A 72,089-nucleotide genomic window follows, 5' to 3' on the forward strand; every position below is an offset into this window, starting at 1 on the left:
CCAAATGCAGAATGAGCCCTGGATGTGCACATGCAGAGTGTACCAGAAATTGACTGATACTGAATGAGCCCCAGACTCATATGCAGTACCAGAGACTAACAGCTGAAGAATAAATCCAACATTCACTTCCAGTACCAGAAAATAATATATGCATAACAGATATCACTCATGTACATTCGCAGAGATTGACAAACAACAGAATGAATCCCACAATCTCATTCAGTGCCAGATACTAACAGGTACAGAATTAATCCCACCCATACACACTGTACTAGGCACAGAAAGACATAGGAAGCATTGCACTATCACATAGAAGAGCAAACATTGACAGATATTGTAGGATTCACATGCTCATAGTCAGTACCAGATACTGTTGAAAAGAGAATTAATCCCACACTTGCATTCATTGCAAGAGACTGACAGTTACATAAAGGTTTTCCCACACTCACATAGAGTAACAGAGACTGACATGCAGAACTTGATCCACACCCATATATAGTACCAAAACCTGAAAGATATTGAGTCAATACCACAATCAGATACAGTGTCAAAGACTGACATCCATATTATAGATTTCACTTCCATAGAATACCAGTTATTTACATGTGCAGAATGCATCTTGTTTCACATTCAGTCTGGATACTGACAGATACACAATGAATCACTACAATCATACTCAATACCAAGTTCAGACAAACACCATATATATCCCCCAATTATTCACAGTATCATAGACTGACAGACACAGAGTGAATCACAAAATCAATTAATTTCAGAGACCAGCAGATAGAGAATTAATCTCACTGTCACGGAAAGAACCAGAGAGTGACAGATATACAATGAGACCCAAGCTCACATAAAGTGACACACATAATTAAAACCACGCACATACATAGTACCTTAGATTGACACATCGAGAATGAATCAAACACATTCTGACAATAAGATTGATGCATACACAATGAAGCTCACACTCACATTTAGTTCCAGACATTGACAGATACAGAATGATATCCACATTCAGCCACAGTAGCAGATAGATACAGAAGCTGCCTCACATTCCCATACAACACTCATGAATGACATACAGAATGAATCAAACAATCACATTTAGTTCCATAGACTGTGTTCCATAGACACTCAAATAATCTCACACTCAGACACAGTACCACAGATATAATTAGAATTAAAGGGCAGCAAATGCATGGAAATGCCACCAACTGCAAGTTCCCCCCAAGTCACATACTATCCTGACTTGGAACTATATTGCGGTTCCTTCACTGCCACTGGGTCAAAATCCTGGAACTCCCCTCCGAACAGCACTGTGAGTGTACCTACCTCACATGGACTGTAGTGGTTCAAGACAGCAGCTCACCACCACCTTCTCAAGGGCAGTTAGAGATGGGCAATAAATGCTGGCCTAGCCAGCGACGCCCACATCCCATGAATGAATTTAAAAAAGGTGCACACTGCTGCCACTGTGCATCAGTGGTGGAGGGAGTGAATGTTTGTGGATAGGGTGCCAATCAAGTGGGCTGTTTTGTCCTGGATGGTATCGAGCTTCTTGAGTGTTGTTGGAGCTACACCTATCCAGCAAGTGGACAGTATTCCATCATACTCCTGACTTGTGCCTTGTCGATGGTGGACAGGCTTTGTGGAGTCAGGAGGTGAGTTAATTGCCGCAGGATTCCTAGCCTCTGACCTGCTCTTGTAGCCACAGTATTTTTTTGGCTACTCCAGTTCAATTTCTGGTCAATGGTAGCCCCTGGGATGTGATAGTGGGGGATTCGGCGATGGTAATGCCATTGAATGTCAAGGGGAGATGGTTAAATTCTCTCTTGTTGGAGATGGTCATTGCCTGGCACTTGTGTGGCATGAATGTTACTTGCCACTTATCAGCCCAAACCTGGATATTGTCCAGGTCTTGCTGCATTTCTACACAGACTGCTTCAGTGTCTGAGCAGTCATGAATGCTGCTGAACATTTTGCAATTATCAGCGAAAATCCCCACTTCTGACCTTCTGATTGAAGGAAGGTCATTGATGAAGCAGTTGAAGATGGTTGGGCCTTGGACACGACCCTGAGGAACTCCTGCAGTGATGTCCTGTAGCTCAGATGATTGACCTTCAACAACCACAACCATCTTCCTTTGTGCTAGGTATGACTCCAACCAGCGAGAGATTTCCCCCTGATTCCCTGGAAGGACAATAGCAGCAGAACACTGCAACCAGCAACCTCCCCTCCAAGCCACACAACACCGTGACTTGGATCTATTTTGCCGTCCCTTCCCTAGGGCATATCAAAATCCCGGAACTCCCTCCCTAATAGCACTGTGTGTGTACCTATAACATATGGACTGCAGTGGTTCAAGTAGGCAGCTCACCAAAACCAGGGCAATTAGGGATGGGCAATAAATGATGGTCTTGCCAGCGATGCTTACATCCCTTGAAAAAAATAACAAAAATGAAATGGAGTTAAAATCTCTATGAAAGAAATCTTTATAAAATTCTGCAATCAGTCCATGTGACCAAGGGATCCCAACCCCCTTCATTCCAGTTCCCGCTAATTTTACTTGCATTGATTCCACTTCATTGTCACACACGATTCTCTCATCCTCCTTTAAACCCTCTTCAATAAAACCACTCACTTTCAATAATTTGCAAATGGATTTATTTGCACATAACTCCTAATAAATAGGAGATACTGGAACGGCTGGCTGTACTTCATGTTGATAAGTCATTAGGACTGGATGGGATGCAACCAAGACTGCTGAGGGCTGTAAGGGTGGAAATTGCTAGAATCTTCTGATTTTTATTTTTTGGATTGACAGCTGCCAGCCATTTGTTTGTCCCAGGACACAATAACGGACTAAAATGAATCTGCACCGAGCAAATATTAACGTCCCACATCTGCAGGTTTCTTCCAAAACATCGGGAATTTCAGCCTCAATCCTCGGACCTTTTATGCTCTCTTCCACCGATAATTTGTCCCCTGATTAAAATTGATCCTGGGAAGTCTGTCCTCTGAGCGGCCTGGCACTCCGAGTTCCTCAGCAGACATCCGGTTGCTGTTGGTGGACCAAAAGAGCCCGAAACCCCGAGAAGAAACGTCTCCCAGGGCCCTCCGAGTGTGTCTCCATTAGACCATGCAGCCACTACCTGTATAATGGATAGCAATGGTGAGGAGTATGAGTTATTTCAGTGCCTGCGTTCTGTGGAAATTGAGGATTAAAGATTAAAAATAATTAAAATCACTGAATAGATCTTCTGTGAGCAGCACTCAAACCAAACTGGGATAAGTCCAGTGGATTTCAATGTTGAAATCTTTAACCACTGAACCATGGCAGCTGAAATCACACCCCTTTTATACAGACCAAGAATCATCCTACACTGATCCACTTCTGTTCATTTTTGTGTTCTGGGACAAAAAAGTTCTTTGTAGCTGTCAATCAAAAAATGGTTGGAAGGAACTTAATTTATTCAAACACCAGCAGCCGCCAGTTATCAATGAACTCAATCCCATCAGCAATAGAGAGGGAGAAAGAGAGAGAGAGACTGTTAGAGAACTTCCTGCATTCAGTCCTGACCCTGTCACACTCAGCAGTTTCTCACCCAGACCCCACTCTCATCAGCACTGAACATTGTTACTGAGACCCTTCAAATACTGTTTATAAAATGAATAAAGGTTCAAAGTTTATGACAGCTGGACTGAATGGAACCAAGTTTAATAAACTTTTCACTCTGACTTGATAACCACATTAGACAGTCCTTCAATTGGTAGCAAATTTACAGCTGTAAGAATATTTTTACTGAGTTGAATAATTTCTGTGTGAGGAATGTTCCAGCATCATAAACCAGGGGAACGTGCTGATTGAGCTGTGTCTTCATCACTTCTGGGCAATCAGACAGTTCACCCTTCATTCTGTTCTGATTCACTTTCCCAACGTGGATCTCCAGATTCTCAAATCTGGGGACAAGGATTTCTTATTTGCTTCCTTTCAGTTTTTATCATTCTCAACTGACAATATAATCCAAAACTCGGACAAATCCTCCACCTTGCATCGTGTCCCAGACTCGGTGGAAAGCAGCACATAGTGACATGAACACACTGACAGATACAATCCGTCACACTCTGATTCAGTGAGATTAATGTCAAGAGTGGTTTCCAGATCAAATGCAATGATGAACAAATTTCTATCAAAGGAGGTGTGGTTGACTGAGGTACCTTTATAGTATTTGCAGTGAATTTCTGTACAAGAAGGGACAATGGTCAAACATCCATTCCGAAATCTTTCGCTCAGCAAAGACAGATAGAGTTCTGTTTTAAATAAAAACAGAAAGTGCTGGAAATATTCCGCAGGTCTGGAAGCATCTGTGCAGAGAGGAGCAGAGTTAACATTTCAGCAGTTCTGATAAAATGTCACAGACGTGAAATGTTAACTCTGCTTCTCTGTCCACAGATGCCACAGACCCGCTGAATATTTCCAGCACTTTCTGTTTTCGTTTCAGATTTCCAGCATCTGCAGTATTTTGCTTTTGTTACTGTCCTGTCTTATTGTGCTGCTCAATAAAGTAGTTGGAAAACCAAGTGAAAATCAGGCTTTGAGGGGATTTGAACCTGGGATTGACCTTTTCATTAAAGAGGTACTTCGACCAACTAAGTCACAAGGTCAAAATGCAGTGTTCAAGTGTTTTTTGAGCTATGCATTAGTGCAGATCTCTCTAGCTGTGCTGAACATTAATTTCTATCTCTGGGTTCTTTCTGAATCTGTGAGTTTGCAGTTCTTTGCGAGTGAGTGGGAGACATGGAGATATGTTTAGACGATTTCCTGGCAAATCATTTGCAACTCCATATTTTTCTGAAATTTGTACGAACACATTAATGACATACGTCACGCCGTGAAATTTCTCCACAAAACACTGAAAGGTGACATTGTTAATTGTGAGGGGGGTTTTTCACTTATTCAGACACACATCTGGAAGGAGTGATCAGAACGTGATTCACACATGACGTGATGACGTAATGGCGTGAATAAACACTTCCTTGAACTGGCCATATTTGGTATCCATTTTCTCTGCTCGACCCACCTGAATATTATAGAGAAAATGGCAACAAGGGGAAGATAAAGTCTGGAAATATAGGCAGAAAACAGCAGCAGGGACTGCAGTAAACAAGATCAGCCAGTTCCTGGTGACTTAGTTGCTCGGATAGTGGAGAATTTAGCTGGGTTGTGGACAGCCTGAGCCTCAGACTGTCTCCTGAGTTGAATAGGATACCGCACGGTCTTCGTGCTCATTGAGGAAATTTGGCTGTACTCATGGGATACAGCTGAAAGATGGCAACGTATGAGAGGGTTTGAGCAACATTCCGTTCCTGTATTGAAAGAATGGGCATGTTCTTAGAGTTAAGAATATTTTGGGACTGGAAGGTGAGGCGGTCAAGACTCAGAATAAGGCAATTCCTGAGCAAAAGAAAACAATTTTGCTTGTGGAAATTGGCCTGGAAGTGTATGGCATGCTGACAAAGCTTCCTGCTCTGAACAAAGCAAAATATGTGCCAGTCAAAACAATATCACCAGGTTGGAGGAACATTTCAATCCTAAGCCACGAGAGATAGCAGAATGCTACAAATTTGGAACCAGAAATCAGAAAAGTAGTGAAGCAGTTGGTGAGTATATTGTGGCACTGAAGAATTTTTATTACATTGCAACTTTGGCACATTCTTAGACCATGCATTATGAGACATATTTGTGTGTGGATTTGGTGAACAAAAGAATCCAATCGAAGTTACTAAACACACAAAATCTTACATTTGAGATTGTGTGTAAGATTGCTGTTTCCATGGAGATGGCATCAAAGAATGTTAGGGAATGTTGTCCTATGCAGGTAACTAGTACAGGCTTCTGTCCACTGTTAAAGTGCTTCAGCCAAGTCTAAAGTGGACAGACATAGCCAGAAGAGTGCCAATGATAGCAGTTTAGTGTTGTTATCACCATAAGGGCAACCACACAGCCCAATCATGTCAGTACAGAAATGCAAAATGTTTTAATTGTCAAGCAGAGGCCAAAGAAGGAAAGGGAACTAATTCCAGTGGTAATGGAAAACAGTGATGTTATAAGGGTGGAGTTCACAATCTTGAAGTGAATCCAGAGTGCCTAACCAAAGAGGAGCAAGGGCTGTACAGCATTTATGCCACTAGCAATCACTCAAATGATGGAGACTTTTGTATAATGTTGTTGGTAAATAAACAGTACATTGCTACGACCATGGATTGCTCCATCATGAATAGAGAAATGTATGGGAGCAAAGTCAGTGATGTACCTCTAACTGAGAGCACAGCTCAATTGAAAACCTACTCTGGTGAGGTGTGAGAAATGTGTGGGCAAATGGAGTGCAATATCCAACATAAGGGCAGGCCCCTCAAGTTACCCATTGTTTAAAAAATTAGGTCAGTGGAAGTAGGCATCACTGGCAAGGCCAGCATTTATTGCCCATTCCTAATTGCCCTTGACAACTGAATTGCTTGCTAGGTCATTTCAGAGGACAGGTGAGAGTAAACCACATTGTTGTGGGCCAGCATCACATACAGGCCAGACCAGGTAAGCACAGCAGATTGCCTTCTGTAAAGGGTATGAGTGAACCAGATGGGTTTTAATGAAAATCAATCATAGTTGCATGGCACCACTACTCAAATGTTATATTATTCATTAATGAATTGAATCTGAATTCCACCAGCTGCCATGGTGGGATTTAAACTCATATCCCCAGGGCATTAGTCTGAGTCATGAGATTATTAGTTCAGTGACATTATTGCTATGCCAGCCTCTCCCCTACAAGGTAGTGAGATATGTCAACAAACCAATAATAATGGGGAAAGACTGGCTTTGAAAGCTGAAGTTAGACTGGAAGCATGTTTTTTCAAGTTGAAACAACCAAGGAGCTTGATCAGGCATTGAATTGTTACAGGAACACTTTCGAGGACAGCTATGAAGGCATAATCAGTGTGAAAGCTCACATCTGAATCAGGCCTGATACCAAACCAGTATATTGCAAAGTTTGGCTGCTTCCTTATGCTTCCAAAACCCAGGTTGAAGAGGAGCAAAAGAATCTGGAGAGATATGGTGTGCTGGTGAAAACTGATCACTGTGATTGGGCAAACCCAATTGTCATTGTGCCCAAGTCAGACAAAACCATTAGTCTATGTGGGGATGACAATGTCACAATTAACCAGGCAGTGGATTATGAGAAGTATCCACTACTGATCTCGAGATTTGTATGCGGATTTAGCAGGATCCAAGCTATTCACAAAGTTGGATTTATTCCATGCTTATGCACAGGTCAATGTAAATCAAGTGAATCTGCAGTATCTCACAATAAACACACACATGGGGTTATACTCCTACATAAAGCTGCCGTACGGTGTGAAGCCTTCTCCAAACTTCTTCCAAGTTACAATGGGTAAGATTTTACAAGGAGTGCTACATTGCTTGTGCAATCAGGATGATGTGTTGATCATGACTGTAACAAATGAAGAGAATTTTCAAGTGTTGGATGAAGTGTTAAAAAGGCTCAATGATCACAATGTGTCAGTTGAAAAAGAACAAGTGTGCCTTTGTACAATCTGAGGTGGTGTACCTTGGCCTGATAATCAATGAAAAGTACTACAGCCAGTGAAAGAGAAGATAGAGGCTATGGTCAAAGCCCCTAAGACAAAAAGATGTGTCTGAGCTTAGATCTTTTCTACGCATGGTCCAATACTACTTGCAATTTCTGCCTGAGCATGCAATGGTGTTAGCTCCACTACATGAGTTGTTGAAGAAAGATGTGAAATGGAAATGGTCTAAAGCACAACAAGATGCTTATGATGCATGTAAGAGAAGCTTGACCAGTGACACACTACACATTCATTACCACACAAATGGTGAACTGAAGCTAGCTTCAAAATATGGAGTTGGAGCAGTAATCAGTCATGTTGTGGATCATGGTCAGGAGAAGCCCAGAGCATTTGTGTCACGTACCCTGACCAAGAGTGACTGGAACTACACACAGATAGAAAAGGAAGTGTTTGGAATCATCTTTGGAAACAAAAAGTTTCACCAGATTTTGTTGGGTGGAAACTTTACGCTAGTAACAGATCATAAACCACTAATAACTATTCTGGGACCAAAGTCTACAATACTGACAATGGCAGTATCAAGGATGCTGCAGTGGGCTGTACTTCTCTCACTGTTTGACTGTAACATTGAATATCGTAGTTCAAAGGAGAATGCTATCGCTGACGCACTGTCACATTTACTGCATGAAGATTTAGATGTAGACTGTGAAGGTGCAATCTTCATAATAGAAATTGTGGCCATGGCTGAGTCGACCAGTCGGCAGGTTCACTGTGAGCCGATAACACTGCCGGGTAAAGGCCGCTTTCCAACTCCAATCTTAACACAGGAGATTCCCCAAACAGCTGCAATAAGGTGTTTGTAAACTGCTGGAAGCGGATGTGTGTGGAAATGGTGATGTTACTGAGGAGGTTTCTTAGTATCGAATGGATTGTGTTTCGGTGGGAACATTACTGAGTGTTAATTGTAGCGGGACCATATTTAAAAGCTCCGGCTTTCTGGAAGGCTTTGACTACGAATGCCGAGTCTGGAAGGGTTTGTGTGGAGAGCTGGGTTTCGGTTCTACTGTTAATAAAGGGTTTGAAATTGGCAGCCCGGAGGAAACTGGAGGTGGATCTGAAAGATGAGGGGCCATTCTCTCTCTGTCTGTCACTCTGGGTGTCTCCTCCCTCTCGCTCTCTGTTTAATCCTCACTGTCTCCTCCACTCCCTGCTCTCACTCTGCCTTTCTCAGCCAGGTCCAGGGGGTCTGTCTACAAAGGATCCTGAAGGATTCTGTTACTCATGTACTGCAGTGATCTGAGTGAAGAATCATCATGTCTGGCAGAGGTAAAGGAGGCAAAGGACTGGGCAAAGGCGGAGCAAAGCGGCACTGCAAAGTGCTTCGTGATAATATCCAGGGCATCACCAAACCAGCAATCCGCCGCCTGGCTCGCCGTGGCGGGGTCAAGCGAATCTCGGGTTTGATCTGTGAGGAGACTCGCGGGGTGTTGAAGGTTTTCCTGGAGAATGTGATCAGGGATGCGGTCACCAACACTGAGCACGCCAAGCGCAAGACGGTCACTGCCATGGATGTGGTGTACGCTCTGAAACGGCAGGGCCGCACTCTCTACGGATTCGGCGGTTGAACAACTTGACCCTTTCCAGCAAACGCACAACAAAGGCTCTTCTGAGAGCCACCCACCACCTCACAGAGAAAGCAGTGACCTGGAAATGGGAGCTGGGATAGGCTGTTCAGAACAGTTCAATCAATCTGCTGTGTTCGGGATACAAAACTAGAATCCCCGAGTTTGATATTTCAGTTGTAGCAAGGATGTGCAGTGGTTTGATTTTGTAAACGTGCTGTGTAAACAGTGCCCGAGACTCTCCAGTTAGTTATTTCCCCAGTCGACACATGCCCTCAGTGAAAAGCCACATCACTCCTCCAGAATCACTCATTGTTTTCATAGAATTTCAAAATGATTTCGATGCAATGAGAGAATCCGGGAGTTTTGCAGCAGCCGTTGAATCGGTCACTGGAACCAGACCCACTTGTGATGTTATTTCCCCCGAGACGGTGAAACTGACAGGGTTTGTGAAACTGATCAGTTTCAGCTCAGTCATTCAGGGACCTGGAATTCCCGCAGTTTGAGCCCGCGCTCACTTCTGATTGGTCACCCTCTTCCCATTCGTATGTCTTAACCAATCGCAGAGCTTCGAATTGGAAAATGCAGCAAATCAGTGGCTTAAATTGTCGACCTGACAAAGTTTGAATTCGAAAAAGCCGCCAATTTCAGTATCGGAAAGAAGCGATTACTGGAAAATCTATCTAAAGCTGATCGTTATGTATGACCATTAAAAAATTTATATTCCGCTTTTATCAGCAAATTCCTGGCACCATTTTAAAGCTGTTCGTAAAATAGCGCCAGGAATTTGTGCTGATAAAAGCGGAATAAAAAACAAGATTTTGGATGGTTATGTCCATATTTTACGAACAGCTTTAATCTGTAATATTATTGGTTACTCATCTGTAACTGCCGGCAAAATGTAACGGGACAAATAACTCAAATTCGGTGTGGAAGTAATAAATTGGACAGGGTTTAGGGGGACAGTGAGAAGTCACTGAAATAGTTGCTTAAACATTGTAAATCTGATTCGGTCCTGTTACTGACATTCTGGAATCAGACAGTAACCAGCCCTTTCACAGAGACTGTCGGTGGCTCTGAAAAGAGCCTTTGGTTTATTCGATGATATTTTGGCCGCTTTACTTTTTCTGGGAGCTCTGAGCGCTGGTTTTCTTGGGCAACAGCACAGCCTGGATATTAGGCAGCACCCCGCCCTGAGCGATGGTCTCCCCTCCCAGCAGCTTGTTGAGCTCCTCGTCGTTGCGGACGGCCAGCTGCAGGTGTCTGGGGATGATGCGGCTCTTCTTGTTGTCCCGCGCCGCGTTACCGGCCAGCTCGAGGATTTCAGCGGTCAGATACTCGAGCACAGCAGCCAGATAGACCGGGGCTCCGGCACCCACACGCTCAGCATAGTTGCCCTTTCTCAGGAGCCTGTGAACACGGCCCACCGGGAACTGCAGTCCAGCCCGGGAGGAGCGAGACTTGGCCTTGGCCCGAGCTTTGCCGCCGGTCTTTCCTCTTCCAGACATTTTCACAAATTCTTTCACGAAGAATGGATATTTTCCACAGCATTTACTTTACTTATAGACTGAAAGCTCTCCTCATTGGTCGGTACTTAATTCACCTTATTTGCCTATATTCATCACCAATCAGGTCACTGACAACAGAAGAGGGCGGGATTTACCCACCACAACCTCAGAAACAGAATTTGTCAATTTCAAAAAGCCCGCCAATTTCATTTTCGGAAAGGAGCGGATTAAAATAAATTTCATCCTTCGTCAAAGATTTAAAATCCCTTCTCTTTATTTTGTTTTATTCAACTCCTTTCGTCACCAATCAGAGACGCGGGTTTTAAATGTTGTTTAAATTGTGGATCTTCCCACAATCGCTTTCAAACTGTCCCGGGCGGTACTAAATCCCTGTTCACAGCATTTCCCTGAAGCGAAACGTTCAGTTTATCTTCAATCAGAGCCCAATTTCCTTCTCTGAAAAGAGGGAGCCGGATCGAATCCTCAAACTGCCCTTAATCTGCTCTATAATGATCCCATTCCGGGCTGTTACACTGCGGAGAGTTACTGTTAATAAAATGATGAATCAGTTCACATTTCAGGAATAGAGTGAAGGAACGGAGGTCTGACTCTGCCCGCTGAAAGCAGCTGTTAAAGCGGTCATTCAGGGGTTGTGCAAAAAAAATAACAGCTTTAAGCAAAAAAGGAAAGGCGAATGAGCGCATTATGGGTTCATGGGACAGGAGACACAAACACAGTAGTGGGATCGTTATTATATTATACATTATCTTAGTGATTTAATAGAGATGTTCGGATGCAGCTTTTTCAGAGAGATTGTGGGTGGCTCTTAAAAGAGCCGTTGTGTTTGGGATGTTTTTCAGTCCATTGTGCAGTTTTACTTGGAGCTGGTGTACTTGGTCACCGCCTTTGTCCCTTCCGACACGGCGTGCTTGGCCAGCTCCCCGGGCAGCAGCAGGCGCACGGCGGTCTGGATCTCCCGGGAGCTGATGGTGCTGCGCTTGTTGTAATGGGCCAGGCGGGAAGCCTCACCCGCGATGCGCTCGAAAATATCGTTCACAAACGAGTTCATGATGCTCATGGCCTTGGAGGAGATGCCGGTGTCGGGGTGAACCTGCTTCATCACTTTGTAGATGTAGATGGAGTAACTCTCCTTCCTCGACTTTCTCCGCTTCTTGCCGCCCTTTGCTGACGGTTTATTTAAGGTTTTCTTGGCGCCCTTCTTAGGAGCTGCTTTCTTCTTCTCCTCAACCATCTTCAGTCTCAATTTCAGACACAGAAATAAACCAAACCCCTTCCGAGTGCGGATTAAATAGACAATCCCACAGCTCTATGCTAATGAGGGATGGGGGAAAATAAAGATTGTGATTGGGTGACTGGCAGTGATGTCACAAAGGTTTCATATTGTAATTCTCTAATTGGTCTCTTTCCCCATCCAATCAGATTAAACATTTGCAACCAATCACAAACACCCTTCCTGCAATCAGGAAGTATATTTCCCAAAGACTGTCTCCAACCCCAGTTTCTGTTGAAAGAGCCGCTTCTTATGTAAAGCTCCCTGGAAATGTCCTGGCTGTTGTTGGGAAGACACATATTGGCTGATTCTGTGTCCTTGTGTCTCTGCTATTGCATGTGAGCGTGCAATTAATTTCATTTCTTTTTTCTCTGATCCTGTGTTTGAGCGTGTTGTGTAATTCGGTAGCTCTCAGTCTCTGGTGCAGTAGGGATTCATTCTGTACATTACAGACTCTGGTACTGTGAGTGTGACATCCATTCTGTATCTGTCAGTCTCTGGTACTGTGTTTGAGTGTGAGGAGATGAGGTGGAATGTTGCAGCGAGGAAGATGGAAAAGAGCGTTGGTGCGATGACACAGCCTTGCTTGAGCCCAGTTTGCATTGGGATTAGGTCAGTGGTAGGTCCGTTGCCAATGATTACATGTCATGCAGTCGGCAGACGATGGTGCCGAATTTCTCCGGGCAGCCAAATTTGAAGAAGATGTTCCATAATCCCTCCCAGTTTGGAGAGTTGAAGGCCTTTGTCAGGTCAGAGAAGGCCATGTAGAAAGGTTGCTGCTGCTCCAACATTTTTCTTGGGAATGTCTTGCTGTGAAGATCATGTCCACCGTGCCTCTTGATTGACAGAATCCACATTGTGATTCCAGTAGGAGCTCTTCAGCCATGGGGAGGAGGCGGTTGAGAAGGACTCCTGTGATGACCTTCCCTGTGACGGACAGCAGGGCTGCCCCTCTGTAGTTACTACAGTCGGGTTTGTCACCTTTTTTGAAGATGGTCACAATTACGGCATCTCGGAAATCCCTGACATGCTCTCTTCCTTCCACATGAGAGACGTGAGACGATGTATTTGTGTCAAGAGTGCTTCTCTGCTGTATTTTCGAATTTTGGTGGGAATTCCATCTATGCCGGTGGCCTTATTTTTTTTTTAGCTGTCAATCTCTGTCAGTCTGGGATTGTGCTGACGTCATGGTGGGTAGCATGCTGTGGAATGTAGTCAAGGGCACTCACATCAAAGACGGCATCGCAATTGAGGAGATATTCAAAGTGCTCCTTCCAATGAGTGCTGACTGCCTCTCTGTCCTTGATCAGTGTCACTCCATTCTTTGCTCTCAGTGGGGTAGGTCCTTAGATACTTGGGCCGTGAATGATCTTGACAGTGCCGAAGAAGCCACATATGTCGTGGCTTTCAGCAAGTTTTTGTAGTTCCAGCGTTCTTTCAGCCCACCAGCTGTTCTGTCAGTCGATTTACTCTATAGTACGAGTTGGAAACTATTGCACTGACTTTGCCTCCAGTCCAGAAGCAAGGCCATTCCAACATCTGTCATCTAGCTGCAATACGCTGACAACGCCTGCGGGTGCGCACACCCAGTGACCAAGCTTCAAACCCTGATCGATGCATTCATCGAGGAAATGAAAGAATTGGCCTTAAGCTAAATGTCTGGAAGACAAAGGTCCTCTGCCAGCCTGCTCCCCGACACTGCCCCTCTATATCAAGATCCATGGCGAACCACTGGACGATGTGATCACTGCTCATACCTAGCGAGCATTGTCTCATCAAGGGCAGCCATCGACAATAGGGCAGCACAGTGGCGCAGTGGTTAGCACTGCAGCCTCACAGCTCCAGCGACCCGGGTTCAATTCTGGGTACTGCCTGTGTGGAGTTTGCAAGTTCTCCCTGTGTCTGCGTGGGTTTCCTCCGGGTGCTCCGGTTTCCTCCCACATGCCAAAGACTTGCAGGTTGATAGGTTAATTGGCCATTATAAAAATTGCCCCGAGTAGAGGTAGGTGGTAGGGAAATATAGGGACAGGTGGGGATGTGGTAGGAATGTGGAATTAGTGCAGGATTAGTATAAATGGGTGGTTGATGGTTGGCACAGACTCGGTGGGCCGAAGGGCCTGTTTTAGTGCTGTATCTCTAAACTAAACTAAACTAAAGACAATCCAACATCCCAGGAATCAGCCGAGTGAACTTTCTCTGAACTGATTCCAATGCAAGTGTACCCCTCCTTAAATAAGGAGACCAAAACTGTGTGGAGTCCTTTAGTTGGGATGTCACTAATGCCCTGTACAGTTATAGCAAAACTTCCCGACTTTTATACTCCATTCCCCTTGCTAAAAATGCCAACATTCCATTTGCCTTCCTAATTACTTGCCTTAGCTGCATGCTAACGTTTTTGTAATTCATGTACCTGGACACCCAGATCCCTCGGTACAGCAGCATTCTGCAGTCTCTCTGATGCAAGTAATATTCTGCTTTTCTATTCTTCCTGCCAAAGTAGACAATCTCACATTTTCCCGTATTATACCCCATCTGCCAAATTTTTGCCCACTGACTTAACCCATCTATATCTCTTTGCAGACACTTTGTGGCCTCCTCACAACTTGCTTTCCTACCAATCTTTGTACCGTCCATAAATTTGGCAACAAAACACTCAGTCCCTTCATGCAATTATTAATATAGGCCATAAATAGTTGAGGCACCAGCACTGATCCCTGTGACACTCCATTAGTTACAGTTTGCCAATCTGAAAATGCTCCATTTATCCCCACTCTCTGTTTCCTGTGAGTTAGCCAATTCTATATCCATGTGTGTGTAGTTTTCAGATTGTGTCTGTCAGTGTCTGGTACTCTGAGTTTTGGACTCTTTCACAATCTCTCAGTGCTACTATTTGTGTGTTAGGTTCCTTTAGATGACTCAGGCTGAGGTACTGTGAGTGCAGTAATCAACTTATACAGTGGCGCAGTGGTTAGCACCGCAGCCTCACAGCTCCAGTGACCTGAGTTCGATTCCGGGTACTGCCTGTGTGGAGTTTGCAAGTTCTCCCTGTGTCTGCGTGGGTTTTCTCCGGGTGCTCCGGTTTCCTCCCACAAGCCAAAAGACTTGCAGGTTGATAGGTAAATTGGCCATTATAAATTGTCGCTAGTGTAGGTGGTAGGGAAATATAGGGACAGGTGGGGATGTTTGGTAGGAATATGGGATTAGTGTAGGATTAGTATAAATGGGTGGTTGATGTTCGGCACAGACTCGGTGGGCCGAAGGGCCTGTTTCAGTGCTGTATCTCTAATCTAAAAAAAAAACCTTTCAGCATCTGGCACTTTGCATGTGTTTCAGACGATAGAGGTCGAGGTCAAGGAGGACCTCCATGAGGTGAAGAGTCAGGAGGCCTCACTCTTTGCCACAGAGGCCTCCAAAATCATCTTCCGGTCCAGAGTCCACTCCATCGAACAGGATGAGATGTGTTTGCACTACTTCTTCCAAAAGCTTCACACAGCTTCATCAGAAGCCTGAAGGAAGAGGATGGCTCGGTAACGTCTTCGCAGTCCGACATACTAAGGATTAGCAAATCCTTTTATGCTGGGCTGTCTGACGCGAAGCGCACAGACAGCAGAGCTTCCTGTGATCTATCACAGCTGTCTTAGATGATAGCATGAGGGAGAGACTGGACATGCCGCTAACTCTGGACGAGCTGACAAAGGCCGTCAAGTCCTTTGAGACGAGTAAAACTCCCGGAAGCGATGCCTTACCGGTTGAGTTGTATTCGGCCCTGTGGGACTGGATCGGCCCAGACCTGCTGGAAGTATACGAGAGTATGCTCCTGGCCGGCAGCATGTCAGAATCCATGAGGAAAGGCATCATCACCCTCATCTCCAAGTGGAAGGGGGAGAGGGCAGGAATCAGAAATTGGCAGCCCATCTCACTACTTAATTTTGACTACAAGATGCTGTCCAAAGTCATAGCCAGTCGAGTCAAGTCTGCTCTGGAGTTGGTGATTCACCCTGATCAGACCTGTACTGTACCCGGCAGGAAGATCTCTGATAGTCTCGCGTAACTCAGGGATACGATCGCCTATGTACGGGACAGGAGGGTGTACACCTGCCTCATCAGCCTGGACCAGGAGAAGGCTTTTGACAGGATATCGCACACCTTCATGATGGATGTGCTTTCCAAAATGGGGTTTGGGGAGGGAATCTGCAATTGGATCAAACTGCACTTCACAAACATCAGTAGCGCTGTCTCAATCAATGGGTGGGAATCAGAAAGTTTTCCGATCCAATCTGGAGTCAGACAGGGCTGTCCTCTCTCCCCGGTCTTGTTTGTTTGCTGTTTGAACCCTTTGCTGAGTATATTAGGAAGGATGTGAACATAAGAGGGGTGACAATCCCAGGCAGCGGAGCCACTCAGGTTAAAACCTCCCATGGATGACGTCGTCGTCTTCTGTTTGGACCCGCTGTCTGTGTGCATCTGCGACCAGTTCGAACTCACCTCGGGAGCCAAAGTTAACCACGGCAAGAGCGAGGCCATGTTCTTTGGGAACTGGGCTGACCAATTCTTTGTCCCCTTCACCATTAGGTCACAGTACCTGAAGATGCTGGGGATATGGTTCGGAAGGGCAGGGGCGTGCACCAAAACCTGGGAGGAGCGAGTAGCCAGGGTACAACATAAGCTGAGCATGTGGGAGCAGCAATCTCTCTCTAATATAGGTAAGAACCTGGTCATCAGATGCGAGGTGCTTACGTTGTTGCTGTATGTGGCGCAGGTCTAGCCCATACCCCACTCCTGCGCTCTGGTGGTCACCCAAGTCATTTTCCACTTCATCTGGGGATGCAAAATGGACCGGGTCCGGAGGGACACGATGTTCAAACCTCTGGATAAGGGCGGGAAAAATGTACCCAACATTGCCCTCATCCTGATGACTACCATCGTGTGCGGCTGCATCGAGCTGTGTGTAGATCCCCAGTACGCAAACACCAAGTGTCACTATGTGCTGAGGTTCTATCTGTACCCGATGTTGAGAAGGATGGACCTCGTCACATTGCCGCGGAACGCTCCATCCAGTTGGGCCGTGCCGTACCACCTATCCTTCGTGGGAAAATTTCTGCAGAAAAACACCTTTGACCACCTTTGACCATCAGGCAGTGGTCTGCACGGAATGTCCTCAAGGCCCTACGGGAAAAGGAGATGGTGGATCCTGTTGGATGGTTCCCCAAGCAGACTGCCAAAGTCATTAGACAGAATGCCTCATCACCAGAACTTTCAAACAAGCACCAAGGTGTAGCTTGGCTGGTGGTGAGAAGAGCCCTCCCCGTCAGATCCTTCCTGCACGCCCGAAGTCTCACACCCTCCGCACAATGCTCTTGAGGTGGCTGCGGTGGGGAAGAGACGGTTGCCCACCTCCATCTGGAATGTGTCTTTGCAAAGCAGGTGTGAAAAGAGATGCAGTGGTTATTATCGAGGTTCATCCCAAGCAGCTCTGTAACACAGGAGTCTGTGCTGTATTGGCTGTTCCCAGGGACATACACAGAGATAAACATCAACTGCTGCTGGAGGACTATCAATTCGGTCTGCCCCCCGAAACTTGCTGGTCTTCCAGCACAACGAGTTGTCCACGACCGAATGTTGCAGACTGGCACATTCCAAGGTCCAAGACTACGTGCTGAGGGACGTACTAAAGCTTGGGGCAGCCGCAGCAAAGGCTCAATGGGGAAACACCACTGTGTAAGGTCCCCCCACCAAGCTGAACTGAGGGGCTGGATCCATAGAAAACCCCTCGAACTTTATCGGGAAAATATTTGTTTGCTGTAAAATGTACATGGTACGTAAAATGAAATGGAAGGGTTGTGAGGCAATTCACTCCTGTATTGAAGGAAACTGATCTCCTTTGCACTCTTTGTATTGTCTGACTCGATGATGTTTGGAACTGTTCTGTATTGTTTTTTCTTACAGATTTTTATGAATAAAGTATATTTTGGAAATAAAAAAAGTCAGGAAGAGGAAAGACCAGCGGGAAAGCTCAGTCCAAGGCCAAGTCTCGCTCCTCCCGGGCTGGACTGGAGTTCCCAGTGGGCCGTGTACACAGGCTCCTGAGAAAGGGCAACTATGCTGAGCCTGTGGGTGCTGGCTGCTGTGCTCGAGTATCTAACCACTGAAATCCTCGAGCTGGCCGGTAACGCGGCCCGGAAGATCCGCATCATCCCCAGACACCTGCAACTGGCCGTCCGCGACAACGCTGAGCTCAACAAGCTGCTGGGAGGGGTGACCATTGCACAGGGCGGGGTGCTGGCTAATATCCAGGCCGTGCTGCTGCCCAAAAAAACCAGCGCTCAGAGCTCCCAGAAAAAGTAAAGCGGCCAAAATGTCATCTAATAAGCCAAAGGCTCTTTTCAGAGCCACCCACAGTCTCTGTGAAAGGGCTGATTACTGTCTAATTCCAAAACATTTGTAACAGGAATGGCAACTATTTAAAATGTTTAAGCAACTATTTCAGTGACTTCTCACTGTCTCCCTGAAGCCTGTGTGAAGGGGAATTACCAATTGTCCATAATTTATTACTTCCAAAGGATGTAGGTGCTTTGGAGAGGGTGTAGAGGAGGTTCACCAGGATGTTGCCTGGTATGGAGGGCGCTAGCTATGAAGAGAGGTTGAGTAGATTAGGATTATTTTCATTCGAAAGACGGAGGTTGAGGGGGGACCTGATTGAGGTGTACAAAATCGTGACAGGTATAGACAGGGTGGATAGCAAGAAGCTTTTTCCCAGAGTGGGGGATTCAATTACTCGGGGTCACGAGTTCAAAATGAGAGGGGAAAAGTTTAGGGGGGATATGCGTGGAAAGTTCTTTACGCAGAGGGTGGTGGGTGCCTGGAACGCGTTGCCAGCGGAGGTGGTAGACGCGGGCACGATAGCGTCTTTTAAGATGTATCTAGACAGATACATGAATGGGCAGGAAGCAAAGAGATACAGACCCTTAGAAAATAGGCGACATGTTAAGAAAGAGGATCTGGATCGGCGCAGGCTTGGAGGGCTGAAGGGCCTGTTCCTGTTCTGTAATTTTCTTTGTTCTTCGTTCTTTGTTCCATACGGAGTTTGAGTTACTTGTCCCATTATAGATTGCTGAATAGAGTTGTTTACCGCCAGTTCGAACAGTTGACAACAATTGACAAATAAAATCTGCTTGTGAAATAGCGCCCGGAATTTGTGACGGTAAAAGTGGAATATGGAAACAGGTTTTTAAATTGTTACTGGACTTTTTTTTATTATTTCCAAAATATGCATTATTCATAAAAATCTGTAAAAAGTACATGACAAAACAGTTCTAAACAGCACCAAGTCGAAAATTACAAACAGTGCAAAGGAGGTCAGTTTCCTTCATTGCAGGAGTGAGCTGCCTCACAACCCTTCCATTTCATTTTCCATGCCATATACATTTTACAGCAAACGAAAATTTTCCTGATACATTTCGAGGGGTTTTCCATCGACCCAGCCCATCCGTTCAACTTGGTGGGGGGACCTTACACAGTGGTCTTTTCCCATTGAACATTTGCTGCGGCTGCCCCAAGCTTTAGTGTGTCCCTCAGCACATAGTCCTGGACCTTGGAATGTGCCAGTCTGCAACATTCGGTCGTGGACAACTCTTTGTGCTGGAAGACCAGCAAGTTTCGGGCAGAACAACGGGTGTCTTTCACCGAATTGATAGTCCTCCAGCAGCAGTTGATGTTTATCTCAGTGTGCGTCCCTGGGAACAGCCCGGAGAGCACAGACTCCTGTGTTACAGAGGTGCTTGAGATGAAGTTCGACAAAAACCACTGCATCTCTTTCCACACCTGCTTTGCAAAGACACATTCCAGAAGGAGGTGGGCAACCATCTCTTCCCCACCACAGTCACCTCGAGGGTGTTGTGCAGAGGGGGCGAGACTTCGGGTGTGCAGGAAGGATCTGACTGGGAGGGCTCTTCTCACCACCAGCCAAGCTTCATCTTGGTGCTTGTTTGAAGGTTCTGGTGATGAGGCATTCCGCCAAATGACTTCGGTGGTCTGCTTGGGGAACAGGATCCGCCATCTCCTTTTCCTGTAGGGCCTTGAGGACATTCTGTGCAGACCACTGGCTGATGGACCGGTGGTCAAAGGTGTTTTTCCGCAGAAACTGCTCGATGAAGGATAGGTGGAACGACACAGTCCAACTGGATGGAGCATTCCGCGGCAATGTGACAAGGCTTCGCAACACCGGGGACAGATAGAACCTCAGCACATGGTGACACTTGGAGTTTGCGTCGACACACAGCTTGATGCAGCCACACACAAAGGTAGTCATCAGGATGAGGGTGATGTTGGGTACATTTTTCCCACCCTTATCCAGAGGTTTGAGCATCGTGTCCCTCCGGACCCGGTCCATTTTGGATCCCCAGATGAAGCGGAAAATGGCTCGGGTGACCGCCACAGCGCCGGAGTGGGGTATGGGCCAGACCTGCGCCATGAACAGCAACAACGTGAGCGCCTTGCACCTGATGACCAGGTTCTTACCCACATTGGAGAGAGATCACTTCTCCCACATGCTCAGCTTGTGTTGTACCTTGGCTGCTCGCTCTTCCCAGATTTTGGTGCACACCCCGGCCCTTCTGAACCATATTCCCAGCACCTTCAGGTAGTCTGAGCTGACGGTGAAGGGGACAAAGGATCGGTCAGCCCTGTTCCCAAAGAACATGGCCTCGCTCTTGCCGTGGTTAACTTTGGCTCCCGAGGTCAGTTTCAACTGGTCGCAGATGCTCATCAGTCTGCACACAGACAGCGGGTCCGAGCAGAAGACCGCGACGTCATCCATGTACAGGGAGGTTTTAACCTGAGTGCCTCCTCTGCCTGGAATTGTCACCCCTCTTCTGCTCACATTCTTCCTAATAGACTCAGCAAATGGTTCAATACAGCAAACAAACAAGACAGGGGAGAGAGGACAGCCCTGTCTGACTCCAGATTGGATCGGGAAACTTTCCGATTCCCACCCATTGATTGAGACTGCGCCACTGATGTTTGTGTAGGGCAGTTTGATCCAATTGCAGATTCCCTCCGCAAACGCCATTTTGGAAACACGTCCATCATGTATGTGTGTGATATTCTGTCAAAAACCTTCTCCTGGTCCAGGCTGATGAGGCAGGTGTCCACCCTCCTATCCCGTACATAGGCGATTGTATCCCTGAGTAGTGCGAGACTATCGGAGATCTTCCTGCCAGGTGCAGTACAGGTCTGATCAGGGTGGATCACCAACTCCAGAGCAGACTTGACTCGACTGGCTATGACTTTGGACAGAATCTTGTAGTCAACATTAAGCAGTGAGATGGGCTGCCAATTTCCAATTTCTGCCCTCTCCCGTTCCGCTTGTCAATGAGGGTGATGATGCCTTTCCTCATGGATTCTGATATGCTGCCGGCCAGGAGCATACTCTCGTATACTTCCAGCTGGTCCAGGCAAACCCAGTCCCACAGGACACAATACAGCTCAACCGGTAAGCCATCGCTTCCGGGAGTTTTATTCGTCTCGAAGGACTTGACGGCCTTTGTCAGCTCATCCTGAGTTAGCGGCTTGTCCAGTCTCTCCCTCCTGCTGTCATCTAAGACCTCTGTGATAGATGACAGGAAGGACTGGGAGGCTCTTCTGTCTGTGGGCTTCGCGTCATACAGCCCAGCATAAAAGGATTTGCTGATCCTTAGTATGTCGGACTGCGAAGATGTTACCGAGCCATCTTCTTCCTTCTGGCTGCTGATAACAGAGCTCTCTCTGTGTACCTTTTGGAAGAAGTAATGCAAGCACATCTCATCCTGCTCAATGGGGTGGACTCTGGACCGGAAGATGATATTGGAGGTCTCCGTGGCAAAGAGCGAGGCCTGCTTTCTCTTCACCTCTTGGAGGTCCTCCTTGACCTCAACCCCCATTGACTGTAGACGGAGCAGATTTTGCATACTTTTCTGGAGTCAGGACATTTCCCTCTGTCTCTCTCTCGCCCTCTGAACACCTTTTGAGGAGAAAGAACCTCTTGATGTTCTCCTTGATCGCGTCCCACCAGTGAACTGGAGACTCAGGAGGGGTTTCATGGTTCTCCAACCTTTGTAATCCCTTTTAAGTTCCTCAACGTTCTCTGGGGTTAGCAGTGTAGCATTGAGCTTCCACGTCCCTCTGCCAACCCGCTAGTCATCCTGTAAGTGACAGTCGGCCATTACGAGGCAGTGGTTGGACAAGAACACCGGCTTGACGTCAATGGATCTGACCGTGACGGCATGGGCCACAAACAGGAAGTCAATCCTGGAATGGGCAGACCCGTCCAATCTTGACCATGTCTATCTACGCTGCACTCCGTCTGCAGGTTTGCTGAATACGTCGTGCAGTTTTGCATCTTTTACTGTTTCTATTAGGAATCTGGACATAGCGTCCAGTTTGCTGTCGTCTCTGCCAGATCGCCCAGCTGCATCGATGATGCAGTTGAAGTCACCGCCTAGGATGACTGGCCTGCACGTTGCCAGCAGCAATGGTTGATGGCAAATGTTCATCCTGGAGTTTAGTTACTAGTGGTGTACCGCAAGGTTCTGTTTTGGGGCCACTGCTGTTTGTCATTTTTATAAATGACCTGGATGAGGGTGTAGAAGGGTGGGTTAGTAAGTTTGCGGATGACACGAAGGTCGGTGGAGTTGTGGATAGTGTCGAAGGGTGTTGTAGGGTACAGAGGGACATAGATAGGCTGCAGAGCTGGGCTGAGAGATGGAAAATGGAGTTTAATGCGGAGAAGTGTGAGGTAATTCACTTTGGAAGAAGTAACAGCAATGCAGAGTACTGGGCTAATGGGAAGATTCTTGGTAGTGTAGATGAACAGAGAGATTTTGGTGTCCAGGTACATAAATCCCTGAAAGTTGCTACCCAGGTTAATAGGGCTGTTAAGAAGGCATATGGTGTGTTAGCTTTTATTAGTAGGGGGATCGAGTTTCGGAGCCACGAGGTCATGATGCAGCTGTACAAAACTCTGGTGAGGCCGCACCTTGAGTATTGCGTGCAGTTCTGGTCACCGCATTATCGGAAGGATGTGGAAGCTTTGGAAAGGGTGCAGAGGAGATTTACTAGGATGTTGCCTGGTATGGAAGGAAGGTCTTACGAGGAAAGGCTGAGGGACTTGGGGTTGTTTTCGTTAGAGAGAAGGAGGAGGAGAGGTGACTTAATAGAGACATACAAGATAATCAGAGGGTTAGATAGGGTGGATATTGAGAGTCTTTTTCCTCGGATGATGATGGCAAACACGAGGGGACATAGCTTTAAGTTGAGGGGTGAAAGATATAGGACAGATGTGAGAGGTAGTTTCTTTACGCAGAGAGTAGTAGGGGCGTGGAACGCCCTGTCTGCAACAGTAGTAGACTCGCCAACTTTAAGGGCATTTAAGTGGTCATTGGATAGACATATGGATGAAAATGGAATAGTGTAGGTCAGATGGTCGGCGCAACATCGAGGGCCGAAGGGCCTGTACTGCGCTGTAATGTTCTAGTTCTAATTCTAATTCTAATTCTAAAGACGGTCAACCGTTCGCTGCATTGAAACGGGGCGTACATGCTGATCAACCAGAGCGAAGCATTGTTGTACATTACATCTGCGATGAGGAGGCGACTGCCCACCACCTCCTTAACTTTGGAGATGGTTAAGTTACCTCCCCGCAGCAGAAGACCCAGGCCGAAGGAATGGCAATCATTACCCCCTGACCAGATCGATGGCCCGTGGGACCACCATTGCGACCACTGCCTGTCGGTGCTGAGATGTGGTATGCCACACTCCTGCAGAAACAGGGGGTCGGCTTTGACCTTGGCGAGGTAATCCATCGCATAGTGGATTTAATGCTACGCACATTAATTGAAGCAATCCTTATACCCATTTTTTAAAAGTTGGTTGTTGCTTCCCATACCATTTGTCCTTGCTAGTCCCAGTCCTTCAGGATGTTCCTGTATACCCATAGTGTACGCAAGCTGTTTCACACTCGTTGGGCTCAGAAACCCCTCCTGGTTTTTCATGCAGGGTTTCTTCCACTGAGGTGACATCGGTGGGGGGGCGGGGGTCTTGTTGGCAGCAGGGATTGGGCTGTTCTCTGCTGTTCCCCTCTGTTCCTCCTCGAAAACATCACTGCTGCCGGCTTCCCAGAGCTGAAGTGCGCCAGATGTGTCTTTGCTCTCAGTGTCCCAGAGCTGGGATGTGTTGGCCATGTCGCTAGGTGTGGCGCTTTGGGTTTGGGGCTTGACAGGCCCATCACAGCTTCCAGTACCCGGGGGCTGGGGGGCTTTATCTTCCAGCTCCTTTTGAGTTCTGCCGCTTCTTTTGAAGGTGCTGTCGCTCCGGCACTTCCTCATCCAGTGAAGAGGAGCTGCTGTAGTCTGTCTCAGACGGTAGCCTCCTCTTGCCACTGGTTTGGGTGGTGGCCTGTTCCGCTTTTGGAGGTCTTTTCTTTGTGGTTTTCCTTTGGACAAACTGCCACTGACCGGTTTGTCCATCTGCTGCCTCCTCCTCCATTGATTCTGTCTGTGGAGGAGGGGTTTCCGGGTGCAGGGTCGGTGCCGGGTTGCTGGTTTCAGTTGCCTTCCCTTTCTTCTCCTTCTCAGGTAGAAGTTCCTCACTGCAGAGAAGGTTGCTTGTCTCCTTTCCAACACCGGACGCCTTCGTCGAACCTTCTCCCGGCCTTTCCTTGGACCTTGCCGCCTGAGCATAACTGAGGCAGCGTTTGGGGCTGGTTTTGTAGAGATGGCCTGCCGCACCGCACAAGTTGCAACACTTAGTCTGCTTACAGTCCTTGGTCTGATGGCCTTCCTTCTTGCAGTTCTTGCAGACAACCGTGCTGCAGTTAGCTGCCACGTGACCAGATTTGCCACAGGTGCTACAAACTTTGGGCTGCCCAGCGTAGACCAAGAAGCCTCGACTTCCCCTGATAGCGAAGCTGGAGGGAGGGTGGATGATGGCTCCATTGGCATCGACCTTCAAGGTCACCTTGACTTGCCGCTTATTGGTCCAAATCCCAAAGGGGTCCTTGACATCAGTGCTGGCCAACTCGACGTACCTGGCGAGAAAGGTGAGTACATCCACCACCGGAACATGGGGGTTGTAGAGGTGAATTGTCACCACCCGGTCACGTTGTGACGGAAGTGTGAAGAGCGGCTCCACTGTGAGGATCGACAGCGGCGCCCGGTCCCCTTTCTCCTTGAACGCCTTCAGGAACTTGATGCATCCCGCCACATTCTTGAATGTCATGTCGATATACCCACTGCTGGGGAAATCCTGCAGGCAGAAGAGGTCCATAGCTTGAAATCCACAGCAATCGATGAGGATTTTCTTGATGAAGAAGGTGCGATCGACCAGTGCATCTCCTTCCTTGTCCTTCACCACCACCCGAATGGTGTTCCGCACTCCCTGGCCTGAAGCTCAAAGATTGGTTATAGCCATTTTACTCAAAGCCTACCCAGGATCAAAAGCCACTGATCATGGTTTCTCCTCTGCCAAGTAAGTACTGATAAGAACAGATACTACACTTGATCTTAGCCAAAAGGCTGAGAAGCTCCACCACTGGCGGTCCTGCCTTCAGTTGCCTGGACCCCAAGCTACTGGACATAGATTTTCCAGGAATTCGCTTCTTTACTGCACTAAAATTGGAGGCTTTTTCGATTTAAAATATTCTGTCAGGTCGACAATTTAAGCCAATGCTTGGCTGCATTTTCTAATTCAAGGCTCTGCGATTGGTTAAGACATGTGAATAAGAAGAGGGTGACCAATCAGAAGTGGGTTTGGGTAAGCGTGGGCTCAAACTGTGTGAATTCCAGGTCCCTGAATGACTGAGCTGAAACTCTGTCCAAAGTCATAGCCAGTCGAGTCAAGTCTGCTCTGGAGTTGGTGATTCACCCTGACCAGACCTGTACTGTACCCGGCAGGAAGATCTCTGATAGTCTCGTGCTACTCAGGGATACGATCGCCTATGTACGGGACAGGAGGGTGGACACCTGCCTCATTAGCCTGGACCAGGAGAAGGCTTTTGACAGGAAATCGCACACCTACACTCGCCCCCTCCGCGCAATGCCCCCACGGTGGCTGTGGTGGGGAAGAGACGGTTGCCCACCTCCTCCTGGAATATGTCTTTGCAAAGCAGGTGTGGAAAGAGATGCATTGGTTTATGTCGAGGTTTATCCCAAGCAGCTCTGTAACACAGGAGTCTGTGCTCTACGGGCTGTTCCCAGGGACACACACCGAGACAGACATCAACTGCTGTTGGAGGACTATCAATTCGGTGAAAGACGCCCTTTGGTCTGCCCGAAACTTGCTGTCTTCCAGCGCAAGGAGTTGTCCACCACCGAATGTTGCAGACTGGCACATTCCAAGGACCAGGACTACGTGCTGAGGGATGCACTAAAGCTTGGGGTAGCCGCAGCAAAGGCTCAATGAGGAAAGACCACAGTGTAAGGTCCCCCCACCAGGCTGAACTGAGGGGCTGGATCCATGGGAAACCCCTCGAACTGTATCGGGAAAATTTTCATTTGCTGTAAATGTAAAACTGTAATTGGCATGACAAATGTGAACTGGAAGGGTTGTGAAGCAACTCATGATTGTGTTGAAGGAAAATGATCTCCCTTGCAATGTTTGTATTTTTTGGTGCTGTTTGAAACTGTTTGGCAATCTAATTTTTACAGATTTTTATGAATAAAGTATATTTTGGAAATTGGTCAGTTTCACAAACCCTGTCAGTTTCAGTGCAGGAAACACCGTCTGGGGGGAAATAACATCACAAGTGGGTCTGGTTCCAGTGACCGATTTAACGGCTGCTGCAAAACTCCCGGATTCCCTCATTGCAGCGAAATCATTTTGAAATTCTTTGAAAACAATGAGTGATTCTGGAGGAGTGATGTGGCTTTTCACTGAGGGCATGTGTCGACTGGGGAAATAACTAACTGTCGAGCCTCAGGCACTGTTTACACAGCCCGTTTACAAAATCAAATCCACTGCACATCCTTGCTGCAAATGAAATGTCAAACTCGGGGATTCCAGTTTTATACCCGAACACAGTACAGATTTATTCCAGTCAGTTCTGAACAGCCTATCCCATCTCCCGTTTCCAGGTCACTGCTCTCTCTGTGAGGCGGTGGGTGGCTCTTGTTGTGTGTTTGTGGGAAAGGGGCTGTTTTCTCAGCCGCCGAATCCGCAGAGAGTGCGGCCCTGCCGTTTCAGAGCGTACACCACATCCACGGCAGTGACCGTCTTGCGCTTGGCGTGCTCAGTGTAGGTGACCGCATCCCTGATCACATTCTCCAGGAAACCTTTCAACACCCCGCGAGTCTCCTCATAGATCAAACCCGAGATCCGCTTGACCCCGCCACGGCGAGCCAGGCGGAGGATTGCTGGTTTGGTGGTGCCCTGGATATTATCACGAAGCACTTTGCGGTGCCGCTTTGCTCTGCCTTTGCCAGGTCCCTTGCATCCTTCACCTCTGCCAGACACTTTTTCCCAAAAGTATACTCCATTCATAAAAATCTGTTTAAAAAAAGCTTTACAAAACAGTCCAAAACAGCACCAAGTTGACATTCCAAAAAGCGCAAAGGAAATCAGTTTTCTTCGATACAGGAGTGAGTTGCCTCACAACCCTTCCATTCCATTTTACATGCCATGTACATTTTACAGCAGACCCATGTTGGTGTAGACAGCCCGAGGGGTTTCCCATGGGTCCAGCCACTAAGTTCACTCTGGTGGGAAGACCTTACACAGTGTTCTTTCCCCATTGAGCCTTTGCAGCGGCCATGATCCACAACATGACTGATTACTGCTCCAACTCCATATTTTGAAGCTAGCTTCAGTTCACCATTTGTGTGGTAATGAATGTGTAGTGTGTCACTGATCGAGCTTCTCTTACATGCATCATTAGCATCTTGTGTTTTTGACCATTTCCATTTCACATCTTTCTTCAACAACTTATGTAGTGGAGCTAACACCATTGCATGCTCAGGCAGAAATTGTGAGTAGTATTGGACCATGCCGAGAAAAGATCTAAGCTCAGACACATCTTTTTGTCTTTGGGGCTTTGACCATAGCCTCTATCTTCTCTTTCACTGGCTGGAGTTCTTTTCATTGATTTTCAGGCCAAGGTACACCACATGAAAAAACATGCTTCCAGTCTAACTTCAGCTTTCAAAGCCAGTCTTTCCCCATTATTATTGGTTTGTTGACATATCTCACTACCTTGTAGGGGAGAGGCTGGCATAGCAGTAATGTCACTGAACTGATAATCTCACGACTCAGACTAATGCCCTGGGGATATGGGTTTAAATCCCACCATGGCAGCTGGTGGAATTCAGATTCAATTCATTAATGAATAATATAAAATCTGAGCAGTGGTGCCATGCAACTATAATTGATTTTCATTAAAACCCATCTGGTTCACTCATACCCTTTACAGAAGGCAATCTGCTGTGCTTACCTGGTCTGGCCTGTATGTGATGCTGGCCCACAACAATGTGGTTTACTCTCACCTGTCCTCTGAAATGACCTAGCAAGCAATTCAGTTGTCAAGGGCAATTAGGAATGGGCAATAAATGCTGGCCTTGCCAGTGATGCCCGCCTCCCATGAAATAATGAATAAAAAACAGGTATCTTGAGGGGCCTGCCCTTATGTTGCACATTACACTCCATTTGCCAACACATTGCTAACACCTCACCAGAGTAGGTTTTCAATTGAGCTGTGCTCTCAGTTAGAGGTACATCACTGACTTTGCTCCCATACATTTCTCTATTCATGATGGAGCAATCCATGGTTGTAGCAATTTGCTGTTTATTTACCAACAACATTGTACAAAAGTCTGCGTCATTTGAGTGATTGCTAGTGGCATAAATGCTGTAAAGCCCTTGCTCCTCTTTGGTTAGGCACTCTGGATTCACTTCAAGATTGTGAACTCCACCCTTATAACATCACTGTTTTCCATTACCACTGGAATTAGTTCCCTTTCCTTCTTTGGCCTCTGCTTGACAATTAAAACATTTTGCATTTCTGTACTGACATGATTGTGCTGTGTGGTTGCCCTTTTGGTGATAACAACACTAAACTGCTATCATTGGCACTCTTCTGGCTATGTCTGTCCACTTTAGACTTGGCTGAAGCACTTTAACAGTGGACAGAAGCCTGTACTAGTTACCAGCATGGGATAAAATTCCCTAACATTCTTTGATGCCATCTCCATGGAAACAGCAATCTTACACACAATCTCAAATGTAAGATTTTGTGTGTTTAGTAACTTCGATTGGATTCTTTTGTTCACCAAATCCACACACAAATATGTCTCATAATGCATGGTCTAAGAATGTGCCAAAGTTGCAACGTAATAAAAATTCTTCAGTGCCACAATATACTCACCAACTGCTTCACTACTTTTCTGATTTCTGGTTCCAAATTTGTAGCATTCTGCTATCTCTAGTGGCTTAGGATTGAAATGTTCCTCCAACTTGGTGATTTTGTTTTGACTGGCACATATTTTGCTTTGTTCAGAGCAGGAAGCTTTGTCAGCATGCCATACACTTCCAGGCCAATTTCCACAAGCAAAATTGTTTTCTTTTGCTCAGGAATTGCCTTATTCTGAGTCTTGACCGCCTCACCTACCAGTCCCAAAATATTCTTAACTCTAAGAACATGCCCATTCTTTCAATACAGGAACGGAATGTTGCTCAAACCCTCTCATACGTTGCCATCTTTCAGCTGTATCCCATGGGTACAGCCAAATTTCCTCAATGAGCACGAAGACCCTGCGGTATCCTATTCAACTCAGGAGATAGTCTGAGGCTCAGGCTGCCCACAACCCAGCTAAATTCTCCACTGTCCGAGCAACTAAGTCACCAGGCTGATCTTGTTTACTGCAGTCCCTGCTGCTGTTTTCTGCCTATATTTACAGACTTTATCTTCCCCTAGTTGCCATTTTCTCTAATATTTTCAGGTGGGTCCAGCAGAGGAAATGGACACCAAATATGGCCAGTTCAAATAAGTGTTTATTCACGCCATTACATCATCACGTCATTACATTATTAGCATAATATACAAATACACTACATATGTGAATCACGTCCTGATCACTTTTACTAGATATGTGTCTGAATAAGTGGAAACCCCTCACAATAAACACTGTCACCTTTCAGTGTTTTGTGGAGAAATTTCACGGCGTGACTTATGTGATTCCCTCATTTAATGTGTTTGTACAAATTTCAGAAAAATATGGAGATGCAAATGACTTACGAGAAATCGTCTAAACATATCTTCATGTCTGGCACTCACTCGCAAAGAACTGCAAACTCACAGACTCAGAAAGAACCCGGAGATGGAAATCAATGTTCAGCACAGCTAGAAAGATCTGCACTAATCTGTAGCTCAAAAAACTCAAACACTGTATTTTGACCCTTTGATTTAGTTGGTCGAAGCACCTCTTTAATGAACAGATCAATCCTGGATTCAAATCCCCTTAAAGCCTTACTGTAACTTGGTTTTCCAACTACTTTATTGAGCAGCACAATAAGACAGGACAGTAACAAAATCAAAATACTGCAGATGCTGGAAATCTGAAATGAAAACAGAAAGTGCTGGAAATACTCAGCGGGTCTGGTGGCATCTGTGGACAGAGAAGCAGAGTGAACCTTTCAGGTCTGTGACATTTTATCAGAACTGCTGAAATGTTAACTCTGCTGCTCTCTGCACAGATGCTACCAGACCTGCTGAATATTTCCAGCACTTTCTGTTTTTATTTAAAACAGGACTCGATCTGTCTTTGCTGAGCGAAGGATTTCGGAATGGATGTTTGACGATTGTCCCTTCTTGTACAGAAATTCACTGCAAATACTATAAAGGTACCTCAGTCAACCACACCTCCTTTGAGAGAAATTTGTTCATCATTGCATTTGATCTGGAAACCACTCTTGACATTAATCTCACTGAATCAGAGTGTGACGGATTGTATCTGTCAGTGTGTTCATGTCACTATGTGCTGCTTTCTACTGAGTCTGGGACACGATGCAAGGTGGAGGATTTGTCCGAGTTTTGGATTATATTGTCAGTTGAGAATGATAAAAACTGAAAGGAAGCAAATAAGAAATCCTTATCCCCAGATTTGAGAATCTGTAGATCTGCTTTGGGAAAGTGAATCAGAACAGAATGAAGGGTGAACTGTCTGATTGCCCAGAAGTGATGAAGACACAGCTCAGTCAGCACGTTCTAATAAATAGGAGATACTGGAACGGCTGGCTGTACTTCATGTTGATAAGTCATTAGGACTGGATGGGATGGAACCAAGACTGCTGAGAGCTGTAAGGGTGGAAATTGCCAGAATCTTCTGATTTTTATTTTTTGGATTGACAGCTGCCAGCCATTTGTTTGTCGCAGGACACAATAACGGACTAAAGTGAATTTGCACCGAGCAAATATTAACGTCCCACATCTGCAGGTTTCTTCCAAAACATCGGGAATTTCAGCCTCGATCCTCGGACCTTTTATGTTCTCTTCCACTGATATTTTGTCCCCTAATTAAAATTGATCCTGGGAAGTCTGTCCTCTGAGCGGCCTGGCACTCCGAGTTCCTCTGCAGACATCCGGTTGCTGTTGGTAGACCAAAAGATCCCGAAAACCCGAGAAGAAACGTCTCCCAGAGCCCTCCGAGTGTGTCTCCATTAGACCATGCAGCCACTACCTGTATAATGGATAGCAATGGTGAGGAGTATGAGTTATTTCAGTGCCTGCGTTTTGTGGAAATAGAGGATTAAAGATTTAAAATAATTAAAATCACTGAATAGATCCTCTGTGAGCAGGACTCAAACCAAACTGGGATAAGTCCAGTGGATTTCAATGTTGAAAACTTTAACCACTGGACCGTGGCAGCTGAAATCACACCCCTTTTATACAGACCGAGAATCATCCTACACTGATCCACTTCTGTTCATTTTTGTGTCCTGGGACAAAAAAGTTCTGTGTAGCTGTCAATCAAAAAATGGTTGGAAGGAACTTCATTTATTCAAATACCAGCAGCCGCCAGTTGTCAATCAACTCAATCCCTTCAGCAATAGAGAGGGAGAAAGAGAGAGAGAGACTGTTCGAGAACTTCCTGCATTCAGTCCTGACCCTGTCACACTCAGCAGCTTCTCACCCAGACCCCACTCTCATCAACACTGAACATTGTTACCGAGACCCTTCAAATACTGTTTATAAAATGAATAAAGGTTCAAAGTTTATGACAGCTGGATTGAATGGAACCAAGTTTAATAAACTTTTCACTCTGACTTGATAACCACATTAGACAGTCCTTCAATTGGTAGCAAAGTTATCAGCTGTAAGAATGTTTTTACTGAGTTGAATAATTTCTGTGTGAGGAATGTTCCAGCATCATAAATGAATCCATTTGCAAATTGTTGATGGAAAGTGAGTGGTTTTATTGAAGAGGGTTTAAAGGAGGATGAGAGAATCGTGTGTGACAATGAAGTGGAATCAATGCAAGTAAAATTAGCAGGAACTGGAATGAAGGGGGTGGGGATCCCCTGGTCACATGGACTGATTGCAGAGTTTTATAAAGATTTCTTTCATAGAGATTTTCACTCCATTTTATTTTTGTTATTTTTTTTCATGGGATGTAAGCATCGCTGGCAAGACCATCATTTATTGCCCATCCCTAATTGCCCTGGTTTTGGTGAGCTGCCTACTTGAACCACTGCAGTCCATATGTTATAGGTACACACACAGTGCTATTAGGGAGGGAGTTCCAGGATTTTGATATGCCCTAGGGAAGGGACGGCAAAATAGTTCCAAGTCAGGATGTGGATTGGAGGGGAGGTTGCTGATTGTAGTATTCCCATGTGTCTGCTGCTCTTGTCCTTCTAAGGAATCAGGGGGATATCTCTCCGCTGGTTAGAGACATACCTAGCAAAAAGGAAGATGGTTGTGGTTGTTGGAGGTCAATCATCTGAGCTCCAGGAGATCACTGCAGGAGTTCCTCAGGGTAGTGTCCTAGGCCCAACCATCTTCAGCTGCTTCATCAATAACCTTCTTCAATCATAAGGTCAGAAGTGGGGATTTTCGCTGATAATTGCACAGTGTTCAGCACCATTCGTGACTCCTCAGATACTGAAGCAGTCTGTGTAGAAATGCAACAAGTGCTCGACAGTATCCAGGACTTATCCAATGACCACTTTCAACAAGAGAGAATCTAAGCATCTCCCTTGACATTCAATGGCATTACCATTGCCGAATCCCCCACTATCAACATCCTAGGGGCTACCATTGACCAGAAATTGAACTGGAGTAGCCACAAAATACTGTGGCTACAAGAGCAGGTCACAGGCTAGTAATCCTGCAACGAGTAAGTCTCCTCCTGACTTCCCAGAGCCTGTCGACCATCTACAAGGCACAAGTCAGGAACGTGATGGAACACTCTCCACTTGCCTGGATGGATGCAGCTCCAAGAACATGCAAGAAGCTTGATACCATGCAGGACAAAGCAGCCCACTTGATTGGCACCCCATCCACAAACATTCACTCCCTCCACCAGCGCGCACAGTGGCAGCAGTGTGCACCATCTACAAGATGCACTGCAGCAATGCACCGAGGATCCTTAGACAGCACTTTCCAAACCCACAACCTATACCAACTAGAAGTACAAGGGCAGCAAATGCATGGGAACACCACCACCAGCAAGTTCCCCTCCAAGTCACACACTATCCTGATGTGGAACTATATTGTCGTTCCTTCACTGTCACTGGGTCAAAGCCCTGGAACTCCCTTCCTAACGGCACTGTGAGTGTACCTACCTCACATGGACTGCAGCGGTTCAAGAAGGCAGCTCACCACCACCTTCTCCAGGGCAATTAGGGATGGGCAATAAATGCTGGCCTAGCCAGCAACACCCACATCCCATGAATGAATTTTTAAAAATGGTGGTCGAGTTCACGTGTTTGGAAGGTGCTGTCTAGGATTGTAAACACTGCTGCCACTGTGCACCAGTGGTGGAAGGAGTGAATATTTAAGGTGGTGGACGGGGTGTTGATCAAGTGAGCTACTTTGTCCTGGATGGGGTCGAGCTTCCAGAGTGAAGTTAGAGCTGAACTCAGCTGGGCAAGTGAAGAGTATTCCATTACACACCTCACTTGTGCCTTGTAGATGGTGGACACGGTTTGGTGAATCAGGAGGTGTGTTACTCAGAGAATAACATAAAAGGTGTTGCCATGGTTACCCACATGGGTCCTAGTTATGCCTGTCTTTTCGTGGTGTATGTCAAACATTCCTTTCTCCAGTCCTACTCAGGGCCCCACACCCCAGCTCTTTTTCCGGTAGAATGATGACTGTGTCAGTGTCATTTCCTGCTCCCGCCCGGAACTGGAAAACTTCATCAACTTTGCTTCCAATTTCCACCCTTCCCTCACCTTCACATGATCTATCTCCGACACTTCCCTTCCCTTTGTGACTTCTCTGTCTCCATCTCTGAATTTAAGGCTGTCCGCTAATATTCTTTCTAAGCCCACCGACTCCCACAGTTACCTTGACTACACTTTCTCACACCCTGCTTCCTGTAAGGACTCCATTCCATTCTCCCAGTTTCTCCATCTCTGACACATCATTTCTGATGATGCAACCTTCGACAACAGCAGTTCTGATATGTCTTCCTTTTTCCTCAACCGAGGATTCCCCCACACTGTGGTTGACAGGGCCCTCAACCGTGTCTGACCCATTTCCTGCACTTCTGCCCTCATCCCTTCCCCTCCCTCCCAGAACTGCAACCAAGTTCCACCCGACCTGCCTGCACATCCAAAGGATCATCCTCCACTATTTCTGCCACCTCCAGCATGATGCCATTACGAAACACATCTTCCCCTCCACTGCCCTGTCAGCATTCCCCTTCCCATGGCCTCTTCCCATATAATCGCAGGAGGCATAGATCCTGCCCTTTTACCTCCTCTCTCCTCACCATCCAAGGCCCCAAGCACTCCTTCCAGGTGAAGCAGCGATTTACTTGTACTTCTTTCAATTTAGTCTTCTGTATTCGCTGCTCACAATGTGGCACCTCTACACTGGGGAGACCAAACGTAGATTGGGTGACTGCTTTGCGGAACATCTCCGGACAATCTGCAAGCATGAACCCAAGCTTCAGGTTGCTTGCCAATTCAATTCACCACACTGTTCTCATGCCCACATTTCTGTCCTCGGCCTGCTGCAGTGTTCCAGTGAAGCAAGCTCCAGGAACAGAACCTCATTTTCTGATCAGACACTCAACAGCCTTCCGGACTGAACATTGAGTAAAATAATTTCAGAGCATGGCTGGATCTTTTTTTATTATTTTATTTTATTTTGATTGATAATTTTTTGTTACCATGTTCCTGCCTGAATCTTGGTTTTTCAAGTTTGTGCTTTTGGAGAGAGCTGTTCATTATTCTGTCATTAACACTGTCTGTACACTAATGTTTTGTCCTTCACTGCATCATTAGCACTCTCTCTTTGTCTTTGCCGCATGACCTGCTTGTCAGTTAATCTCTCCTGCCCTAAAACTTTTTTTAAAATTCCAAAATATATTTTATTCATAAAAATCTGTAAAAAAAATACATTACAAAACAGTTCCAAACAGCACCAAGTCAAAAAATACAAACAGTGCAAAGGAGATCAGTTTCCTTCAATACAGGAGTGAGTTGCCTCACCACCCTTCCATTTCATTTTTCATGCCATATACGTTTTATAGCAAACAAAAATTTTCCGGATACAGTTCGAGGGGTTTTCCATGGATCCAGTCCCTCCGTTCAGCTTGGTGGGGGGACCTTACACATTGGTCTTTCCCCATTGAGCCTTTGCTGCGGCTGCCCCAAGCTTTAGTGCGTTCCTCAGCACGTAGTACTGAACCTTGGAATGTGCCAGTCTGCAACATTTGGTGGTGGACAACTCTTTGCGCTGGAAGACCAGCACGTTTTGTGCAGACCAAAGGGCATCTTTCACCAAATTGATAGTCTTCCAGCAGCAGTTGATGTTTATCTCCGTGCGCGTCCCTGGGAACAGCCCGTAGAGCACAGACTCTTGTGTTACAGAGCTGCTTGGGATGAATCTCAACAAAATCCACTGCATCTCTTTCCATACCTGCTTTGCAAAGACACATTCCAGGAGGAGGTGGGCAACCGTCTCCTGCCTGAACACACACCTTCCCTTTTGTTCTCTTCCCCACCTCCACCTACCCCCTCTCCCCACCCCTCCGCCATCCCCACTTCACTTACTTAAAACCTATTACAATGAGTGTGGGACAAATTCCATCAATCTTTTGTACTGTATGAGATTAATTTTGTCACACTTTCTGGTACATTGTATGACAGCAAATTTAATTCTAAATCTATCTGTCTGTGGTACTGTGCCTGAGTGTGAGATTATTTCAGTGTGTCTATGGAACTAAATGTGATTGTGTGATTCATTCTGTATGTCAATCATGAGTATTGTATGTGAATGTGCAGCTTCTGTATTTATCTGCTCCTGTGGGTGAATGTGGATATCATTCTGTATCTGTCAGTGTCTGGAACTAAATGTGAGTGTGAGATTCATTCTGTATGCACCAGTCTTACAGTCAGAATGTGATTGTTTGATTAATTCGCTATGTGTAAGTCTAAGGTATTATGTATGTGTGTGGTTTTAATTACCTGTCTGTCACTTTATGTGAGCTTGGGTCACATTGTATATTTGTCAGTCTCTGGTTCTTTCTGTGAGAGTGAGATTAATTCTCTATCTGCTGGTCTCTGAAATTAATTGATTTTGTGACTCACTCTGTGTCTGTCAGTCTATGATAATGTGAATAAGTGGGGGATATATATGGTGTCTGTCTGAACTTGGTATTGAGTATGATCATAGGATTCATTGTGTATTGGTCAATATCCAGACTGAATGTGAAATAAGATCATTCTGTCCATGAAAATCTCTGCTATTCTATGCAAGTGACCTCTGTCAGTCTTTGGCACTGTTTTATTGAATGTGTAAGATACTGATTGTTTTATTGATTTAATACCTTTCAGGTTTTGGTACTATGTATGGGTGTGGTTCAAGTTCTGCATGTCAGTCTCCGATGTGAGTATGGATATCATTTATGTATCTGTCAGTCTCTTGCAATGAATGCAAGTGTGGGATTAATTCTCTTTTCAACAGTATCTGGTACTCACTGTGAGCATGTGACTCCTACAGTATCTGTCAGTGTTTGCTATTGAATGTGAATGTACAATTCCTCCTATGTCTTTCAGTGCCTAGTACAGTGTGTATGGGAGTAATTCTGTACCTGTTAGTATCTGGTACTGAATGAGATTGTGGGATTCATTCTGTTGTCTGTCAGTCTCTGCTAGTGTATGTGAGTGATATCTGTTATGCATATATTATTTTCTGGTACTGGAAGTGAATGTTGGATTTATTCTTTAGCTGTTAGTCTCTGGTACAACGTATGAGTGTGGGTCCCATTCAGTATTAGTCAATTTCTGGTACAGTCTGCATGTGCACATCCAGAGCTCATTCTGCATTTGGCAGTCTCTGGTACTTAATGTGTGTTACAATTCACTTTTTATGTGTCTGTTTCTGGGACAGTCAGTTAAAGTGGAATTAATTTTGTATCTCTCAGCTACTGGTATTGTCTACAAGTGTGGTACATTCTGTATCTATGAGACTCTGGTGCAGGATTCCTCTGTACCAGTACTTAATATGTATCTCAGGGATGGTATTGAGAACTATTTGTTTAACGCCATAATGTATCACAATTTGCCTCATTTTAACTGTGTGTTTTATTGAGTTGTGGTATGAGAGTTTTAGGAACATAGGAGCAGGACACCCAGCATGCTCTGCCATTCAATAGGATCAGGACTGATCATCCACTTCAATGCCTTTTTTCCCACACTATCCTCATATCCCCTTATGTCATTTGTATTTAGAAATCTGTCAATCTCTGCTTTAAACATACTCAATGACTGAGCTTCCACAGTTCTCTGGGGTAGAGAATTCCGAATGTTTAACAACCCTCTGAGTAAAGAAATTTCTCCTCATCTCTGTTTGTTTTGGATGAGTATTTAGTCTGTAACTCTGAACACATTTGTGAATGATGACATATATTTCAAACTCACAAATGCTGTGCTCAGTATAATTAGAATCATTGAATTGATACTCTATCTTTCAATACAGCTCTGACAGAGATTATTGGATTGGTATGTAATGTGTAGTGCAGTCTGCACTAATTGGCATAATACTGTAACTTTCCTTTTGATACTGTATGAGATGTTTGTACTACATTGTAATCTGTCTCTCAGTCTGCACTCTGGTCTACATTCTTAGGATTCATTCTGTACCTTTCCATCAGCTGCTCTACCTCATATTTAATTTGTAGCTTAGGCTGCACTTTTGTGAGATTGATCCGGTGCCTTTCAATCTGATAGTGGGTGTGATTTTGAACTGAGATCAATGGACCTACCTTTCAGCAGTACTGAGTTGGGCTGAATTGGAAACAACTTCTGCCTCTCCGGCATTGTTTGATTGTCTGCTGGGAGAGTGGAGTGTGGTGGTGCGTGGGGGGAGGGTTGCATGGGGAGGGGGGAGCGTAATGCAGTATCTTACACATTCAATGTCTCTTGATCATCTCCATTGACAACCCCATCTGGCTAATTGAATCAGGGAGCACTCCCACTGTCTTGTTTAGTCTTTTAGAATGCAAATGTGCAGCCATATTTTCAGCCATTGTTGTGGTCTTTTTAAACAAGGTATTTGAAGTCCATAACAGTTCATACGACAAAATTAATATGTCTCATTTTTGGCAGGTGTGGTTTTCGGCATAACATGAATGTAATATTTCAATTAATAATCATTATGACCAACCACAAAGGATGATCAGTAATACAAAGAGTGTCAGTGTCTGATTCCACTGCAGCACTCAGCTTCTGCTGATCAGGTTTTCTTTGGTAGTTTTACAACAAGTTAGTGACATCCAGGAACAACTCAACATCTGCACTGCTCCATGAATGGGAATACCTGCTGGAGCAGGGATGTATGCATAAGTCAGGATTTTATTTCCACCTGGCATTATAACATAAGAACATAATAACTAGGAGCAGGATTAGGCCATTCCACCAATTGAGCCTGCTCCACCATTCAATAAGATCATGGCAGATCTAATCATGGCCTCAACTTCACTATCCTGCCTGCCCCTATAACCCTTCATTCCCTTGTAGATCAAAAGTCAGTCTAACTCAGCCTTGAATATATTCAATGACCAGTCTCCACCATCCTCTTGGGTAGAGAATTCCAAAGAATAGCAGCCCTTTGAGAGAAGATATTCCTCCTCAACTACATCGAAAATGAGACCCCTTATTTTGAAACTGTTCCCCCGAGTTCTTGATTCCCTCATGAGGGGAAACATCATCTCAGTAAATACCCTGTCAAGCCCCCTCAGAATCTTATGTATTTCAATAAGATTGACTCTCATTCTTCTAAACTCCAATGAGTGCACCACAACCAGGTCAACCTTTCCACATAACACAACACCTTCATCCCAGAAATCAACCTAGTGGTACTTGCCTGAACGACCTCCAATGCAAATATATCTCTCCATAAATAAGGAGACCAAAACTGCATGCAACACTCAAGGTGTGGTCGAACCAACAACTTGCACATTTATACCCCATCCCCCTTGGAATAAAGGCCAACATTCCATTTGCCTTCCTAATTACTTGCTGTACTTTCATGCTAACATTTTGTGATTCATATACAAGGACCCCCTGATTCTCTGTACCACAGCATTCTGCAGTCTCTCTCTATTTAAATAATATTCTGCTTTTCTTCACATCATACCAAAGTGGATAACCTCACATTTTCCCACATTATACTTCATTGCCAAATTTTTGTCCACACACTTAACCTGCCTTTATCCCTTTGCAAACTCTTTGTGGCCTCCTCACAACTTGCTTTCCCACCTATATTTGTATCACCAGCAAATTTGGTTACAATACACTCGATCCCTTCATCTAAGCCAGTAATTATAGATTGTAAGTGGTTGAGGCCCCAACACCGATCCCTGTGGCACACCATTAGTTAGTTTGCCAAACTGAAAAATGACCCATTGAACCCAATTCCCTGTTTCTTGTTAGTTAGCCAATCCTCTATCCATGCTAATATATTACACCTGAACACCATGAGCTCTTATCTTGTGTCTTTTACATGGCACTTTATCGAACACCTTTTAAACTCCAAATAAACAACATCTACTGATATAAAAACAGGAAATGCTGGAAATACTCAGCAGGTCTGGCAGCATCTGTGGAGAGAGAAGCAGAGTTAACGTTTCGGGTCAGTGACACGTCTTTGGAACTGGCAAATATTAGAAATGTCAAAGGTTATAAGCAAGTAAAGCGGGGGTGGGGCAACAGATAACAAAGGAGAAGGTGCAGATAGGACAAGGTCACAGAGAATAACTGACCAGAAGGTCATGGAGCAAAGGCAAACAATATGTTAATGATGTGTTGAAAGACAAAGCATTAGTACAGATAGGGTGTTAACGGACTGAAAATTGAATAGCAGCAAGTACAGACATGAAAAAAAAACAGTGGGTAAGCCAATTGAACAGATTAAGATGAAATAAAATAAACATACAAAAAAATGTAAAAAGAAAAAATAACTAAAAATGAAAGTAAAATGGGGGGCTGTCATGCAATGAAATTATTGAACTCAATGTTCAGTCCGGCAGGCTGTAGTGTGCCTAATTGGTAAATGAGATGCTGTTCCTCGAGCTTTCATTGATGTTCACCGGAACACTGCAGCAAGCCCATGATAGAGATGTGAGCATGAGAGCAAGGGGGAGTGTTGAAATGGCAAGCAACCGGAAGCTCAGGGTCCTGCTTGCGGACTGAGCGGAGGTGTTTCGCAAAGCGGTCATCCAGTCTGCGTTTGGTCTCCCCAATGTAGAGGAGACCACATTGTGAGCAGCAAATACAGTATACTACGTTGAAAGAAGTACAAATAAGTTGCTGCTTAACCTGAAAGGAGTGTTTGGGGCCTGGGATAGTGAGGAGAGAGGAGGTAAATGGGCAGGTATTACACCTCCTGCGATTGCAGAGGAAGGTGCCATGGGAAGGGGACGAGGTGGTGGGGGTAATGGAGGAGTGGACCAGGGTGTGGCGGAGGGAAAGATCCCTTCAGAATGCTGACAGGGGAAGGGAGGGGAAGATGCGTTTGGTAGTGGCATCATGCTGGAGGTGGCGGAAATGGCGGAGGATGATCCTTTGGATATGGAGGCTGATGGGGTGGAAAGTGAGGACAAGGGGAACCCTGTCACGATTCTGGGAGGAAGGGGAAGGGGTGAGGATAGAGGTGCGGGAAATGGGCCCGACACGGTTGAGGGCCCTGTCAACCACGGTGGGGGGAATCCTCTGTTGAGGAAAAAGGAAGACATATCAGAAGTGCTGTCATGGAAGGTAGCATCATCAGAGCAGATCACTACATCTACTGGTTCCCCTTCATATACCCTGCTTGTTACATCCTCAAAAATAATTTTGTCAAATATGATTTCTTTTTCATAAATCCATGTTGACTCTGCATGATTGTACTTTAATTTTCTGAATGTTCTGCTACCACTTACTTAATCATGGATTTCAGCATTTTCCCAATGACAGACATTAGGCTAGCAGGCCTATCATTACCTGCTTTTTGAATAGGGGTTTCACATTTGCGGTTTTAACATCCACTGGGACTGTTCCAGAATCTCGGGAATTTAAGATTACAACCAATGCATCCACTGTAACCACTCCTTTTAAACTCTAGGATGCAGGCCATCAGTTCCAGGGGATCTGTCAGCCTTTAGTCCCAATAGTGTTCCTCATACATTTTTTCTAGCGATAGTGATTATTTCAAGTTCCTTCTCTTACTCTGCACTCACTCTGTTCCATGAGCAGGTTCTCATTGAGAAGCGGTGCTCAGATCACCGGAGGAAAAAAAAAACAGAATTCAAACTGTCTAAATGAAAAACAGACCAGAATTGACCCAGATACTGTCATTATTAAATTAATTCATCAGCGCCAAACCACTTATCATTAATGCACCAGGAGCGTCTCCGAATTTATGAAATTGAAGGTGGCGGCATTTATTAAATTGTTGATTGACACCCTGTAGTTCAGTTCTTCATTTAACTGGGGGTGAGTGGGTACAGGGGGATGTGTGCGGAGAGAAACAGAGCGCAATCCAGAGAGGGAACGGAAAACACACCTGGACAGATGTGAAACAGGTCAATCCACTGTTACAATAACTCCATCACTGACTCCCTCCTGACAGTAACCAGCCCTTTCACAGAGACTGTCGGTGGCTCTGAAAAGAGCCTTTGGTTTATTAGATGACATTTTGGCCGCTTTACTGTTTCTGAGAGCTCTGAGCGCTGGTTTTCTTGGGTAGCAGCACGGCCTGGATATTAGGCAGCACCCCGCCCTGAGCGATGGTCACTCCTCCCAGCAGCTTGTTGAGCTCCTCGTCATTGCGGACCGCCAGCTGCAGGTGTCTGGGGATGATGCGGGTCTTCTTGTTGTCCCGGGCCGCATTACCGGCCAGCTCGCCGATTTCAGCGGTCAGATACTCGAGCACAGCAGCCAGATAGACCTGGGCTCCGGCACCCACACGCTCAGCATAGTTACCCTTTCTCAGGAGCCTGTGAACACGACCCACCGGGAACTGCAGTCCAGCCCGGGAGGAGCGAGACTTGGCCTTGGCCCGAGCTTTCCCACTGGTCTTTCCTCTTCCAGACTTTTTTTTTATTTCCAAAATATACTTTATTCATCAAAATCTGGAAAAAAAAATACATTACCGTACAGTTTCAAACAGCATCAAGTCAAAAAATACAAACAGTGCAAAGGAGGTCAGTTTCCTTCAATAAAGGAGTGAGTTGCCTCACAACCATTTCATTTGTCATGCCAGATACATTTTTACATTTTATAGCACACAAATATTTTCCAGATAAAGTTCGAGGGGTTTTCCATGGATCCAGCCCCTCCATTCAGCTTGATGAGGGGAACTTACACAGTGGTCTTTCCCCATTGAGCCTTTGCTGCGGCTGCCCCAAGCTTTAGTGCGTCCCTCAGCACATAGTCCTGGACCATGGAATGTGCCAGTCTGCAACATTCGGTCATGGACAACACTTTGTGCTGGAAGACCAGCAAGTTTCGGGCAGACCAAAGGGTGTCTTTCACCGAATTGATAGTCCTCCAGCAGTAGTTGATGTTTATCTCGGTGTGCGTCCCTGGGAACAGCCCATAGAGCACAGATTCCTGTGTTACAGAGCTGCTTGGGATGAACCTCGACAAAAACCACTGCATCTCTTTCCACACCTGCTTTGCAAAGACACATTCCAGAAGGAGGTGGGCAACCGTCTCTTTCTCACCACAGCCACCTCGAGGGCATTGTGCGGAGGGGGTGAGACTTCAGGCGTGCAGGAAGGATCTGACGGGGAGGGCTCTTCTCACCACTAGCCAAGCTACATCTTGGTGCTTGTTTGAAAGTTCTGGTGATGAGGCATTCTGCCAAATGACTTTGGCGGTCTGCTCGGGGAACCATCCAACCGGATCCACCATCTATGTTTCCCGTAGGGCCTTGAGGACATTCCGTGCAGACCACTGCCTGATGGATTGGTGGTCAAAGGTGTTTTCCGCAGAAACCTTCCCACGAAGGATAGGTGGTACGGCACGGTCCAACTGGATGGAGCGTTCCGCGGCAATGTGACCAGGTCCATCCTTCTCAACATCGGGTACAGATAGAACCTCAGCACGTAATGACACTTGGTGTTTGCGTACTGAGCAGAAGACGGCAACGTCATCCATGTATGAGAAAAGCTCGAGTAGACTATGCTAGAATTCCCCAGAATGTAGAAGAATGACAAGTAATCGTACTGACAAATAAAAATCTTAAGTGGTTTGACACAATAGATACTGGGAGGCTGTTTCCTCTGGCTGGCAAACCCAGAACAAAGGCTCATAGTCTCAGTGTGAAGGGCTCAGTCATTCAGGACTGAGAAGAGATTTTTTTTCACTCTAATGGTTGTTAATCTTTGGAATTCTCTTCCCCAGAGAGCTGTGGATGCTCAATCATTGCGTATATTCAAGAGAGAGATTAATAGGTTTTTGGACACTTAGGTGATCAAGGGATCTGTGCTATTGTAGTGAGATGGAGTTGAGGTAGGAAATCAGCCCTAATCTTATCAAATGGCAGAGCTATTTCGAAGGGCCGAGTGGCCTAATCCTCCTTTTTATGCAAAGTTCCATTCTGTAAGAAATGGGACCTTTAATAACTGGTTCGTCTCATAATAATGTCGAATGCTTATAGCAATATATTATAGCGGCACAGTGGCACAGTGGTTAGCACTGCAGCCTCACAGCTGCAGCGACCCCGGTTCGATTCTGGGTACTGCCTGTACGGAGTTTGCAAGTTCTCCCTGCGACCATGTGGATTTTCGCTGGGTGCTCCGGTTTCCACCCACAGCCAAAGACCTGCAGGTTGATAGGTAAATTGGCCATTATAAATTGCCCCTAGTATAGGTGTGGGGATGTGGTAGGAATATAGGATTAGTATAAATGGGTAGTTGATGGTCAGCACAGACTCAGTGGGCCGAAGGGCCTGCTTCAGTGCTGTATCTCTAAATAAATAAAAGTAGCAGACAGAGCATGAGGCCACCCATAGAAAAGCAGTTCTTAGCAGCGAGGGTCAGCACTGGTATAAACAAAGATAGGGGCTGAGGAGTATGCTGTTCCTGAGGTGGTCATATAGAAGCCACTGGACACCATAGACATTCCTGAACTGATAGATGGAGTCTTCTAGCACTTTGTGTACCCTGTTATCAGTACAAGTGTCTAGTGAAAGCTAAAAATGGGCTCCAGTATAAGATAAACTGAAAGATGACCTTGAGCAAAAGTGATGGACAAAGTTGGGGGGGGTGGCCACTCTGATACTTCAGTTACCTGTCCTGTATTCATTGGTTAGAAGTGCTGGAACAAGTGATTGACATAGGGTACCAGTCCCTAGAAATAAAGTATATAAACAGGTGCTCGACAGGGAAATAGTCAGTCTTATTCAGACAGGAGAGCTTCCCAAAGCTCGGCTTCAGCTGAGTGTTAGACTTTGGCCTAACACTTTGGTTGGCTGAAGAAGACTGAGGACAGCAACACCAACACCTCGCCTGCTTCATCGTCGGGGAGACTGTCAACACTGTTCTTCCCCACTGTATGATCCGGATCGGTAATCCATTCAATCTGTTATGGGTCGTACGTCTAATTCATCTATTTAGCTTCCGCATCATCATATTTAAACTAAAACAAGAAATGCTGGATTCACTCAGCAGGTCTGGCAGCATCTGTGGAAAGAGAAGCAGAGTTAACGTTTCGGGTCAGTGACCCTTCTTCGGAACTGACAAATATTAGAAAAGTCACAGATTATAAACAAGTGAGGTGGGGGTTGGGCAAGAGATAACAAAGGAGAAGGTGCAGATTGGACCAGGCCACATAGCTGACCAAAAGGTCACGGAGCAAAGGCAAACAATATGTTAATGGTGTGTTGAAAGACAAAGCATTAGTACAGATTAGGTGTGAATACACTGAATATTGAACATCAGCAAGTGCAAACCTGAAGAAAAACAACCTGAAAAAAACAGTGGGTAAGCAAACTGAACAAACTAAGATGAAATGAAATAAATAAATGCAAAAAAAGATTGTAAAAAATGTAAAAAGGAATGCAAAAAAAAAAGGAAGAAAAATTAACTAAAAATGACTAAAAATGAAAGCAAAGTGGGGGGCTGTCATGCTCTGAAATTATTGAACTCAATGTTCAGTCCGGCAGGCTGTAGTGTGCCTAATCGGTAGATGAGATGCTGTTCCTCGAGCTTGCGTTGATGTTCACTGGAACACTGCAGCAATCCCAGGACAGAGATGTGAGCATGAGAGCAGGGGGAGTGTTGAAATGGCAATTTTTAGTCATTTTTAGTTATTTTTTCTTCCTTTTTTTTTGCATTCCTTTTTACATTTTTTACAATCTTTTTTTGCATTTATTTATTTCATTTCATCTTAGTTTGTTCAGTTTGCTTACCCACTGTTTTTTTCAGGTTGTTTTTCTTCAGGTTTGCACTTGCTGATGTTCAATGTTCAACATCCCAAACACAACGGCTCTTTTAAGAGCCACCCACAATCTCTCTGAAAAAGCTACAACTTCATCTCTATGGTATCGGGTTGTTTTGTTTTTTATATATGAAAAGTCTGGAACTTTCTAATTGCCTTTGTGATCTGTTTTATCCCAGCTATATGTGAGTAATTCACTTTCACTGTCTGTGAGATCTTTGTGTCTCTACTTAATAATGCTGTGTAAATTAATTACTGACCACTGACCCAAGTGCGCTTTGATTTCGGACGCGTTCATATTCGGCCCCTTTCCTGTATTCCGTTAATAAAAGCTGACAGATCAGTTCTCAGTCACTTGTTTCCCTTGTTCAAGCTTGGCCTCAATAATTAATAAGTACATTATCTGGAAACCCCGCTGTTGTAGGAACCCTCAGTCTCACATTTCAACACCTGACAGTAAAAATCTTCTCTCCGCTTTTGTCTCCCACAAATAGGTTCAATCTAGAATCAGTGATGCGGTATCTTGACAAAGATTGATCTGAAATGTATCCGCTTGCAGAATGCTGTGAATGAGACTTTCTGCCTCCGCTTACAGACTGTTTCAAAAAGGACGGAGAATAAACCCGAATAGATACCGGATTGGAAATGTGTGTCTGGAACTTGTGACAAAGTGTAGAATAATACAAGAGAAAGAGTTCAAAATCTTTGCTGTAAAAGATCTTTGCTGACAAATATCATTGAAATGTTCTGATCATGTTCATAAGATGAATTAAAGCAAATTTTTCCTTTGTCAAAACCGTTGTTTCCGGCACTGATATTGGCGGTTTTTAAAAAATTGATGTATCAGTAATAATCGGCCAATCGGAGGTAATAGCTTCCTGTGTTTCTGTTTATTATCGGAGTTTGGTTTAAACTGACTGGGTGTCGGGTTCCAGCCAATTACTGCTCAGGGCGGTTCCTCACAGAGTTTAAAAAGGCGGATGTGAAGCAGAATCAGTATTAACAGTCTGTGTGTCTCAGATTGTGCAGAATCCGTTGAGAAAATGGCCCGGACAAAGCAGACAGCGCGTAAATCGACCGGAGGGAAAGCTCCTCGCAAACAGCTGGCTACCAAAGCGGCCCGGAAGAGCGCTCCAGCCACGGGTGGAGTAAAGAAGCCTCATCGCTACAGACCCGGCACTGTGGCTCTGAGGGAGATCCGCCGCTACCAGAAATCCACTGAGCTGCTCATCCGCAAACTGCCCTTCCAGCGGCTGGTCAGAGAGATCGCTCAGGACTTTAAGACAGACCTGCGCTTCCAGAGCTCGGCCGTCATGGCCCTGCAGGAGGCCAGCGAGTCTTACCTGGTGGGGCTGTTTGAGGACACCAACCTGTGCGCCATCCACGCCAAGCGAGTCACCATCATGCCCAAAGACATCCAGCTGGCCCGCCGCATCCGCGGGGAACGCGCCTAAAACCCGGCTTCAGTAACAAGTGTAACAAGGGCTCTTTTCAGAGCCACCAAATCAGCAAAGGAAAGAGCTGCCATCTCTGTTCATCATCAAACCCATTAGATTGGAGGGGCGGCCACATGGTTTCTGGTAAAGGCCTGGAAGACTGAGAGCTGATCTGGAATTTAGAAAGCAGCATTACCGGAGACTCATTGCTGTTCAGCACAATCTCAACCCTGCTCCTGGGATCCGTTAGCTGACATTTGGGGAAAATAAATAGATCCCAGTTTTATTTGGAAGGAATTAATGGAGCCAGCTCCGTTCACATGAGGGTTATTTACAAACATTACCCAATGAGTTCGCTAATAGTTGAATCCCTTGGAAATCGGTACACAGGACAGGTGAGGCAGCTCGGTCACTGACTCGAACCGCCAGTTGCCCAGGGTTGCAAACCCTGACACTGCGGGGAGAGAATCCCCGACTCTCCCGCCGCCGGGGGATTAGACAGCTTTGTGTCCGGAGAATAGGGAGGGCCGGGGGGAAGGCACATATTAAAGCGCTGCAATGGACTCAGCTCCCGTGTGTGAGCAACTCTCAGATTCCGTCCTCTGGGAACAGTGCGGTCTAAACAGATCAGGTTAGGAGAGAAACACACAGCCCGAGAATGGCCTCTTCCTTCCTGCATTTACTCTGTTCCGGGAGCAAATTCTCATTGAGAAGCCGGAGAGAGAAAAAAAACAGAATTCAAACTGTCTGTATGCGAAACAGGTCAATCCACTGTTAGAATAACTCCATCTCTGATTCCCTCCTGACAGTAACCAGCCCTTTCACAGAGACTGTGGGTGGCTCTGAAAAGAGCCTTTGGTTTATTGGATGACATTATGGCCGCTTTACTTTTTCTGGGAGCTCTGAGCGCTGGTTTTCTTAGGCAGCAGCACGGCCTGGATATTAGGCAGCACCCCGCCCTGAGCGATGGTCACTCCTCCCAGCAGCTTGTTGAGCTCCTCGTCGTTGCGGACGGCCAGCTGCAGGTGTCTGGGGATGATGCGGCTCTTCTTGTTGTCCCGGGCCGCGTTACCGGCCAGCTCGAGGATTTCAGCGGTCAGATACTCGAGCACAGCAGCCAAATAGACCGGGGCTCCGGCACCCACACGCTCAGCATAGTTACCCTTTCTCAGGAGCCTGTGAACCCGGCCCACCGGGAACTGCAGTCCAGCCCGGGAGGAGCGAGACTTGGCCTTGGCCCGAGCTTTCCCGCTGGTCTTTCCTCTTCCACTCATTTTCACAATCTCACAAATACTTTCACAAAGAATGGTTATTTTCTGCAGCATTTACTGTACTTATAGACTGAGAACTCATCTCATTGGTCGGTACTTAATTCACCTCATTTGCCTATATTCTTCACCAATCAGGACACAAACAGAAGAGGGCGGGATTTACCGCCACACGACCAGAAGCAGAGAATTTGTCAATTTCACAAAGCCCGCCAATTTCATTACCGGAAAAGAGCGGATTAAAATAAATGTCATCCTTAGTCAAAGATTTCAAATCCCTTCTCTTTTTTTTGTTTTATTCTATTCTTTCCGTCACCAATCACAAGCGCGGTTTAAAAATGTTGTTTAAATTGTGGTTCATTCCACAATCGTTTACAAACTGTTCCGGATGGGAATAAATCCCTGTTCACAGCATTTCCCTGAAGGAAAACACTCAGTTTAGTCTTCAATCAGAGCCCAGTGTCCTTCTCTGAAAAGAGGAAGCCGGATCTGCTTAATCTGCTCTGTTCCTGTTCCGGCGAGTTGCTGTGAATAAAACGATGAATCAGTTCACATTTCAGGAAAAGAGTGAAGGGACTGAGGTCTGACCGTTGCAGCTAAAAACAGCTGTTAATGCAGTCATTCAGGAGCTGTGCCATAATAACAGCTTTAAGCAAAAAAGCGAAGGCGGACGACCGGATTATGTGTCCGTGTACAGTTTATGGGACAGGAGACACAGGAACAGCAGTGGGAACGTTATTATGTTATACATGGTTTTAAAATAATTTAATGGAGATGTCGGATGCAGCTTTTTCACAGAGATTGTGGGTGGCTCTTAAAAGAGCCGTTGTGTTTGATCTGTTTTTCAGTCCATTGTGCAGTTTTACTTGGAGCTGGTGTACTTGGTCACCGCCTTTGTCCCTTCCGACACGGCGTGCTTGGCCAGCTCCCCGGGCAGCAGCAGGCGCACGGCGGTCTGGATCTCCCGGGAGCTGATGGTGCTGCGCTTGTTGTAATGGGCCAGGCGGGAAGCCTCACCCGCGATGCGCTCGAAAATATCGTTCACAAACGAGTTCATGATGCTCATGGCCTTGGAGGAGATACCGGTGTCGGGGTGAACCTGCTTCATCACTTTGTAGATGTAGATGGAGTAACTCTCCTTCCTCGACTTTCTCCGCCTCTTGCCGCCCTTTGCTGACGGTTTACTCACAGTTTTCTTGGCGCCCTTCTTAGCAGCTGTTTTCTTCTTCTCCTCAACCATCTTCAGATTCAATTTCAGACACAGAAATAAACCAAACCCCCTCCGAGTGCGGATTAAATAGACAATCTCACAGCTCTTTGCTAATGAGGGATGGGGGGAAAGTAAAGATTGTGATTGGGTGATTGGGAGTGATGTCATAAAGGTTTTTTTACTGTAATTCTCTAATTGGTGTTTTTCCCCATCCAATCAGAATAAATATTTGCAACCAATCACAAACACCCTTCCTGCAATCAGGAAGGATATTTCACGAAGATCCTCCGGCCCCAGTTGATATTGAAAGAGCCGCTCCCTGTGTACAGCTCCCTGGAAATGTCCTGGCTGTTGGTGGGAGGACACTTATTGAAGATTCAGTGTCGTTGTGTCTCTGCTATTGCATGTGAATGTGTAATTAATTCCACTGCTTTTAGTCTGTGGTACTGTGTTTGCACATGTTATGTAATTCGGTAGCTCTCGGTCTCTGGTGCTGTATGGATTCCTTCTCTATCTGTCAGACTCTGGTGCTATGTTTGAGTATGACATCCATTCTGTATCTGTCGGTCTCTGGGATGGTACGTGAATTTGGGACTTGCTCTGAATCTGTCAGTGGTTCTGTATGTGTGGAATTCAAGCTATCTGTGTCAGCACCTCACAATATGTAGGAGTTCACGATTTATTTGTCAGTCTCTGGTAATTTTGGCAGTTACTGAATCTGCCAGTGGTACTGTAGGAGTGTTTGTGATTGATTTTGTATGTGTCAGTCTTTGCTACTACATCGGAGTGTGGGATTAATTTAGTATCTCTCAGCCTCTGGTAGTGTGTGTGATTGTGGGATGAATTGATCAGCAGTCAGTGGTGCTCTATGTGAATGTGGAAATCATTCTGTAACTCCGTCTCATATTGTCATGTGCGATTGGGAATCACATGTATCTTTTAATACCTAGTGGTGTGTGTGAGCATGGGATTCATCCTGTACTTGTCGGTGGTACTGTATGCATCTGTGGGATTGATTCTGTACCTTTCAGTCACTGGTATTGTGTATGAAAGTGAGATGAATTCTAGATCTGCCACACACTGGTTGTGTGTGTGTGTGTGTGTGTGTGTGTACGCGTGTGTGTAAGAATATAATAAGATACGAAATAGGAGCAGAAATAGGCCATTTGACCCACCAAGCCTGCTCTGCCATTCGATAAGATCATGGCTCTTCTGATTGTGACCTTAATTTCACCTTCCTGCCTACGCCCATAACCAATGATTCCCATGTAGATCAAAAATTTGTCTAACAGAGCCTTGATTCAATGACTCAGCCTCCACAGTCCTCTGGGGAACAGAATTCCAAAGATGAACAACCCTCTGAGAGAAGAAATTCCTCTTCATCTCCTTCTTGAATGGAAGACCACTTAGCTTGAAACTCTCGCCCCTACATTCCCCCACAAGGAGAAACATCCTCTCAGCATCTACCTGTCCAGCCCACTGAGAATCTTATAGGTTTCAATAAGATCACCTCTCAATCTTCTAACTACAGTGGGTATAGGCCCAACCTGCTCAACATTGTCTCATAAGGCAATCCTTCATCACAGAAATCAGCCTAGTGAACCTTCTCTGAATTGATTCCAATGCAAGTATATCCCTCCTTAAGTAAGGAGACCAAAACTGTATGGAGTCCTTTAGTTGGGTTGTCACTAATGCCCTAGACAGTTATAGTAAAACTTCCCTACTTTTATACTCCATTCCCCTTGCTAAAAATGCCAACATTCCATTTTCCTTCCTAATTACTTGCTATACCTTCATGCTAACTTTTTGTAATTCATGTACCTGGACACCCAGATCCCTTGGTACAGCAGCATTCTGCAGTCTCTCTCTCTATGTAAGTAATATTCTGTTTTTCTATTCTTCCTGTCAAATTAGACAACCTCACATTTTCCCACATTATACTCCAGCTGCCAAACCTTTGCCCATTGACTTAACCTATCTATATCTCTTTGCAGACACTTTATCCTCCTCATAACTTGCTTTCCTATCGATCTTTGTCACATCCATAAATTTGGCAACAATACACTTGATCGCTTCATGTAAGTTATGAATATAGACCATACATAGTTGAGGCACCAGCACTGATCACTGTGCCACTCCATTAGTTACAGATTGCAAAAATGAAAATGCCCAATTTATCCCCACTCTCTGTTTCCTGTGAGTTAGCTAATCCTAGATCCATGAGTGTATAGTCTTCAGTTTGTATCTGTCAGCATCAAGTGCTCCATGTGAGTTTTGGACTCTTTCTCAATCTCTCAGTGCTACTATTTGTGTGTTAGATTGCTTTAGATGACTCAGGCTGAGGAATTGTGAGTGAGTGCAGTCATCAACCGATGCCTTTCAGCACCTGGCACTGAGCATGTGTTTCAGCATCACTCTCTATCTGTCAGTATCTGGTACTCTGTGTGAGTGTGGGATTCATTATATAATCTTCTGTCCCTGGGACTGTTTGCAAGTCTGGATTCATTCTACATAAAATGTCAGCACAGCAACAGGCCACTGATGTGGTTGGTTTTAAGCAGACAATACGTTTGAGGTTTTGCCTAGTATTAAATATCTGTCACTGTGAACATAATAGTGGAAGATAATGTATCCTCCAATCTAATACCGGATTGGTGGGCAAGTGTAACTCAGACTGTACGAAGCAATTTGATCAGTGCCATTCAGTCGGACAGTGAGAATTTTGGACTTGCATGTAAAATGAGCTCAGTCTGGAACTGTACAGTATCTTCCATCTGACACTATATGTGGTTTTTGGACTGGTAGAAAACTTATAGCTCACTAGACAAATCAAATTTATATTGTATCTTTTAGTTCCACAATCCAGATAAGTTTTAAACTGGAATATGAGTTTGTATCTCAGGTTATACTGTTTTTCATAATCTCTCAATCTGATTATGCAGTTGAGATATGGACTAGTGTCCAAATGTGGGTGATGCAGTGGTTAGCACCGCAGCCTCACAGCTCCAGTGACCCGGGTCCAGTTCTGGGTACTGCCTGTGTGGAGTTTGCAAGTTCTCCCTGTGACCGCGTGGGTTTCCGCCGAGTGCTCCGGTTTCCTCCCACAGCCAAAGACTTGCAGGTTGATCAGTAAATTGGCCATTGTAAATTTCCCCTAGTGTAGGTAGGTGGTAGGAGAATGGTGGGGATGTGGTAGGGAGTATGGGATTAATGTAGGGTTAATATAAATGGGTGGTTGTTGGTCGGCACAGACCCGGTGGGCCGATAGGCCTGTTTCAATGCTGTATCTCTAAATAAAAATAAATACATTATGGGAATTAATACTGCAACTTCTAAACTCATAACGTGTAAATATTTAGCTGGTATTTAACCTGAATCTCAGAGTACATTATTGAGGTTAATTCTGTAACTTTGAAACGGGAACCACGTGCCAGTTCTATATGTATTTAAATTGTAGCTGAGGTTAGTCATGGAGTCAGAGTTATACAGCATAGAAACAGGCCCTTCAGCCCATCGTGTCCATGTCAGCCATCAAGGACCTATCTATTCTAATCCTATTTTCTAGCACTTGGCCTGTAGCCTTGTATGCTATGGCATTTCAAGTGCTTATCTAAATTATTCTTAAATGTTGTGAGGGTTCCTGCCTCTACCGCCCCTTCAAGCAGTGTGTTCCAGATTCCAACCACTCTCTGGGAGAAAAGGTTTTTCCTCAATTCCCCGCTCAACCTCTTGCCCCTTACCTTAAATCCATGCCCCCTGGTTATTGACACCTTTGCTAAGGGAAAAAAAGTTTCTTCCTATCTACCGTATCTATGCCACTCATAATTTTTTATACCTCAATCAAGTCCCCCCTCGGCCTTCTCTGTTCTAAGGAAAACAACCATGGTCTATCCAGTCTCTCTTCACAGCTGAAATGTTCCAGCTCAGGCAACATCCTGGTGAATCTCCTCTGCAACCTCTCCAGTGCAATCACATCCTTCCTATAGTGTGGCGACCAGAACTGTACACAGTACTCCAGCTGTGGCCGAACTAGCATTTTATACAACTCCATCATAACCTCCCTGCTCTTATATTCTATGCCTCGGCTAATAAAGGCAACTATCCCATATGTCTTCCTAACCACCTTTTCCACCTGTGCTGCTGCCTTCGGTGTTCAATGGACAAGTATACCAATGTCCCTCTGTACTTCCTGTGGTCCTTTCATCTATTGTATATTCTCTTGCCTTGTTAGTCCTCCCAAAATGCATCACCTCACACTTCTCAGAATTGAATTTTATCTGCCACTGCTCTGCCCACCTTACCAACCCATCCACATCATCCGTAATCTAAGGCTTTCCTCCTCACTATTTACGACACCCACCAATTTTCATGTCATCTGCGAACTTACTGATCATATCACCTATATTCACATCTAAATCATTAATGTACACTGCAAACAGCAAGGGTCCCTGCACCAATCCCTGCGTACACCACTGGTCACAGGCTTTCAATCGCAAAAACAACCCTCGACCATCACCCTCTGCCTCCTGCCAATAAGCCAATTTTGGATCCAATTTGCCAAATTGGCCTGGATCCCATGGACTCTTACCTTCTTGACCAATCTCCCATGTGGGACCTTATCAAAAGCCTTACTGAAGTCCATGTAGACTACATCAACTGCTTTAACCTCATCTACATGCCTAATCACCACCTCACAAAATTCAATCAAATTTGTTAGACACGATCTCCCCCTGACAAAGCCAAACTGACTATCCCTGATTGATCCCTGCCTCTCCAAGTGGAGATTAATCCTGTCCCTCAGAATTTTTTCCAATAGTTTTCTTACCACTGATGTTAGACTCACTGGCCTGTAATTACCTGGTTTATCCCTGCTACCCTTCTTGAATAATGGTACCACATTCACTGTCCTCCAGTCCTCTGGCACCTCTCCTGTGGCCAGAGAGGATTTGAAAATTTGTGTCAGAGACCATGCAATCTCCTCCCTTGCCACACATAGCAGCCTGGAATACATCTCATCTGGGCCTGATGATTTATCCACTTTTGAGCCCGCTAAAACCGCTAACACCTCCTCCCTTTCAATGCTAATTTGTTCACGTATATCACAATCCCCCTCCCTGATCTCTACACCAACACCGTCCTTCTCCATAGTGAACACAGACGAAAAGTAACCAACCAAAACCTCGCTTACATCCTCCGGCTCCACATACAGATTGCCACGTTGGTCCCTAATGGGCCCTACTCTTTCCCTGGTTATCGTCTTGCCCTTAATATACTTATAAAATGCCTTGGGATTTTCCTTTATCTTGCCCACCAGTGTTTTTTCATGCCCCCTCTTCGCTCTCTTAATTACTTTTTTTTTTAATGTACCCCCCCCCACCTGCACTTTCTATACTCCTCTAGGGCCTTTGCTGTTTTCAGCCCTCTGAATCTGCCATAAGCCTTTTTTTTTTTTCCTTATTCAATCCTCGATATCCCTTGACATTCAGGGTTCCCTAAACTTGTTGGTCCTACCCTTCATCTTTACGGGAACATGTGGGCCCTGAACTCTCACTATCTCCTTTATAAATGACTCCCGCTGGTCTGATGTAGACTTTCCTAGAAGTAGCTGCTCCCAGTCCACTTTGGCCAGATCCTGTTTTATCATATTGAAATTGACCTTCCCCCAAAACAGTACCTTTATTTCCAGTTCATTTTTGTCCTTTTCCATAACTGCCTTAAATCTTAGAGTTATGGTCACTATCCATGAAATGCTCCCCCACTGACACTTCTACCACTTGTTCGGCTTCATTCCCCGAGATTAGGTCCAGTACCACTTTCTCTTGCAGGACTCTGTACGTGCTTGGTCAAAAAGCTCTCCCGAATGCACTTTCAGAATTCCACCCCCTTTAATCTTTTGCACTACGACTATCCCAGTTAATATTGGGGAAGTTGAAATTCCCTCTTATTACCCTATTATTTTTACACCCCTCTTAGATTTGCCTACATATCTGCTCCTCTATCTCTCCCTGACTGTTTGGAGGCCTGTAGTACACTCCCAGCCAAGTGCTTGCCCCCTTTTTGTTTTTAAGTTCTAACCATATGGCCTCATTTAAAGAACCTTTTAAGATATCATCCTTCCTTACTGTAGTAAATGATTCCTTGGTCAATAGTGCAATGCCACCTCCTCTTTGACATTCCCCCCACCCCCTCGCCCCCACTCCAGTCCTTGTCACACCTGAAGATTCTATACCCTGGAATATTGAGCTGTCAGTCCTGCCCTTCCCTCAACCATGTTTCTGTGATAGCAATATCATATTGCCATGTGTTAATCAACGCCCTCAATTCATCTTCGGAGTTCCGAAGAAGGGTCACTGACCTTTTATTTTTTTATTTAGAGATACAGCACTGAAACAGGCCCTTCGGCCCACCGAGTCTGTGCCGACCATCAACCACCCATTTATACTAATCCTACACTAATTCCATATTCCTACCACATCCCCACCTGTCCCTATATTTCCCTACCACCTACCTATACGAGGGGCAATTTATAATGGCCAATTTTACCTATCAACCTGCAAGTCTTTGGCATGTGGGAGGAAACCGGAGCGCCCGGAGAAAACCCACGCAGACACAGGGAGAACTTGCAAACTCCACACAGGCAGCACCCAGAATTGAACCAGGGTCGCTGGAGCTGTGAGGCTGCGGTGCTAACCACTGTGCTGCCCCAAATGCCCTGAAATGGTAACTCTGCTTCTCTCTCCACAGATGCTGCCAGACCTGCTGAGTATTTTGAGCATTTCTTGTTTTTATCCCTCAATTCATCTGCCTTACTTGTAAGACACCTTGCGTTAAAATAGATGAAATCCAGCCTTGCATTATTCGCTTGCAATATTGTGGGATTGACACAGTGATAATTTGATAGAGAATTTGGACTGGGATTTATGTATCTACCTGTCAGTGGTACTGAGTTGTGGTGACATGGAAACAACGTCTGTCTCTCCTGCTCTGTTGGATAGATGGATTGAAAATGTGTCTCTGGAACGATTTCTGCTGTCTGAGACTGTGGAACTGATAACCTGTCTGTGTCTCTGTGCTGTGTGTGTGATAATGTACGTCCTGTGTGAGAGAAGGAGCTGGTGGTTGGGCTTTGTCTGTGAATGGCTCTGTGGTGTAGTAGACAGCACGTCACTGTTATATGAAATATACGTCACCATCCAGTTGGTGAAACCCTCCATTCTTTAACCATTGCACTGCCCCATGACAGGTAGATGGGGGAGGGGAGCGCAGGCGCAGATTTCTGCAAGAATTCACCAAACAGAAACATCAAAAAGTTCCAGCACAGAATTAGGCCATTTGGCCCATCGTATCCACACCAATGCAAAGGCAGCAATCCAGTCTAATCCCATAGTTTGTTATTGGACAGTGGGATGTGGGGAGTTACACAAAGAGAATCTATTATAGGCACCAGGTGAGAAGTGTGAAGGACACATTTTAAACAGCGGCTGTTTGGTTTCGCTTGAACGGTTAGACCATGGGAGCGGGAACTGGAAATCTGACCTGTGTAAAAGTCCCTGCTCCGTCGGTCAGTCCCATTCATGGCCCAGTGGATTGTTTCTGGATGTCATTTAATTGTTGTAAAATGGCCAAAGCCCCTGGTATGCAGTAGCTGGGGGCTGCAGGACTGCAGTGGAATCAGACACTGACTCTGTTTGTATTGCTGGGTTTCCTTTGTGATTGTTCATAATGATTATTAATTGAAAAATTGTTTTGGTCACTTTTGTATCTTCTACCACACATCTTCCTGAATTATAATAAATATTTTCCTTTCTACAGCCAAATACTTGAAGGAAGTAGAATAAGTGTAGTGATTCCTCGACACAAGGGGAAGTGCAGCCAGCTCCTCACACACAGTCAGTACAGTATCAACTCACAGAGAGCAGAGACATCAGTTCCACATTCACCGACAGCAAACGTAGTCAGACCGGCACTGATCCCAAGTTCCAGACACATTTATTCAATCCAACAGTCACGCAGGACAGACTGAGGTTGTTTCCATTTCACCCCAACTCTGTCCCAGGTAGATACATCAATCTCCGCACAAAATCACACCCACTATCAGATTGCAAGGCACTGTGTCATTCTCACAAGAGTGCAGCCTGAACTTCAAATTCTATGTCAGATGGGAAAGACAAACAGGACCTGATTGTAAAGTACAGAATTAATCTCAATAATGTAAGACTGCAGACTGAGCTACATGTTACACACTACTCCACAAAACTCATAAATGGTAAAAATGGAAGACATAGTCTTCCATTACTGCAAACTGAGCACAAGTAGGAGGAGGAGTAGGCCATTCAGCCCCTCAAGCCTGGCCCGCCATTCAATAAGATCATGGTTGATCTCTCCCATGCCTCAACTCCTCTTTTGGGCCTGCTCCGCTTAACCCTCCACTCCCTGAGATTTCAAAAATCTATCTACCACCTCCTTAAATACATTTAGTGACCTAGCCTCCACAGCTCTCTGAGGTAGAGAATTCCAGAGATTCACCACCCTCAGAGAAAAAATTCATACACATCTCAGTTTTAAATGTGTGCCCCCTTATTCTGTAACAATGTCCCCTAGTTCGAGATTCCCCCACCTGTGGAAATATATTCTCAACATCTACCCTGTCAAGCCCCCTTAGAATCTTATTTGTTTCAATAAGATCACCTCTCATTCTGTTCTTGATAAGACAACCCCTGCATTCCAGGAATCAGCCTAGTGAACCTTTTCTGAACTGCCTCCAATGCTAGGATATCCTTCCTTAAATGCAGTGACCAAAACTGTACGCAGTACTCCACGTGTGGCCTCACCAACACCCTGTACAGTTGTAATAAGACTTTCCTATTTTTAAACTCTCACCCGCTAGCAATAAAGGCCAAAATTCCATTTGCCTTCCTAATTATTTGCTACACCTGCATGCTAACTTTGTGTTTCCTGCAGAAGAACACCCAGATCCCTCTGAACTGCATTTTGAATTTTGTAGTTTTTCTCCATCTAAATAATAATCTGCCTTTTTGTTCTTCCTGCCAAAGTGGATTACCTCACACTTTCCCACATTGAACTCCATCTGCCAAGTTTTTGCCCACTCACTTAACATATCCCTTTACAGTTTCTTTGTGTCCTCATCACAACATGCCTTTCCACCTATTTTTGTATCGTCAGCAAATTTGGATACTCTACACTCTGTCCCTTCCTCCAAGTCATTAATATAGATAGTAAATAGTTGAGGCCCGAGGACTGATCCTTGTGGCACCCCACTAAATACGGCTTTCCAACCTGAAAAAGACCCATTAATCCCGACACTCTGCCTTCTGTGTGTTAGCCAATCCTCAATCCATGCTAACACATTACCCCCAATACCCTGAGCTCCTATTTTGTGCAATAACCTTTTATGTGGCACCTTAGTGAACGCCTTCTGAAAATCCAAATACACTACATCTACTGGTTCCCCTTTATCCACTCTGCTTGTTATATCCTCAAAAAGCTCTAACAAGTTTATCAAACATGATTTCCCTTTCATAAAACCATGTTGACTCTGTTTGATTGCATTATGTTTTTCTAAATGTCCTGCTATTTCTTCCTCAATATTGGACTCTAGCATTTTCCCAATGACAGATGTTAAGCTAATTGGTCTATCGTTTCCTGCCTTCTGTCTCCCTCCTTTCTTGAATAAGGGTGTCACATTAGCGGTTTTCCAATCCGCTGACACCCTACTGGAATCCAGTGAATTTTGGTATATTATGACCAATGCCCCTACTATCTCTGCAGCCACTTCTTTTAAAACCCTTGGATGGAGGCCATCAGGTCTTGGCGACTTGTCTGTCTTTAGTCCCATCAGTTTGTCCAGCACCTTTTCCCTCGTGATAGAGATTGTTACAAGTTCCTCCCTCCCATTTACACCTTGCTCATCTATTATTGTTGGGATGTTTATAGTGTCTTCCACCGTGAAGACCGATGCAAAATATTGGCTTAAATTATCTGCCATTCCCCTGTTCCATGTTATTTATTCCCCAGTCTCATCCTCTAAGGGTCCCACATGTACTTTTCCTTTTTATGTTCAAGGATATTCGATATTCCGGAAGAATAGGGAGAAAGGAAAAGGAGGTGGGGTAGCTTTGTTATTAAAGGAAGGGATCAGTGCAGTTGTGAGTAATGATATCGGTGTAATAGATGGTGATGTAAAATCAGTTTGGGTGGAAATAAGGAATAGCAAGGGAAAGAAATCACGCATTGGAGTGGTCTATCGGCCCCCGAGCTCTTGCTGTTTGTTTTTATATTTCTTGCCAATTTACTCTCAATCAATTTTCTCTCTTTATTCGTTTTTTAGTCATGCACTGCTGGTTTCTAAAAAATTCCCATTCCTCTGGCCTAGTACTAGCTTTTGCTGCTTTGTATGCCTTTGCTTTTGATTTGATACTCTCCTTAACTTGCTTTGTTATCCACGGATGGTTCATCGTTTTCCTCGAGTCCTTCCTTCTGACCGGAATAAATGTTTGCTGAGTGTTATGAAATATCTGCTTAAAAGTCTGCCACTGCTCATCGACTGACTTCCCTCGTAGTCTATTTTCCCAGCCTGCTTTAGACAACTCATTCTTCCTATCTCTGTAATTGCCCTTGTTTAAGTTGAAGACATTGGTTTGAGACCCCAGTTGCTCACCCTCAAACTGAATTTGAAATTCTACCATGTTATGATCACTTCCCCCTAGAGGATCCTTAACTACGAGATATCTTATTAATCCTACCTCATTACACATTACCAAGTCTAAAATAGCCTGTTCCCGGGTAGGTTCTGCAATGTATTGTTCTAAGAAACAATCCCTGATGCACTCTACAAATTCGTCTTCCATGCTACCCTTGCCAATTTGATTTGTCCAGTCTATATGAAGATTAAAATCACCCACGATAATTGCAGTGTTCTTCTTACACGCCTCCATTATTTCCTGATTAATATTTTGTCCTACAGAGGCGCAACTCCTCAGGGGCCTCTAGACCATTCCCATCCGTGATTTCTTCCCCTTGCTATTCCTTATTTCCACCCAAACTGATTCTACATCACCATCTATTACATCTATATCATTCCTCACAACAACACTGATCCCTTCCTTTAACAACAAAGCTACCCCACCTCCTTTTCCTTTCTGCCTATTCTTCCGGAACGTCGAATATCCTTGAACATTGAGATTCCAGTCCTGGTCATCCTGCAACCACGTCTCAGTGATAGCTATCAAATCATATTCATTTATTTCTCTCTGTGCCGTCAGCTCATCTATCTTGTTACAAATGCGATGTGCATTCAGATAAAGAGCCTAAAGCTTTGACTTATTCCCATTTTTACCTATTCTAGTTCTAATTTCTGCTGTACTCTTATGCTTGTATTCTCTGTTCCTACCGGTCACACTCTGATTAATGTATGCCCCTTCACTACCCTGCACCTCTGTTCTCTCGTTACTTTTCAACTTTATAAACTTCCCTTCAATTGAACCCTCCCCCCCACTATTTAGTTTAAAGCCTTATCTACAAGCCTAGTTGTACGATTCGCCAGGACACTGGTCCCAGCATGGTTCAAGTGCAGCCCATCCCAATGGAACAGCTCTCTCTTTCTCCAGTACTGGTGCCAGTGTCCCATGAATCAGAACTCATTTCTCCCACACCAATCTTTGAGCCACGCATTTACCTCTCTAATCTTATTTACCCTGTGCCAATTTGCACGTGGCTCAGATAGTAATCCGGAGATTATTACCTTTGTGGTTCTGCTTTTTAATTTAGCCTCGAGCTGCTCATAGTCCCTCAGCAGAACCTCTTTTCTAGTCCGACCTATGTTGTTGGTATCTACGTGGATCACAACAACTGGATCCTTTCCTTCCCACTCCAAATTCCTCTCTAGCCCGGAAGAGATGTCCTTAACCTTGGCACCAGGTAGGCAACACAATCTTCGGGACTCTCTATATCTTTGCTGTGGAGAACAGTATCTATTCCCCTAACTATGCTACCCCCTATGACTGCAATATTCCTCTTTTCTTCCCCCACTTGAATGGTGCTCTGAACCAGGGTGGTCAGTTCACTCATCCTCCCTGCAGCCTGTGCCCTTATCCACATTGGAAGCAAAAATCTCGTACCTATTGGATAAGGGCACTGGCTGAGGCTCCTCCAAAGCTAAATTCTGGATCCCCATACCTGCCTCACTCGCAGTCACACCCTCCTGTCCCTGACCATGGTCCAAATTGGATGTAATTAATCTAAGGGGTGTGACTGTCTCCTGAAACAGTGTCCAGGTAGCTTTCCCCCTCCCTGATGCGTCGCAGTGTCCACAGCTTGGACTCCAGCTCATCAACTCTGAGCCGAAGTTCCTCAATCAGCTAACACTTGCTGCAGATGTGGTCACCGTGGATTGCATCGGCGTCCACCAGCTCCCACATACTACAGCTGTAACACATCGCCTGCCCAGCCATCTCTATTCTATTTAATTAATTAATTTGGATAGCAGTATTAAAAAAAAAACATTTAAGTGTAATCTTAACCTGTAATGACATCTCCTGATTTAAATCACTTGGCCAAAAGGGCGGCGCAGTGGTTAGCACCGCAGCCTCACAGCTCCAGGGACCCGGGTTCGCTTCCGGGTACTGCCTGTGTGGAGTTTGCAAGTTCTCCCTGTGTCTGCGTGGGTTTGCTCCGGTTTCCTCCCACAAGCCAAAAGACTTGCAGGTTGATAGGTAAATTGGCCATTATAAATTGTCACCAGTATAGGTAGGGGGTAGGGTAATATAGGGACAGGTGGGGATGTTTGTTGGGAATATGGGATTAGTGTAGGATTAGTATAAATGGGTGGTTGATGTTCGGCACAGACTTGGTGGGCCGAAGGGCCTGTTTCAGTGCTGTATCTCTAATCTAAAAAAAAACAGAGACATGGAAGAAATACCCACCAATCACTTACCGGCTCTCCTGTGATGTCACACTTCAATTATTGCTGGTCAAGCAAGTCCACAGAACTGAACAGAGCTCTTGCCACCGACACTGTCACTGCTTCTGGTCTCGGGCCTCGGCTCACTGCTCTTTATACCCCAGCTCCTCTCGCCACCGACACTGTCACTGCTTCTGGTCTCGGGCCTCGGCTCACTGCTCTTTATACCCCAGCTCCTCTCGCCACCGACACTGTCACTGCTTCTGGTCTCGGGCCTCGGCTCACTGCTCTTTATACCCCAGCTCCTCTCGCACCGACACTGTCACTGCTTCTGGTCTCGGGCCTCGGCTCACTGCTCTTTATACACCAGCTCCTCTCGCCGCCACTGCTTCTGGTCTCGGGCCTCAGCTCACCACTCTTTATACCCCGCCTGTCACCTGACCTTACATACCAGGACATAAAACATATCGTAAGATGAAAGGACACAGACCTGAAACCTTAATTGTGTTTCACTCTCCACATTTGCTGCCTGAAGGGCTGAGTATTTGCAGCACTTTTGTTTTTTTTTTCAAATTTCCAGCAGCTGCAGAATTTTGATTTTGTTTTAGGGTTAAAGCAACACTGCATTGTGAGGTGAGAGTGACTGCCTTTGACATCAAGGCAGCCTTTGACCGTGTATGGTACCATGGAGCCCGAGCAAAACTAGAGTAAATGGGAATCAGGAGTAAAACTCTCCGCTGGTTGGAGTCAGACCTAGCACAAAGGAAGATGGCTGTGGTTGTTCAGGTCAATCATCTCAGTCACAGGACATTACTGCTGAAGTTCCTCAGGCTAGTGTTCTAGGCCCAACCATCTTCAGCTGCTTCAGCAATGACCTTCCCTCCATCACAAGGCCAGAAGTGGCGATATTCACAATGTTCAGCACCATTCGTGACTCCTCAGATAGCCCATGATCAGATGCAGCAAGACCTGGTCAACATCCAGGCTTGGGCTGATGAGTGGCAGTAACATTCATGCCACATAAGTGCCAGGCAATGACCATCTCAAACAAGAGAGAATCTAATCATCTCTCCCTGATGATCAATGGCATTACCATCACTGAATCCACCACCATCAACATCCTGGAGGTTACCATTGACCAGAAACTGAACTGGACCAGCCACATAAATGCTGTGGCTACAACAGCAGGTCAGAGGCTAGGAACTCTGTGGCGAATAACTCACCTCCTGTCTCCCCACACCTGTCCACCATTTACAAGGCACAAGTCAGGAGTGTGATGCAATACTCTCCACTTGTCTGGATAAGTGCAGCTCCAACAACACTCAAGTAGCCTGTTTGATTGCCCCCATCCGCCACCTTCAACATTCACCACCGATGCACAGTGGCAGCAGTGTGGACCATCTACAAGATGCACTGCAGCAACTCACCAACGCTCCTTCGACAGCACCTTCCAAACCCGCAACCTCTACTATCTAAAAGGACAAGGGTAGCAGATGCATGGGAACACCAAGTTCCCCTGCAAGCCACAAACCATCCTGACTTGGAACTATATCGCCATTCCTTCATTGTTGCTGGGTAAAAATCCTGGAACTCCCTTCCAAACAGCACTGTTGGTGTTCCGACATCTCAAGGACTGCAGCGGCTCAAGAAGGCAGCTCACTACCACTTTGTTTAGGGCAATTTGGAATGGGCAATGAATGCTGGCATAGCCAGTGATGCCTACATCCCATGAACAAATGAAAAAAGTGAGGAAATAATGAACGGCTTTTATAAAGTACAAGGAGACATGTTTACTTTTGTGGTGGTGTCTGAAACAAGAGCCAAAAATATAAAATCGCCATTCATGAAATATGTATTTATGTAGTGAATGGTTAAAAGCTGGGATTTGCTATCACAGGGAGAGGTTGAGGCAAATAGTATCGATGCAGGGAAGGTGGAACAAGTGTATGGGGAGAAAGGAATTGAGAGATATACATATCGGACTTTATTTATCTTTCATTCATATGAAGCAAGATGGTTGGAAATATATGTAGAGCATAGAGCAGTTGGAACAATCCCAGTGCAGTGTTTTGTCTGGATGGATAAACTGCATTTATTTTAATGCAAGAAGCCTTACAGGTAAGGCAGATGAACTCAGAGCATGGATCGGTACATGGGATTGTGATATTGTAGCTATTACAGAATCGTAGTTGAGGGATGGGCAGGACTGGCAGCTCAATGTTCCGGGGTATCGATCCTTCCGGTGTGACAGAGGTGGAGGTAAGAGAGGAGGGGGAGTTGCACTATTGATTCGGGAGGACATCACGGCAGTACTTAGAGAGGATATCCCGGGGTGAATGTCCAGTGAGGCCATATGGGTAGAATTTAGAAATAAGAAAGGGGTGATTCCTTTGATGGGATTATACTATAGACCCCCCAATAGTAAGAGGGAAGTGGAGGAGCATATAGGTAGGGAAATCACAGATAGGTGTAGGAATTATAGGGTTGTAATAGTAGGTGATTTTAACTTCCCTAATATTGACTGGGACTGCCTTCGTGCTAAGGGATCAGATGGGAAGCATTTTTTAAATGTGTCCAGGATAGTTTTCTGAAGCAGTATGTGGATGGCCCTACTAGGAAGGGGCTACACTCGACCTCCTCTTAGGAAATGAGGATGGGCAGGTGGTTGATGTGTCAGTGGGGGAGCACTTTGGGATCAGTGACCATAACTCCATTAGCTTCAAGCTAGTTATGGAAAAGGATAGGACTGGTCCTCAGCTTGAAGCCCTAAATTGGGGGAAGGCTAATTTTGATGGCATCAGACAGGAACTCTCAAAAGTTGAATGGGAGAGGCTGTTTCCAGGTAAAGGGACATCTGGCAAGTGGGAGGCTTTTAAAAGTGAGATAGGAAGAGTTCAGGGCAGGCATGTTCCTGTTAGATGGAAGGGCAAGGCTGGCAAGTTTAGGGAACCTTGGTTGACGAGGGATATTGAGGGTCTGGTCAGGACAAAGAAGGAGGCATACGTCAGGTATAGGCATCTGGGATCGAGTGAGTCCCTCGAGGAGTATAGGGGATGTAGGACTACACGTAAGAAGGAAATAGGAAATTAGGAGGGTCGCCACATGACCAGAAGGACGTGGAGGCTTTGGAGAGGGTACAGAAGAGGTTTACCAGGATGTTGCCTGGTCTGGAGGGCATTAGCTATGAGGAGAGGTTGGATAAACTCAGATTGTTTTCACTGGAACGACGGAGGTGGAGGGGCGACATGATAGAGGTTTTCAAAGTTATAAGCGGCATGGACAGAGTGGATAGTCAGAAGCTCTTTCCCAGGATGGAAGAGTCAGTTACTAGGGGACATAGGTTTCAGGTGAGAGGGGCAATGTTTAGAGGGGATGTGCGAGGCAAGTTCTTTACACAGAGGGTGGTGAGTGCCTGGAACTTGCTGCCGGGGGAGGTGGTGGATGCAGGTACGATAGCGACGTTTAAGAGGCATCTTGACAAATACATGAATAGGAAGGGAATAGAGGGATACGGTCCCCGGAAGTGCAGAAGGTTTTAGTTTAGGCAGGCATCAAGATCGGCGCAGGCTTGGAGGGCCGAATGGCCTGTTACTGTGCTGTACTGTTCTTTGTTCTTTGAAAAGGGGCCATGAGATTTCCCTGGCAGATAATATAAAGGAGAATCCTAAAAGATTCTATAAGTATATTAGGAGTAAGAGGGTAGCTAGGGAGACAGTAGGTCCCCTTAAGGATCAGTGTGGCAATCTATGTGTGGAGCCACAGGAAATGGGCGAGGTCTTAAATGAATATTTATCGTCCATATTTACCGTGGAGAAGGTCATGGAATCTAGTGAGTTCAAGGGAGGGAACAGCGATATCCTGAAGCATATCAACATTACAAAGGAGGTGGTGTTGGAGGTTTTGAAGTGCATTAAGGTGGATAAATCCTCAGGGCCTTACCAGGTGTATCCTAGGATGCTATGGGAAGCAAGGGAGGAGATTGCTGGGGCCCTGGCAGAGATTTTTGTATCATCATTAGCCACGGCTGAGGTACCGGAAGACTGGAGGATGGCTGATGTTGTGCCTTTATTTAAGAAGGGCAGCAGGGATAAGCCAGGGAACTACAGGCCGGTGAGCCTTACATCAGTGGGGGGAAAGTTATTGAAAGGGATTCTGAGAGACAGGATTTATATGCATTTGGAAAGGCATGGTCTGATTAGGGATAGTCAGCATGGCTTTGTGCGTGGGAAATCATGTCTCATGAATTTGATTGAGTTTCTCGAGGAGGTGACCAAGAGGATTGATGAGGGCAGAGCGATGGACGTTTTCTACATGGACTTTAGCAAGGCCCCACATGGTAGGCTGGTCCGGAAGGTTCGAACACATGGGATCCAGGGTAAGCTAGCAAATTGGATACAAAATTGGCTTGGTGATTGGAGGCAGAAGGTGGTAGTGGAGGATTGTTTTTCCGATTGGAGGCCGGTGACCAGTGGTGTGCCGCAGGGATCGGTGCTTTGCCCTCTGTTTGTCATATATATTAATGACTTAGATGTGAATGTAGGGAGCATGATTAGTAAGTTTGCAGATGACACCAAAATTGGTGGTATAGTGGACAGTGAAGAAGGTTGTCTAAGGTTACAACAGGATATAGATAAACTGGGAAAGTGGGCAAGGAATTGGCAAATGGAATTTAATGCAGACAGGTGCGAAGTGATGCATTTTGGGAAGTTAAACCAGGGCAGGACATATATAGTGAATGGCAGGGCCTTGGGGAGTGTTGTTGAGCAGAGAGACCTTGGGGTGCAAGTACATAGTTCCCTGAAAGTAGCAACACCGGTAGACAGGGTGGTGAAGAAGGCATATGGCATGCTTGACTTCATCGGCTGAGGCATTGAGTACAAGAGTTTGGACAACATGTTTCAGTTGTACATAACGTTGGTTTGGCTGCATTTGGAGTACGGTGTGCAGTTCTGGTCGCCACACGACAGGAAAGATGTGATTAAGCTAGAGAGGGTGCAGAAAAGATTCACAAGGATGTTGCCTGGTTTGGAGGGCTTGAGTTATAAAGAGAGATTGGATAGGCTGGGTCTGTTTTCCCTGGAGCGAAGGAGAGGGGACATGATAGAGGTATATAAAATTATGAGGCATAGATAGGGTGGATAGCCAGAGTCCGTTTCCCATGGCAGGGGTGACTAAAACTAGACGGCATAGATTTAACGTGAGAGGGAGGAGGTTTAAAGAGGATCAAAGGGGTAAATTTTTCACACAAATAATAGTGGGTATCTGGAATGAGCTGCCTGAGGTGGTGGTGGAGGCAGGAACAGTAGCAACATTTAAGAGGCATCCGGACAGGTACTTGAATGAGCAAGGCATAGAGGGATACGGAAGTAATGCAGGCAGGTGGGATTAGTATGGATGGGCATTATGGTCGGCATGGACGCGGTGGGCCGAAGGGCCTGTTTCTATGCTGTACGACTCTATGACTCTATGGATCTGCCCAGAACACTTGTGATGCAGGAGCTGGGAGCTTCAGTACTTCGGTGGAGGCAGATACTGACACTGGTTTACATTTGTGGCTGTTATTAATGATTATTCATTGAGAAATTTAATTCATCTGATATTTTGCACCGCATCTGTTCTTGAGTTATAAGATATACTTTTTCTTCATACAGGCAAATATTTGAAGGAATTGCGATGAATGTGATGGTTCCTGCACTTGAGGCACAAGGAACTGTGCAGCCAGCTCCTCTCACACACAGTAGGTACATTATCACTCAGAGTACAGAGGCACAGACAGTTCATCAGGTCCCTAGTCTCAGACTGCAGAAGTAGTCAGGCCCACATTGATCCCAAGTTCCAGAGGCACATTTCAATCCAACAATCAAACAAAGCAGGAGAGAAAGAAGTTCTTTCCATTTCACCCCAATTCAGTCCCATTGACAGTCAGATACATCAATCCCAGGTCAAAATCACACCCACTAGCAGATTGAAATGCAATGTGTCAGTCTAAATATAATGCAGACTTAGCTAGCAATTAAATATCAGATAGAATTGGCCCACGGTACTGATTGAATGGCACAGAATCTGACCTAATGACATAGCCTGATATTTAAATTAAATACCATACCCAAAGCTCACACCCATGATAAAGGATGTTTAAATATCCCCATAGTGTACCTTGAGTGACATACAAGTCCAACATTTTTTTTTACAGTGAAAGCTTCAAAGGTGTTGAAAGATACTGTAACCTGAGACACAAATTAGATACCAGTTCAGAACTCACCCACACTGTGAAATTGAAAGATGCAGTATAAATTCCAATAGTGCAGATTGATCTAAACATTGCCAATCCAAAAATCACATACAGTATTAGATTGAGCAAAACTGATATGCTGTGATATAAATTAGATGCCTGTACATAACTCATCCAGACTGCGGAATTGAAAAATACAAAGACAGAGATACACATTATTTACCAGTCAAAAAATTCATACATTATCAGAGTGAAACAGATTATCAATTCCATTTGTGTATACTGAAATCCACGTTACAAACCAGTAAAAAATCTCAGGTATGGTGATTTTGTGGTTACTTTACAGGACGAGTAATCCAGAAGTCTCCACGAATGGTCCAAAGACATGAGTTCAAATTCCACTAAAGCAGCTGGGTAATTTATAGAATCATAGAAAGTTGAAGGCACAGAAAGAGGCCACTTGGCCCATTGTGTCTGTGCCAGATGAAAAACATTCTACCCATTCGAATCCCACCTTTCAACATTTGGTCCGCAGCCCTGCAGATTATGGCATTTGAGGTGCATATCCAGACTCCTTTTGAATGAGTTGAAGGTTTCTGTCTCAACTCCCCTTTCAGGCAGTGAGTTCCAGACACCCACCACCCTCTGGTTGAAAAAACATTTCCTCCTCTCCTGTAATCTTTCTACCAATCACTTTAAATCTATGCCCCTAGTCACTGATCTCTCTGCTAAGGTGAATAGACCCTTCACCTCAACTCTCTCCAGACCCCTCAAAATTTTGTACATTTCAGTCTTCTCTGTACCAAGGAGAACAGCCGCAGCCTATCCAATCTTTCCTCATAGCTGCGTTTTTCCAGTCCCAGCAACATCCTCGTAAATCTCCTCTGTACCCTCTCTAGTGCAATTACATCCTTTCTGTAATGAGATGATCACAACTGCACACAGTACTCATGTTGTGGCCTGACTAATGATTTATACAGTTACAGCACAACCTCCCTGCTCTTATATACTATACCTCGGCTCATAAAGAAAAGGATTCCACATACCTTCTGACCACATTATCGACCTGTCCTGCTACCTTCAGGGATCTGCGGACATTTACCCCAAGGTCCCTCACTTTCTCTACACCTATCAGCATTTTCTTAATCGTGTCTTCCTTTGCCTTGTTTGACCTCCCCAAATGCATTACCATACACTTCTCCAGGTTGAATTCCATTTGCCATTTTTCTGCCCACCTGACCAGACCATCAATATCTTTCTGCAGCCTACAGCTATCCTCCATGCTATTTACCAGATGGCCAATCTTTGTGTCATCTGCAAATTTCTTGGATCGTGACCCGCACGTTTACGTCCATGCAGACTACATCAACTGCACGACCCTCGTCTATCTTCCTTGTTACTTCTTCAAAATATTCAATCAAGTTGGTCAGACAGGATCTTCCCATAACAAATCCATGCTGACTATGCTTGATTTATCTGTGCCTTTCTAAGTGACAGTTTATCCTGTCTCTCTGAATAGTTTCCAATAATTTGCCCACTACTGAGGTTAGACTGGCTGGCCTGTAATTATTCGGTCTATCCCTCACTCCCTTTTTAAACAGATGTACAATGTTAGCAGTTCTCCAAAACCACACCTGTATCCAGTGAGGACTGGAAAATGATGGTCAGACCTTCTGCTGTTTCCTCTCCTTCTTTTAACAGCCTGGGGTACTTTTCATCCTGCCCTGGTGATTTATCAACTTTCAAATACACTAATCCTATTAATATGTCCTCTCTCCCTCTGTTGATCTCATCCAATACTTCACACCCCTCTTCCTTAACTACAGATGCAAAGTATTCATTAAGAACATTACCAACATCTTCTGCCCCTACACACAAGTTACCTTTTTGGTCTTTTATGGGCCATACAATTTCCTTAGTTATCCTTTTACTCTTAATGTATTGATCAAACATCTCTGGGTTCACCTTGATTTTGATTGCCAATATTCTTTCATGCTTTCTCTTCAGTTTCCTAATTTCATTTTTGATTTCCTCCCTCCACATTCTATACTCCTCTTGGCTTTCTGCAGTATTGAGTTCTCTGTGTCGGGCATAAGCTTTCCTTTACTGCCTTATTATACCCATAAGCTCCTTGACATCCATGGGGCTCTAGATTTGGCCGTCCCACCCTTTTTCTTTGTGGGAACATGTTTACTCTGAACCCCTTGAATCTCCCGTTTGAATGACTCCCACTGCTCTGACACTGATTTACCTTCAAGTAGCTGTTTCCAGTCCACTTTCGCTGAATCACTCCTCAGCTTCGTAAAGTTGTCCTTGCCCCAATTGAGAACTCTAACTCCTGTTGTATCCTTGTCCTTTCCATAATTATGTTAAAACTGACTGAATTATGATCACTCCCACCAAAATGCTCTCCCACTGCCACTCCTTCCACCTGCCCATCTTCATTTCCTAAAACTGTCTAAAACTGCACCCTCTCTTGTTGAACTTGCTACATATTGGCTAAAAATGTTCTCCCGAATGCAGCTCAAGAATTCTGCTCCCTCAATTCTTTTCACATTAAAACTATCCAAGTTCATGTTGGTTAAATTCCCCTACTATTACAGCCCTATTGTTCTTGCACTTCTCAGAGATTTGCCTACATATCTGCTGTTCTATCTCCCGCTGACTGTTTGGGGGTCTATAGTACACTCATGGCAGTGGGATTGCCCCTTTTTTTGTTCCTTAGCTCGATCCATATGGTCTCATCTGATAAACCTTACAACATATCATCCCTCCTCACAGCTGTAATAGTTTCTTTGGCCAAAATTGCCACTCCCCCTCCTTTCTTATCCCCCTCCCTATCGCGTCTGAAAACCCTGTAACCAGGAACA

At 45.3% G+C, this 72,089-nt stretch overlaps 4 protein-coding genes and 1 pseudogene across 4 annotated transcripts; 1 reads left to right on the top strand and 4 right to left on the bottom strand.

Annotated features, from left to right (window-relative positions):
* Window positions 1–10,354: 10,354 nt before the first annotated feature.
* On the bottom strand, window positions 10,355–10,744 carry LOC137350445 (histone H2A-like). Its single transcript, XM_068015094.1, has one exon. The coding sequence runs from the start codon at window positions 10,742–10,744 to the stop codon at window positions 10,355–10,357; it is 390 nt and encodes a 129-aa protein (XP_067871195.1).
* An 874-nt stretch (window positions 10,745–11,618) lies between these two features.
* LOC137350406 (histone H2B 1/2-like) lies at window positions 11,619–12,395 on the bottom strand. The gene is made up of 2 exons (XM_068015069.1): window positions 12,249–12,395; window positions 11,619–11,987 (listed from the first exon to the last, which is right to left on the bottom strand). Exons 1-2 carry the CDS (start codon window positions 12,393–12,395, stop codon window positions 11,619–11,621), a joined length of 516 nt encoding a protein of 171 aa, XP_067871170.1.
* Window positions 12,396–25,459: 13,064 nt separating this feature from the next.
* Window positions 25,460–25,594, bottom strand: LOC137350755 (U2 spliceosomal RNA; annotated as a pseudogene).
* A 21,579-nt stretch (window positions 25,595–47,173) lies between these two features.
* LOC137350447 (histone H3-like) lies at window positions 47,174–47,819 on the top strand. The gene has a single exon (XM_068015096.1). It carries the CDS (start codon window positions 47,198–47,200, stop codon window positions 47,606–47,608), a length of 411 nt encoding a protein of 136 aa, XP_067871197.1. The 5' UTR covers window positions 47,174–47,197; the 3' UTR covers window positions 47,609–47,819.
* Window positions 47,820–48,385: 566 nt separating this feature from the next.
* On the bottom strand, window positions 48,386–49,844 carry LOC137350446 (histone H2A-like). The gene has a single exon (XM_068015095.1). It carries the CDS (start codon window positions 48,913–48,915, stop codon window positions 48,475–48,477), a length of 441 nt encoding a protein of 146 aa, XP_067871196.1. The 5' UTR covers window positions 48,916–49,844; the 3' UTR covers window positions 48,386–48,474.
* Between the last annotated feature and the right edge of the window lie 22,245 nt (window positions 49,845–72,089).

The sequence above is a fragment of the Heterodontus francisci genome, chromosome 35, assembly GCF_036365525.1.
Source record: "Heterodontus francisci isolate sHetFra1 chromosome 35, sHetFra1.hap1, whole genome shotgun sequence".
NCBI classification, from domain to species: domain Eukaryota; kingdom Metazoa; phylum Chordata; class Chondrichthyes; order Heterodontiformes; family Heterodontidae; genus Heterodontus; species Heterodontus francisci.

Bases quoted from the DNA above. Each gene is read 5' to 3' on its own strand.
- LOC137350445 (XM_068015094.1), bottom strand. From the start codon at position 10,744: ATGTCTGGAAGAGGAAAGACCGGCGGCAAAGCTCGGGCCAAGGCCAAG.
- LOC137350406 (XM_068015069.1), bottom strand. From the start codon at position 12,395: ATGAAATTAATTGCACGCTCACATGCAATAGCAGAGACACAAGGACAC. The intron at 11,988-12,248 runs GTCTTTGGGAAA...AAGATGGTTGAG, and splicing joins AGAAACTGGGGTTGGAGACA to GAGAAGAAGAAAGCAGCTCC.
- LOC137350447 (XM_068015096.1), top strand. From the start codon at position 47,198: ATGGCCCGGACAAAGCAGACAGCGCGTAAATCGACCGGAGGGAAAGCT.
- LOC137350446 (XM_068015095.1), bottom strand. From the start codon at position 48,915: ATGCTGCAGAAAATAACCATTCTTTGTGAAAGTATTTGTGAGATTGTG.